Below are 72,089 nucleotides of genomic sequence, written 5' to 3'. Positions count from 1 at the left end.
CTCGGAGATGAGCTGTGAGTGCAGGGGGAGTATCTCACCCGGAGATCAGCAGTGAGCGCAGGGGGAGGAAGTATCTCACTCGGAGATGAGCTGTGAGTGCAGGGGGAGGCTGTTTCTTACCCGGAGATCAGCAGTGAGCGCAGGGGGAGGGGGTATCACACCCGGAGATGATCTGTGAGTGCAGGGGGAGGGGGTATCTCACCCGGAGATCAGCAGTGAGCGCAGGGAGAGGGGGTATCTCACCCGGAGATGAGCTGTGAGTGCAGGGAGAAGGGGTATCTCACCCGGAGATGATCTGTGAGTGCAGGGGGAGGGGGTATCTCACCCGGAGATCAGCAGTGAGCACAGGGAAAGGGTTTATCTCACTCGGAGATGAGCTGTGAGGGCAGGGGAGTATCTCACTCGGAGATGAGCTGTGAGGGCAGGGGAGTATCTCACTGGGAGATGAGCTGTGAGGGCTAGGGAGTATCTCACTCGGAGAAGAGCTGTGAGGGCAGGGGAGTATCTCACTCGGAGATGAGCTGTGAGGGCAGGGGAGTATCTCACTCGGAGATGAGCTGTGAGGGCAGGGGAGTATCTCACTCGGAGATGAGCTGTGAGGGCAGGGAAGTATCTCGGAGATGAGCTGTGAGGGCAGGGGAGTATCTCACTCGGAGATGAGCTGTGAGGGCAGGGGAGTATCTCACTCGGAGAAGAGCTGTGAGGTCAGGGAAGTATCTCACTCGGAGATGAGCTGTGAGGGCAGGGGAGTATCTCACTCGGAGATGAGCTGTGAGGGCAGGGGAGTATCTCACTCGGAGATGAGCTGTGAGGGCAGGGAAGTATCTCGGAGATGAGCTGTGAGGGCTGGGGAGTATCTCACTCGGAGGTGAGCTGTGAGGGCAGGGGAGTATCTCACTCGGAGATGAGCTGTGAGGGCAGGGGAGTACCTCACTCGGAGATGAGCTGTGAGGGCAGGGGAATATCTCACTCGGAGATGAGCTGTGAGGGCAGGGGAGTATCTCACTCGGAGATGAGCTGTGAGGGCAGGGGAGTATCTCACTCGGAGATGAGCTGTGAGGGCAGGGGAGTATCTCACCTAGAGATCAGCAGTGAGCGCAGGGGGAGGGGGTATCTCACTAGGAGATGAGCTGTGAGTGCAGAGGGAGGCTGTGTCTCACCCGGAGATCAGCAGTGAGCTCAGGGGGAGGGGGTATCTCACCTGGAGATGAGCTGAGAGGGCAGGGGGAGGGGGTATCTCACCTGGAGATTAGCTGTGAGTGCAGGAGGAGAGGGTATCTCACCGGAATATGAGCTGTTAGCACAGGGGGAGGGGGTGTCTCACACGGAGATCAGCTGTGAGCCCAGGGGGAAGGTGTCTCACCCGGGGATCAGCTGTGAGTGCAGGAGGAGGGGGTATCTCACCTGGAGATGAGCTGAGAGGGCAGGGGGAGGGGGTATCTCACCTGGAGATGAGCTGTGAGGGCAGGGGAGTATCTCACTCGGAGATGAGCTGTGAGGGCAGGGGAGTATCTCACTCGGAGATGAGCTGTGAGGGCAGGGGAGTATCTCACTCAGAGATGAGCTGTGAGGGCAGGGGAGTATCTCACTCGGAGAAGAGCTGTGAGGTCAGGGAAGTATCTCACTCGAAGATGAGCTGTGAGGGCAGGGGAGTATCTCACTCGGAGATGAGCTGTGAGGGCAGGGGAGTATCTCACTCGGAGAAGAGCTGTGAGGGCAGGGAAGTATCTCACTCGGAGATGAGCTGTGAGGGCAGGGGAGTATCTCACTCGCAGATGAGCTGTGAGGGCAGGGGAGTATCTCACTTGGAGATGAGCTGTGAGGGCAGGGAAGTATCTCGGAGATGAGCTGTGAGGGCTGGGGAGTATCTCACTCGGAGATAAGCTGTGAGGGCAGGGGAGTATCTCACTCGGAGATGAGCTGTGAGGGCAGGGGAGTACCTCACTCGGAGATGAGCTGTGAGGGCAGGGGAATATCTCACTCGGAGATGAGCTGTGAGGGCAGGGGAGTATCTCACTCGGAGATGAGCTGTGAGGGCAGGGGAGTATCTCACTCGGAGATGAGCTGTGAGGGCAGGGGAGTATCTCACCTAGAGATCAGAAGTGAGCGCAGGGGGAGGGGGTATCTCACTAGGAGATGAGCTGTGAGTGCAGAGGGAGGCTGTGTCTCACCCGGAGATCAGCAGTGAGCTCAGGGGGAGGGGGTATCTCACCTGGAGATGAGCTGAGAGGGCAGGGGGAGGGGGTATCTCACCTGGAGATCAGCTGTGAGTGCATGAGGAGGGGGTATCTCATCCGAATATGAGCTGTTAGCACAGGGGGGGGGGGTGTCTCAACCGGAGATCAGCTGTGAGCCCAGGAGGAAGGTGTCTCACCCGGGGATCAGCTGTGAGTGCAGGAGGAGGGGGTATCTCACCTGGAGATGAGCTGAGAGGGCAGGGGGAGGGGGTATCTCACCTGGAGATGAGCTGAGAGGGCAGGGGGAGGGGGTAACTCACCCGGAGATGAGCTGTGAGCGCATTGGGAGGGGGGGTCTCACCCTGAGATCAACTGTGAGCGCATTGGGAAGGGGTATCTCACCCGGAGATTAGCTATGAGCTCAGGGGGAGGGGGTATCTCACCCGGAGATCAACTGAGAGCTATGAGCAGAGGAGGAGGGGGTTTTCTGACCCAGAGGTGAGCTGTGAGCGCATTGGGAGGGGGTATCTCACCCGGAGATCAGCTGTGAGCTATGAGCACAGGGGGAGGGGGTGAATCACACACAGGCTGTGCTTACAGCAGGGAGAGTTGTGACAGAGAATACATTTTGCATGCTGCGAGTAGGGAGCTCTTACGCCAGGAACTGCGCAAACTCGACCAGCTGATCACCCACTACCAGACGTAATGGAATAATGCAAGGGGGCGCCAGAGAACAGCATTTGAAAAATAAAAGCTTGGTATCTTTTGAATGAAGCATAATTTTGAATCACTATAAATTACAAAACGATTTATTTCCACCTTTTCTGGTTGGTCAATTGTATTCTTTATGGTGGCACAACCGCTTTAAGTTTAAAATTTCACATTTTTCAAAATTTTTAGAAAATCTGGGATATTTTCATGAATAACAACAAAACGTATTAATTTAAAATTTTCCAGCTGCAACAGGTACAATTTGTTCCAAAAAGAAGATCAGAATATCAGAATGACTAGCAGAAGCATTTCAAAGTTATTACCAAATAAAGTGACGTTTCAGATATGAAAAATGGGGCTGTCAGAAAGGTTAATACTGATTACCACGAGATAGGGCTAAGAAACATGAAATGGTAATGTGCAGTACATACCTATGCTCAAAAGTGCAGGCATATCATGCCAGTAATAAAAGGAAATACTGATTAGTCAGGGTGATAAAACAATGTATGTAACATGTAGGTGTGTGGTATGTATGAATATCTTTTTTTTTTTCAGTGCCCTGGATAAAGTGACTATAAGAAGTAGGATTTTAGTTAATACCTCACTGAACACAAGAACAGTTTCCAAAATACTAACAAGACGGAGTTTCACAGAACATTTTTTTCACCCATAGCATGAAAGTAATGTTAATATCATAACTTTCATTACAAAATCTTCAGTTTTACCCAAATTCAGTGATGCACCCTACACCAAAACTACTACATGTAGTATTTTGTATGACCTCTATGATTGTTAAGGACAGCACCAAGTCTTCTACACATGGACCGAATAAGTTGGTGACATAAAGTAACATCTATCTCTTTCTATTCCTCCAGAACGACCATTTTAGAACCTGAATGTAGAGCCATTCTAACTTGTCTCTTCAGAATTCCTCGGTATGTCCTGCACTTCTGTGATGCGTGTTGGAGTACTTGTAAGATGTGTGCAGCTTATTCTTGTGATCTTTCTGATATGTGCATATCTACTTGTGTAATTTGTGCACTGTGCTTGTGTGACATCTCTCAAGTCTACGCTGTGCTTGTGTGACATCTCTCAAGTCTGCGCTGTGCTTGTGTGACATCTCTCAAGTCTGTGCTGTGCTTGTGTGACATCTCTCAAGTCTACGCTGTGCTTGTGTGACATCTCTCAAGTCTGCGCTGTGCTTGTGTGACATCTCTCAAGTCTGCGCTGTGCTTGTGTGACATCTCTCAAGTCTGCGCTGTGCTTGTGTGACATCTCTCAAGTCTGCGCTGTGCTTGTGTGACATCTCTCAAGTCTAAGCTGTGCTTGTGCGACATCTCTCAAGTCTAAGCTGTGCTTGTGAGACATCTCTCAAGTCTGTGCTGTGCTTGTGTGACATCTCTCAAGTCTAAGCTGTGCTTGTGTGACATCTCTCAAGTCTACGCTGTGCTTGTGTGACATCTCTCAAGTCTGCGCTGTGCTTGTGTGACATCTCTCAAGTCTGTGCTGTGCTTGTGTGACATCTCTCAAGTCTAAGCTGTGCTTGTGTGACATCTCTCAAGTCTGCGCTGTGCTTGTGTGACATCTCTCAAGTCTGTGCTGTGCTGTGCTTGTGTGACATCTCTCAAGTCTAAGCTGTGCTTGTGTGACATCTCTCAAGTCTGCGCTGTGCTTGTGTGACATCTCTCAAGTCTGCGCTGTGCTTGTGTGACATCTCTCAAGTCTGTGCTGTGCTTGTGTGACATCTCTCAAGTCTGCGCTGTGCTTGTGTGACATCTCTCAAGTCTGCGCTGTGCTTGTGTGACATCTCTCAAGTCTGCGCTGTGCTTGTGTGACATCTCTCAAGTCTGTGCTGTGCTGTGCTTGTGTGACATCTCTCAAGTCTAAGCTGTGCTTGTGTGACATCTCTCAAGTCTGCGCTGTGCTTGTGTGACATCTCTCAAGTCTGCGCTGTGCTTGTGTGACATCTCTCAAGTCTGTGCTGTGCTTGTGTGACATCTCTCAAGTCTGCGCTGTGCTTGTGTGACATCTCTCAAGTCTGCGCTGTGCTTGTGTGACATCTCTCAAGTCTGCGCTGTGCTTGTGTGACATCTCTCAAGTCTGCGCTGTGCTTGTGTGATGTGTCTGGTGTGTGATGCACTCATGTTACTTGTATGACAAGTGATTTTTTGATGTGTGCCTAACATGTTTTTATTGCATCAAATAATGTTACTTAAAGTGAATTTCTGTTTTAATTCTTTTACTGTCCTTAGGCTTGCCCTAGAGAAAAACAATAAAATCAGGGATACTCTCAGGGTCAGCAATTCCTCTTCCGCTACTGCCCTGGTCTTTGTTTTCAGGCTGCAGCCGTGATGTCCTGACTAAAACACGTGACTGCTGGAGCTTAAAGGGGTTTTCCCAGAAACAAAAGTTCATTTTAAAAATGGTCTGTGTCTGACCGTGTATGGAAAATACCACAGCTCCTGAGCGGAGGAGGAAGCCAAAGACAATACAGACATTACATCAGGGGATCACAAAGGATTCATTTTGAGAGGTAAAATATTGTTTAAACACAGGCAGTGAAATATTTTACCTCACAAAATGAATCAATCCTATGAGATCCCGTGCTGGAATGTCTGCATTGTCTTTTGCAGCCTTCCCTGCCCAGGAGCTGTGGTATGATCAGACCATGTTCCGCACACGGTCAGACACAGCCAATTTATAAAATTAACTTTTGTTTGTAGGAAAACCCTTTTAATGACTGAGCTCAGCAGTAATGCCAAGGTAGATGGAACAAGCTGCTGACCCTATGATTGGCTACAGTGGTCACATGAGATATTACCACTGCAGCCTGTAAACACGGACAGGCCAGGAGCATAAAGACATCAATAGACTAGGTGAAAATGAGTAACTCTGATTTTATTATTTTTAGACTAGGTGAAAATGAGTAACTCTGATTTTATTATTTTTAGACTAGGTGAAAATGAGTAACTCTGATTTTATTATTTTTAGACTAGGTGAGAATGAGTAACTCTGATTTTATTATTTTTAGACTAGGTGAAAATGAGTAACTCTGATTTTATTATTTTTAGACCAGGTGAAAATGAGTAACTCTGATTTTATTATTTTTAGACTAGGTGAAAATGAGTAACTCTGATTTTATTATTTTTAGACTAGGTGAAAATGAGTAACTCTGATTTTATTATTGTTAGACTAGGTGAAAATGAGTAACTCTGATTTTATTATTTTTAGACTAGGTGAAAATGAGTAACTCTGATTTTATTATTTTTAGACTAGGTGAAAATGAGTAACTCTGATTTTATTATTTTTAGACTAGGTGAAAATGAGTAACTCTGATTTTATTATTTTTAGACTAGGTGAAAATGAGTAACTCTGATTTTATTATTTTTAGACTAGGTGAAAATGAGTAACTCTGATTTTATTATTTTTAGACTAGGTGAAAATGAGTAACTCTGATTTTATTATTTTTAGACTAGGTGAAAATGAGTAACTCTGATTTTATTATTTTTAGACTAGGTGAAAATGAGTAACTCTGATTTTATTATTTTTAGACTAGGTGAAAATGAGTAACTCTGATTTTATTATTTTTAGACTAGGTGAAAATGAGTAACTCTGATTTTATTATTTTTAGACTAGGTGAGAATGAGTAACTCTGATTTTATTATTTTTAGACTAGGTGAAAATGAGTAACTCTGATTTTATTATTTTTAGACTAGGTGAAAATGAGTAACTCTGATTTTATTATTTTTAGACTAGGTGAAAATGAGTAACTCTGATTTTATTATTTTTTTTCCCTAGCGCAAGCCGATGAGCACAAAAATAATTAAAATGAAAGTCCCCTTTAAGAAGGGGGGATCATACACAATTCTTGCACAGGGACCCTTTGGTCTCAGTGCCCGCCCCTGCTTGAGACGTTATAATAATTCATAAATCATGTGGTTTTGATTGGCTGCTCCTAGTAAGAACACAATAAAATAAGCTCTAGTGGGCTGTGTGCCCACTATGCGTTTTTTAAGCGTTTCCGCAGCGGCAATAACGCTTAAAAAACGCTTGGTAGGAGGTCTGCAATGTTCCCCAATGATAATCCACATGTGCTGTGCACATGCTGCGGAAATATCCGCTGCGGATTATTATTACAGAAAAAAGCGCAGCACTACCAACTATTTTGCGTAAGCGCAGCGTTTTTGCCGCCATTGACTTGCATTGATTCGCATAATATCTGCATGACTACATGTACACATGCGGAAATTAAGCAATTCAATGTGCGGATGGAGAAGAGGAGACTCTCATCCAGACCCGGGTACCATAGTACCTGTAAAAAAAAATTAAAATTAAAAAAAACATTATACTCACCTTCTGATGGCCTGCGGTCTTCTCTCCGGTGTGTCTTGGCTCCCCGGTGGCTCGTCAACGTCAGCGGTCATGTGACCTGTCACCTGACTAAATTACATCATGGAAGGTCCTTTTACACCACCACGGGCCACCAGGGAGACCGGAGAAGGAGACCGTGGGCCATCGGAAGGTGAGTATAATGTTTTTTTTAATAGTTTTTACCATTTTTATTCTTTTTTTTTAACTAACTTGGTCACACGGTTGCATGGATTTATATAGTGTGACCAAGTTGTCAAGCACTTTTCCAAGTCAAAATCTTTTAGAAAACGCTTGACAACCCGCATGGGAAATCGCATGTGCTAAATGCGTGACAAACGCTTGTCCCAGGCTGAAAATACGCATGTAAAATCCGCATGAGCTTTTTCTGCCAAGGAGATGCAGAAACGCTCAGGAAAAATCCGGAGCGTTTCTGCATTGTGGGCACATTGCCTAATAGTGGCTGTGGATCAACATACTTAATTCTCATCAATACTAAGCAGTATAAATTAATATAACTTTGCTTAATATTTCCACTAATATTCTTAATTTCAGTGTGTTGGTTTAGCCCTGCACTACAGTCACAGTATTTCATGTGAGCCCTTGAGAAAACTAATTGCCGACCCCCGATCCATGCTCTGTTAACCCCTTTACACCCCTTTACAGAATCTCTCACTGTTTCCGGCAATGTGATTGCCGGAAACAGAGGAGCACCGATCCTAGGCTGCAGATCAAAGAGCACCGATCCTAGGCTATTGCTAGTACACCCCAGCCCTGGCCCCAGACTGCTATGATCGGTGCGATCGCCGATCACATCGATCGCAGCGCGATAACAGGGCGGTCATGGGGCGGTGACCGGCTTGTGACCTGCCTGTCACTGCCCCATGACCCCCTGTAATGTAATCAAAGTCCCCAGACTGCTGTGACTGGAGCGATCGATGATGACATCGATCGCTCCAATCAGAGTTCCTGAATACAGGCTGTCATAGGGAGGTGTCACCTCTCTGTGACCCCCTGTGGTGCGTTCTCTGCTACAGCCATGTCTGATTGGTGCAATCAATGTCACCAATCAGATGGCTGGGGCACAGCATGCACCACAGGGGGTCACAGAGAGGTGACACCTCCCTGTGACCGCCCGGTCACCTGTATTCAGGAACTCTGATTGGAGCAATCATTGATGACATTGATTGCTCCAATCAGATTACCTGACTACCTCCACCTGTCACCACCCCATCATCACCCTGTGACCACCCTGCAGACCCTCACACTTGGTGAGGATTTCTACAAAGCGGTCACATCTGATGTGTGTGTGCTGGGCCTTGTAGTGCCACAGAATATTCTGTGACACCACAAGACCATCTTCTCACCTGTTTCAGTCGCTGCTGCTGCTGCTCCTGGATCTTCTGCTCCAGCGTCCTGGGTATCCTGCTCCAGAGCCTGCTGCTGATCCTGCTGCTGATCCTGCAGAGAAGACTTTGGTAAGTCTGTTCTCCACTCATCCACCCCAATCCCCCCTCCCCCCTCTTTTTACCCCCCCTTACCACCATTTTTTTTTCTGCGTCCTGCAGCGGTCTCCAGCTCCGGTCCGAGTATCCAGCTCCGCTCCCGGTCACCAGCGCCGGGCTCCGGCGCCGGGCTCCCGGTCACCAGCGCCGGGCTCTCGTTCCGGGCTCCCGGTCACCAGCACCGGTCTCCTGCTCCGGGCTCCGTCTCCTGTTCCGGTCCTGCTGCTGATCCTGTTGACCCCTTGGTAAGTCCATCTCTGATCTCCCCTCATCCACCCCAATCCCCCTCTCCCCACTCCCCCCTCTTTTTACCCCCCTTCCCACCTCAATCTCCCTCACTTCAGTGTCCCTGTTAATTCTCTCGTTTCTGGTCTCCAGCTCCAGTACCGGACTCCTGCTCTGGGCTCCCGGTCTCCTGCTCCGCGCTCCCGGTCTCCAGCGTCGTGCTCCCAGTCTCCTGCTCCGGGCTCCCGGTCTCCTGCTCCGGGTCTTCTGTTCCAGTCCTGCTGACCCTTTGGTAAGTCCATCTCTGATCTCCCCTCGTCCACCCCAATCCCCCTCTTCCCACTCCCCCATCTCTGAAGTTTTGGGGCCTGGTCCTTCTTATGGGGATCCTGAACAAGCCCGAGCTTCGGCAATACTGGAGTGTTGACGTTTTGTAAAACACTCCAGTGTTCCGAATGGCCATGATCTGGAGACGCTTTCAGGCCATCCACATGTTCTTGCATTACCAAGATAATGCAAGGTGTCCTGCACGCGATGACCCGAACTTTGATCGTCTTTTCAAAGTTCGGCCGGTCATCGAACACTTCAACAACAAGTTTGCTGAAGTGGACGTGCCCCAAAGGGACATCTGCGTGGATGAGTCCTTAATCTCTTTTAAAAGGCGGCTTGGATTCCGGCAGTACCTGCCCAGTAAGAGGTCCAGGTCCGGGATCAAGCTGTATAAACTTTTTCAGAGTACCTCAGGGTACACTCACAAGTTTAGAGTTTATGAAGGGAAGGACTCCCGGATTGAACCCCCTGAATGCCTCCCGTTCTGGGAGTGAGTGGGAAAATTGTGTGGGACTTGGTGCACCCACTGCTGGATAAAGGTTATCACCTCTTTGTGGATAACTTATATACAAGTATCCCGCTCTTCAAGTCCCTCTCTGCGTGACGTACTGCAGCCTGCGGTACTGTCCGCAAAAATTAGAAAGGCCTCCCAAAGACACTAATTGGGCAGCTGCTCAGAAGGGGTGAGTGTTACAACTCTCCTGTTAGGTTTTTTTTAGTTTGCTGGTCACATGACCATTTTTGCCTATTTAATCCGGCTCCGCCCTCCTGGCTTTGCTGGACTTCATTTGTATTTACTACTGTTGAGCTAGCTTGTTGCTCTGTTGCCGTTCTCTGTTAGTTTTGCTAGGTCTTTTGACCCCTTTGCTTTTTGTTGTGTGTTTGTCTTTGACTGCTACTATTTCTGCTAATGGGTGTCCAACTTTTCCCAGTCCCTAGATCTTGTAGGGATCCCTCCCTCACATCTATAGGTCTGCATTCAGACTAGCCTAGGACTTTAGCGGGTCTGATCGTTACATCGTAGGGATCTAGTTTAGTTCTATTGTAGGGACAAATCTCCTCTCTTTCCTTAGTCTCTGTAGCAGATCATAACAGTAAGTCCAGCCATAAAAAAAAAAAAAAAATTTTCTCTAAGGAAAGACCTCCAGTTTTCCATCATGGTCTCGGTGCAAGATTTGGCTCAACGCTTGCAGGGACTCTCTCTGGAGGTGACCAAGCTCCAACAACACGTGAGTAGCTGTTCTGGAGCGCATTTTGTGGAACCAAAGGTACGTCTGCCTGATCTATTTTTTGGCGAACAACAAGATTTTTTTTCTTTTAAAAATGCTTGTCTATTATATTTTCGTTTGAGACCCGGATCCTCTGGTGATGAATCACAGCGCATAGGGATCATAATGTCACTTTTGCGCAAAGATCCTCAGGGATGGGCCTTCTCTCTCCAACCTAGTGATCCGTGCTTTAGATCAGTGGATAGTTTTTTTTCTGCTTTGGGTTTGTTGTACGATGATCCTGATCGTGTCTCATCTGCTGAGTCTGAATTAAGACGTTTGAGGCAGGGATCAGGTAATGTGGAAAAATATTGTTCTCACTTCCGTCGGTGGTCTGCCCAGGTGGGGTGGAACGATTCAGCTTTGAAAAGCTTGTTTCTGGCAGGCCTAGGTGAAAGGGTTAAGGATTTACTGATTGCTTATCCCACACCTGGAAACTTGCAGGAGGCAATGCAATTAGCTATACGGGTTGACAGGAGACTGCGTGAAAGGGTTAATGAGAGCAAATCCTCTGCTATGTCAGCTTCGAATCCTGAGAGGTTCTGTGCTGACAATGGAGAGCCGATGGAAATTGGGGCGATGACACCCCGCTCTCAGGAAAAAGACCGCCGACTTTCTGAAGGCTTGTGTTTCTATTGCGGAAATTCTGGTCATCTTATTAAGAGCTGTGTGCTTCGTAAGAAGAAAGAAAAAAAATGGTCAGTCATGCTCGTATTGCCTGTTTAAATTCTAAGGGGGTATTCCTATCTGCCACTACTGCTGCTCAGGATGAATTAATTGAATTTCGGGTATTTGTGGATTGTGGATCTACTCTGAATGTGATTGATGGGGGGATTCTTGAAAAAACTTAGATTAGAACCTAAAACTTTGTCATCCCCTATTGCTGTGGTTTCTGTCGATGGCTCTCCTTTGAAGAGTGTTACTCACAAGGTCTGTGAATTTCCCCTCACTATTAATGGTATTCATCAAGAGAATTTGGATTTGGTGGTATTGGATAATTTGCCTTCTCCAGTAATATTGGGGTTACCCTGGTTAAAATTGCACAATCCTGTACTGGATTGGTCTACCAATGAAATTAAGTCCTGCTGTGGATAGAGGGGAATTGCCTGTACCTATTCAGGATTTTTGGAGAGTTTTTTCTAAGGAGGAGTCGCAGGTTTTGCCTCCCCATAGAGACTATGATTGTACTATTGAATTTGTCCCTGGAGCGACTCTTCCTAAGAGTCGTTTATTTAATCTTACTATTCCTGAGAGAAAGGCTTTGGAGGAATACATACAGACAAGCTTGGCCGCTGGTCACATTAGGCCTTCCAAGTCTCCTGTGGCTGTTGGTTTTTTTTTTGTGAAAAAAAAAGATGGCGGTTTACGTCCTTGTCTGGACTTTCGTGAGATTAATAAAATTACTGTACGCAATCCTTACCCACTGCCATTGATTCCCGATTTATTTAACCAGTTAGTGGGGGCCAAGTGGTTCTCTAAAATTGATCTCCGGGGGGCATACAATTTGTTGCGCATGAAGGAGGGTGATGAATGGAAGACTGCTTTTAACACTCCTGTGGGTCATTTTGAGAATCTGGTTATGCCTTTTGGTCTCACCAATGCTCCAGCATTTTTTCAGAATCTTATTAATGACATCCTTAGACCTTTAATCGGCAAAGATGTGGTTGTGTATTTGGATGACATTTTGATTTATTCGTCGGATCTGGAGTCTCATTGGCGGAGCGTACGTGAGGTATTACAGTTATTAATGGACAATTCGTTTTTTGCTAAGCTGGAGAAATGTGTGTTCGCTGTACAGAGAATTAGTTTTTTGGGCTACATTGTCTCCAGTGAAGGTTTTGAGATGGACCCGGTTAAAGTTCAGGCTGTACAGGAATGGCCTAGGCCTATTGGTTTGAAATCGATACAGAGGTTTTTGGGTTTCGCCAATTATTACAGAAAATTCATAAAAAATTTTTCTATTATTGTCAAACCGCTGACCGATCTCACCAGGAAAGGTGCTAATGCGGTTCAGTGGACTTCTGAGGCCATTGAAGCTTTTGTGTTTTTAAAGGAGAGGTTCACCTCTGCTCCCATCCTTATGCAGCCTGATGTGACTAAGCCGTTTTTGGTTGAGGTTGATGCTTCTTCGGTGGGGGTTGGTGCGGTGTTGTCTCAGGAAAACAAGGATGGAGTACATCCCTGTGCCTTTTTTTCAAAAAAATTTTCCGAGACTGAACTTAATTACGATATTGGTAATCGGGAATTGCTGGCGATTAAACTCGCATTTGAACACTGGCGTCACCTCTTGGAAGGTGCTGAATTTCCCGTTCAGGTTTTCACTGATCATAAAAATCTGATCTATCTTGATGCTGCCAAGCGCTTGAATGCCCGTCAGGCTAGGTGGGCACTTTTTTTCTCGCGGTTTAATTTTTCCGTTACTTACATCCCGGGTACCAAGAATGTTAAAGCGGATGCTTTGTCTCGCAGCTTTTCTCCCATGGTCGGTGTTGAGGAGGAGGAGACCATTTTACAAGAAGGTGTTGTGATTGCTGCTTTGGACTCCGTTTTGGAGGATGAGATTCTTAAAGCACAGGAGAATGCCCCATCTAACACTCCCCATGGGAGGTGGTTTGTGCCTAGGACCTTTAGGAGAGATTTGTTTGTTGAGTGTCATGAGTCTCGGTTGGCAGGTCATCCAGGAATTTCTGAGACCAAGAGACTTGTGGGTCGCAGTTTTTGGTGGCCTGGATGGCAGAAGGAAGTCATTAAGTGGGTGCGCCAATGTGCTGTGTGTGCAAGATCCAAGTCTTCGCATGCTCCTGCTGCGGGGTTGCTTTGCCCTCTGGAGGTTCCTAGTGCACCTTGGACACATCTGGCTATGGACTTTATTACTGACCTTCCTCCCTCTGAAGGTTTCACGGTCATCTGGGTGGTCGTGGACCGTTTTAGCAAGATGTGTCACTTGGTTCCCTTCATCAAACTGCCTTGCGCTAAGACACTCGCTAAGGCCTTTGTCAAGGAGATTGTCAGACTACATGGTGTTCCTACTGACATTGTATCTGATAGGGGACCTCAGTTCGTGGCTCGTTTTTGGCGTGCCTTTTGTGACAGGTTGGGAGTTCATTTGTCGTTTTCATCCGGATATCATCCTGAGTCTAATGGTCAGACAGAAAGGAAGAACCAGGATGTTGAGCAGTTCTTGCGTTGTTTTGTGGCAGACAATCAAGAGGGGTGGTCTGAGTTTCTGCCACTTGCTGAATTTGCTCTTAACAACCATACATCCTCTTCTGCTGGGTGTTCGCCTTTTTTTTGTTGTTCTGGGAGACATCCGTCTTTTGGGTCATTTTCCAAATTGGTTTCGGCTGTGCCTGAGGAGGAGAGTTTTTCTGGTGATTTGGAGAGAGTTTGGACGGATGTGCGTGGTAATCTTCAGGAGGCTAACAAAAAATTTAAGAGGTACTTTGATAGGAAACGGCAAGAGGTTTTGTTTGCTGTTGGTGACATGGTTTGGTTGTCCTCTAAGAATCTGCGATTGAGGATTCCTTCTAAAAAATTGGGTCCCAAGTTCGTAGGGCCCTTTAAGGTACTTCAGATAGTTAACCAATCTGCTGTTAGGCTGGAGGTTCCTACGTCCTGGAGGATTAATCCGGTGTTTCATGTTTCTCTGTTGAAAAAAGCTGATGTGTCGGATGGTGACGCCTCTGCCACTGTTCCTCCGGTGGTGGAGGACAGGGAATATGAAATTTCCCGCATCCTAAATTCTAGACGGTATAGAGGGAGTTTGCAGTATCTCGTCGCTTGGAAGGGTGTCGGACCTGAGGATAACTCATGGGTGAGGGCGGATGATGTTTCTGCCCCCAGACTTGTCCGAGCGTTTCACAGGAGGTTTCCTGGTAAGCCTGGGCCTAGGGTATCTGGAGGATCCTCTTAGAAGAGGGGGTACTGTTACAACTCTCCTGTTAGTTTTTTTTTAGTTTGCTGGTCACATGACCATTTTTGCCTATTTAATCCGGCTCCGCCCTCCTGGCTTTGCTGGACTTCATTTGTATTTACTACTGCTGAGCTAGCTTGTTGCTCTGTTGCCGTTCTCTGTTAGTTTAGGTCTTTTGACCCCTTTGCTTTTTGTTGTGTGTTTGTCTTTCACTGCTACTATTTCTGCTAGGGGGTGTCCAACTTTTCCCAGTCCCTAGATCTTGTAGGGATCCCTCCCTCACATCTATAGGTCTGCGTTCAGACTAGCCTAGGACTTTAGCGGGTCTGATCGCAGGATCAGGTTCCCCGTTACATCGTAGGGATCTAGTTTAGTTCTATTGTAGGGACAGATCTCCTCTCTTTCCTTAGTCTCTGTAGCAGATCATAACAGTGAGAGCATAGCCCAATGTAGCGACAACCTGCTGATGGTCAAGTACAAGGACAAGAGGCATGTCCTTTTGTTGACCACCATACATGGTGATGGCAGCACCCTCAGCTCTGTAAGAGGTTCCACTACACAGGTCGCCAAACCAGACTGTGTAGTGGGGTACAACAAGTACATGGGGGGAGTTGATCTCTCAGATCAAGTCCTCCAGCCCTACAGTGCTTTCAGAAAGGCCAAGGTATGGTATAAGAAGCTGGCCGTGCACATTGTACAGATGGCAATGCACAACGCTTTCCTTCTGTCACAACTTGCAAGCCAGACTTCTACGTCGTACCTTCACTTCCAGGAGACTGTTATCAAGGCCCTGATATTTGGCAGCGGTGACGGAGCAGGCCCTAGTAGTTCCGGAATTGAAGGACTGAGAATTGTACCAGGCCAGCATTTCCCAGGGCAGATCCCTCACAGCGGAAAAAAAGGAAAGTCACAAAAGAGGTGCCGAGTGTGTTATAAAAGTGGAATACGCAAGGACACCATTTATCAATGTGACAACTGCCCTGACAAACCTGGCCTGTGTATGAAAGACTGCTTCAAAAGGTACCATACTTCGATGGACTATTAAATTAATTTCTGACGTATGAGAACCTGACAAACACTACACAACTGACGTAGTGTTCGTCAGGTTGTCATACGTCAGTTGTGTAGTGTTTGTCAGGTTGTCCTACACAACTGATGTATAACACTACTGTTAGGTGTCGGTCTGGTGCTGGATTCGAAATGGGTCCAGGACCTTCTATGGTCTCAGAATCGCCGTCAGCCCCAACGACTAGCTGGTCCGCGAGCACTGTTTATCTCCCAGGTAGTTGTGCCTAGCAATGTTAAGCCTGGGTTGCAGAAGGAGACAAGGCTTGTGGAATCTAAGTCCAGGATTTGCCGAACTGAGCATGTCCGTGACCTGGCGGATCATGATTGGTGGGTTGGCACTCACCTGACCCGGTGACCAGCCACCACCTGATTGGTCATTTGTCAAAGTGCGTGCTTAGTAATTGTCAAGGATTTATCATGAAGAGATTAACATTGCTGGACAACACTAGTCCAGCAACGCCCCCTGCTGTGATAAGCAGCACACCGTCTATGGACTTTGAACATGGAGAGCCTGGTGTGGGTGGGGACAGCTTTCTCAGCTCTGCTTCATTCTAAATCTAAAAGCTCTGATTGGGTCAGAACTGCTGCACCCAGTAATCTAAGTGATACATTGTTGGATTCAGCTTCTATTTGTCTACATTACGCTCCTCTCAGATGAGTAGTAAAACCTGCCGACAAATTCCCTTTTAGATTTTAATGCCGGTGTCAAGCTATTATTTATATGTACATTTTATAAAACCTATAAAAAGTTTGGAATCAATAAAATATAAAGTCATAGATTTCATTATACCTTCTGAATGCTCGTAGAGTTGTTCGCTAGGCCCACTTGCACTGCAGATTTAAGAAAAAAAAAGACATTACTACATGCATGTAAGAATTATTAACTACAATAAAAAATGGTTCTTTCCTTAAAGGGAACCTGTCACCTGAAAAAAACACAATCAGACTGCAGATATGGGGATAATCTCCAGATTAACCCTGCTCTGAACTTTATTTCTCCCGGCATCCATTGGATTTCAGTCTCGGGAGTGGCGTAGATGCGGGTTCAGTCACCGCTCTGCGTATAGTGAGAAGTGGCTGCAAACACTCCCCCTGCACTGACTTACAGCAGCTCAGCAGTAGGGCCGGCTGTCAATCACTGGCGGGGACGAGGTTACAGCCACCGCTCTCTATACAGAGAACGGTGACTGAACCCGCGCCGGCGCCGCCCGTGACAGAAGCCAGAATGCTAAAAGGAGGAATAAAGATCATTTCCTCATGACAGTAGGGGTCTAAGTGCTGGGCAGGTTGAGAACGCTATTAATCTGCAGATTAACCCCATATATGCAGAAAAATAGCTTCTTTCATGTCACAGGTTCCCTTTAAGGAAAGAAAAAGTAATATTACATCAGTTGAGACCCTAGAAAGACCTAGGTGCATTCTGACCATAGGAAGAATCACCAAATACCAAGGTTCAGGAAGAACCAAATAGAGGACAATATACAGTAGGTACAGAAAGTATTCAGACCCCTTTAAATTTTTCACTCTTTGTTTCATTGCAGCCATTTGGTAAATTCTAAAAAGTTCCTTTTTTTCTCATTAAAGTGCACTCTGCATTCCATCTTGACTGAAAAAAAACAGAAATGTAGAAATTTTTGCAAATTTATTAAACAAGAAAAACTGAAATATCACATGGTCATAAATATTCAGCCCCTTTGCTCGGTATTGAGTAGAAGCACCCTTTTGAGCTAGTACAGCCATGAGTCTTCTTGGGAATGATGCAACAAGTTTTTCACACCTGGATTTGGGGATCCTCTGCCATTCTTCCTTTCTCCAGTTCTGTCAGGTTGGATGGTGAACGTTAGTAGACAGCCATTTTCAGGTCTCTCCAGAGATGCTCAATTGGGTTTAGGCCAGAGCTCTGGCTGGACCAGTCAAGAATGGTCACAGAGTTGTTCTGAAGCCATGCCTTTGTCATTATAGCTGTGTGCTTAGGGTCATTGTCTTGTTCGAAGGTGAACCTTCGGCCAAGTCTGAGGTCCAAAGCACTCTGGTAGAGGTTTTCATCCAGGATATCTCTGTACTTGGCCACATTCATGTTTCCTTCAATTGCAACCAGTCGTCATGTCCCTGCAGCTGAAAAAGACCCCCATAGCATGATGCTGCCACCACCATGTTTCACTGTTGGGATTGTATTGGGCAGGTGATGAGCAGTGCCTGGTTTTCTCCACACATACCGCTTAGAATTATCACCAAAAAGTTCTATCTTCGTCTCATCGGTCCAGAGAATCTTATTTCTCATAGTCTGGAGTCCTTCATGTGTTTTTCAGCAAACTCTATGCAGGCTTTCATATTTCTTGCACTGAGGAGAGGCTTCCATCGGGCCATTCTGCCAAAAAGGCCCAACTGGTGGAGGGCTACAGTGATAGTTGACTTTGTGGAACTTTCTCCCATCTCCCTACTGCATCTCTGGAGCTCAGCCACAGTGATTTTGGGGTTCTTCTTTACCTCTCTCACCAAGGCTCTTCTCCCATGATTGCTCTGTTTGGCTGGACGGCCAGGTCTAGGAAGACTTCTGATGGTTCCAAACTTCTTCCATTTAAAGATTATGGAGGCCACTTTGCTTTTAGGAACCTTGGGTAATGCAGAAATTCATTTGCAACCTTAGCCAGATCTGTGTCTTGCCACAATTCTGTCTCTGAGCTCCTTGGGCAGTTCCTTTGAGCTCATGATTCTCATTTGGTCTGACATGCACTGTGAGCTGTGAGGTCTTATACAGACAGGTGTGTGCCTTTTCAAATCAAGTCCTATCAGTTTAATTAAACACAGCTGGACTCCAATGAAGAAGTAGAACCATCTCAAGGAGGATCACAAGGAAATGGACAGCATGTGACTTAAATATGAGTGTCTGAGCAAAGGGTCTGAATACTTATGACCATATGATATTTCAGTTTTTATTTTTTAATAAATTTGCAAAAATGTCTATGTAGCGCCCCGAGGGTTCGGCCGCTACAGGGGTATTGCACCTCAGACCAGAGGTGTGATATTCCACTCCCAGGTAAGGATGGAGTATGGACCAGGGCTCAGTTAGCTGCATACAGCACACACACACCATTTCCGAGGGACAGCTCAACGGTGCTCCCACTAGACAGAAGTGCAGGCACGCCCGACTATGTCCCTGCCTGGAGTGGGGAGGGGGGTGGAACACCCAGTGCTGTAGGGGCAGATAGGGGTTGGTTCCTGAGCGTAGGAAGGAGCTCAATGGTTGCTGGTCACCTGGGCTCATGGTCAGAGGGAGGTATAAAAGGTGGGCACCATCTTAGATCTAGGTTCGTTCAGCCAGAGGAGAAGACCGGGAGTGGAGGCTCTGTAGGAGCTCCACTCTGGAGCGGGCCTAGAGAGAGGCCGAGGGAGAGAGAGAGAGGAGGTGAAAGGGAGCTGTGATTAAGTCTCATCCCAGCTCCACGAGAAAGGAACAGAAAGGAACAGAGAAAGAGAAGAAGAGAGAGAGAAACAGAAGGGCTCAGGAACAAGAAGGTGGAAGGGACCCTAATAACCCACGAGAATCCAGGGTGAAGGGTCAGGCAGATTAAGGGTACCGGATCCCAAGTTGGTGGAGGAGAAACTACCCTCAGCCAAAGACCGGTCGTCGTGATCATTTATTGGTGCGACACCTCATCAAACCTGCTAGGAAGGCACCATATAGGACAGCGGAGGACGGGGCCCACGTTTAACCGCACAGATCCGCGGCAGCTGGACAAAAGCGAGTCACTGGTGAGGCAGGCCAGAGAAAGGATTAAAGGGGGTCCTGTGCCATGCTCCTGAACTGCCTGGGAGTTGACCGAGCCCCTCACCTGGTGGACGCAGCACGGCTCGGGCGGTCACTGCCGACGGAAGTGACCCGGAACAAACGAACTGTGAGTAAAGACCCTGGACTGTAACTTGTTGTTCGTGTGCTCCTTCGCTCCTCCGGCACTACCGGTACTGGGACTCTAACCACCATCACCCCCTCCATCCACTACACTGCCCTGGGGCCGCACTCTTCCCGTGGGGAGTCACACCATCCCAGCTGCACACATCATCAGCCCCAGCGGTCTGCCTTGCAGCGGCGGTACCTAATGACCGCAAATCCACGGGTGGCGTAGTCGGACATCATCTGAAGCACGTAGCAGACTACCATTGGTCTGACCACCCTGAGCCGCGGGACCGGGCCGCCACTACTACCCCCATCGTCTCCCTATCGCCCGGATCCGCGTGCCCCACGGCTCAGGGGGCGAGTCATCTATATTTCTGTTTTTTTTCAATCAAGATGGGGTGCAGAGTGTACTTTAATGAGAAAAAAAATGAACATTTTAGAATTTACCAAATGGCTACAATGAAAAAAAGTGACAAATTTAAAGGGGTCTGAATACTTTACATACCCACGGTATTTGTTTGCACTTAGCAGTGAGAGATGTCACCAGTAGCAGAAGAGGAAGGATTGTGAAATCTGGAGACAGATCCACTTTAACCATTCACATACACATACATGAAACCAAGTAAATTTAAAGGGGTTGTCTGGTCAAAAGTGATAAGTCTGCAGTCACTCTATGTGACTTCAGACTTATGAATCCCAACCCCCAGCACAGGCACTGTGCGATGCGGGGATTTGCCAGTATGAGACCTGGTAATGGAGGGTATGCATGTGTTATACATACCCTTGGCCAGTGGACAGGCCTCACTCTCCATACACTTGTATTGAGCGAGGCTGCGTCTTCTAGTCGAAGCTCCTACTGGCAATCCACGGCACTAGACAGGGCCTGGCCTCGCTCCATACAAGTGAACGAAGCGAGGCGGCGCTGACTGGCCAGGGGTATGTATAACACATACATAGCCTCCGGTCCCGGGTCTCATATCGGCAAATCCCCATAGCGCAAAGTGCCTGTGCTAGGGGGATTCATGAGTCTGCAGTCACACAGTGTGACTGCAGACTTATCCATTTTGACCGGACAACCCCTGCAACATTTAGAACTTCAGGATATATGAGAAAAGAGGACAGCTTCTTGAGTAATAAATTACAAAGAGAAGAAAAAGTAACAGCACTGAAGGGGTTCACTATAAAGGGATGCTCATGTACAGTACCAATAAAAGGTTTGAACACAACAGTTGATGAAATAGTTTACCTTCATTTTATTGGAATGGGCTCATAGGTCGATTCACGGGTCACTCCCGGACATGTCTCATGAGTAGTGTTGAGCATTCCGATACTGAAAAATCGGGTATCGACCGATATTCGCGGTATCGGAGTTCCGATACTGAGTTCCGATACTTTAGGAATATCGAATACCGGAATTGGAAGTTCCCATAATGCCTGCGCTCTGCAGTGTGTCTGAAGGATGACAAGCTGGATGGCAGCGCTCAGCTTACTGTACTTGTCATTTAGTGTAAAGGATTTATTAAAAAAAATAATAGTGTTTTCATGCACCGTCTCTTAAAAAAAGCCGGCCGGCAATTCAGCAGCGGTACCCGACAATTTAGAATAGAAAGAATAGAGCATCACACATAGATTAGATACATAGAAACATGTCAGTCACATATATAAGAAGTACAGTGACAGTGTTGCTTACTGTACTTGTCATTTAGTGTAAAGGATTTATTTAAAAAAATAATAGTGTTTTCATGCACCGTCTCTTTAAAAAAGCCGGCCGGCAATTCAGCATCTGTACCCGACAATTTAAAATAGAAAGAATAGAGCATCACACATAGATTAGATACATAGAAACATGTCAGTCACATATATAAGAAGTACAGTGACAGTGTTGCTTACTGTACTTGTCATTTAGTGTAAAGGATTTATTTAAAAAAAATAATAGTGTTTTCATGCACCGTCTCTTTAAAAAAGCCGGCCGGCAATTCAGCAGCGGTACCCGACAATTTACAACAGAAAAAATAGAGCATCACACATAGATTAGAGAGATAGAAACATGTCAGTCACATATATAAGAAGTACAGCGACAGTGTTGCTTACTGTACTTGTCATTTAGTGTTAAAATAAAGGATTTATTTAAAAAAAAATTGGCGTGGGGTTCCCCGTAATTTTAGGCTCTAGCGGAGGTTAAGCAGACAGCTGGGGCAGATGTTTGAAGCCTGGGAAGGGGGTAATACCCACGGAGCTTCCCAGGCTACTAATATCAGCCCCCAGCTGAATACCTAGCCTTTACTAGCTATTAAAATGGGGGACCCCCCAAAAAAATGACGTGGGGTCCCCCCTATTTTAATAGCTAGCAAAGGCTAGGCAGACAGCTGGGGGCTGATATTAATAGCTCAGGAAGGGTGCCATGAATATTGGCCCCCTCCCAGGCTAGAAACACCAGCCGTCAGCCGCCTCAGAAATGGCGCATCCATAGGATGCGCCAATTCTGGCACTTAGCCTCGCTCTTCCCACTGCCCTGTAGCGGTGGCAGTGGGGTAATAGGGCTGGGGTTGATGTCAGCTTATAATGCCAGCTGACATCAAGCCCAGGTTAGTAATGGAGCATAGTCAAAGTAAAAAAAAAACCACAAACACCCAGAATAAAGTCCTTTAATTGAAATAAAGACGCAATTCTTTATTGTTCTAAATTAAACCATACTTACCATCACGCCCATTCCGGCTGAAGCCAACGATCTCCTGCAATAAAAGTAAAATAATAAAGCACATCATCCTTACCTTTCCATGGTTCCCACGACAGCTTCAGCTCTGCTACATTCACATGACAGGCTGGATCGCTGCAGAAAGCTGCCATCCAGCTTGCCATGCAGCAGACACTGAGAAGCACAGGCATGCTTGCGCTCCTCAGTGTCTGGCTGTGACGGCATCCAGATGAGCCGAGTTCATGTCCAATGAACTCAGCTCATCTCATGCACGTCACCGACAGCGTGGGAGAATTCTCCTGCTGAAGCGCTGAGTGCAGGAGAATTTTCCCACGCTATCAGTGACGTGCATGAGGTGAGCTGAGTTCATTGGACATGAGCTCACCTCATGCACGTCACTGACAGCGTGGGAAAATTCTCCTGCACTCAGCGCTCCAGAGTGAGAATTTTCCCACGCTGTCAGTGACGTGCATGTCCAATGAACTCAGCTCAACTCATGCAGCGTGGGAGAATTCTGACGCTGAAGCGCTGAGTGCAGGAGAATTTTCCCACGCTGTCAGTGACGTGCATGAGGTGAGATGAGTTCATTGGACATGACCTCGGCTCATCTTTATGCCGTCACAGCCAGACACTGACGAGCGCAAGCATGCCTGAGCTTCTCAGTGTCTGCGTCATGGCAAGCTGGATGGCAGCTTTCGGCTGCGATCCAGCCTGTCATGTGAATGTAGCAGAGCTGAAGCTGTCCTGGGAACCATGGAAAGGTAACGGTGATGTTGCTTTATTATTTTACTTTTATTGCAGGAGATCGTTGGCTTCAGCTGGAATGGGCGTGATGGTAAGTATGGTTTAATTTAGAACAATAAAGAATTGTGTGTTTATTTCAATTAAAGGACTTTATTCTGGGTGTTGTGTTTTTTGAAATACTTTACTAGAAATTCATGGCGGTCATGTCTAATATTGGCATGACCCCATGAATTTCAGGCTTAGGGCCAGCTGATAATACAAAGCTGGCCCTAACCCCTTTATTACCCAGTGAGCCACCGCACCAGGGCCCTGGATGAGTTGGGTACAGCGCCAGAAGATGACGCTTCTATGAACGCGCCATTTTCCGGGGGTGGCTGCGGACTGCAATTTGCAGCGGGGGGGGGGGGGGCAGAAAGCTTGGGCCTCCCTGCACTGCAGATTCCAGCCCCCGGCTGCCTAGTTGTACCTGGCTGGACACAAAAATAGTGCGAAGCACCACATATTTTTTTTTTAATTATTTCATGAAATTCATGAAACAATTAAGAAAAAAAGGGCTTAACTATATTGTTGTGTCCGGCCAGGTACAAATAGGCAGCTGGTGGTTGGGGGCTGCCCGTTCCTGCCTGCTGTACCTGGCTGGACACAAATATAGTGCGAAGCCCCATGTCAATTTTGAAAAAATTATTTCAGGAAATTCATGAAATAATTTTAAAAAAAAAATATGTGGGGCTTCGCCCTATTTTTGTGTCCAGCCAGGTACAACTAGGCAGCTGGGGGCTGGTATCCGCAGCGCTGGGAGGCCCAATCTTTCTGCCCCCTCCCCCCCCACTGCAAATTGCAGTTCACAGTCACCTCGGAAAATGGCGCGTTCATAGAAGCGCCATCTTCTGGCGCTGTACTCAACTCATCCAGGGCCCTGGTGCGGTGGCTCACTGGGTAAAGGAGTTAGGGCCAGTTTGGCATTATCAGTTGGCCCTAAGCCCGAAATTCATGGGGTCACGCCACTATTAGACATGACCGCCATGAATTTCTAGTAAAGTATTTAAAAAAAACACAACACCCAGAAAAAAGTCCTTTAATTGAAATAAACACACAATTCTTTATTGTTCTACATTAAGCCATACATACCATCACGCCCATTCCAGCTGAAGCCAATGATCTCCTGCAATAAAAGAAAAATAATAAAGCAACATCATCCTTACCTTTCCATGGTTCCCACGACAGCTTCAGCTCTGCTACATCGAGATGACAGGCTGGACCGCAGCAGAAAGCTGCCATCAAGCCTGTCATCCCGCAGACACAGAGAAGAGCAGGCATGCTTGCGCTCTGCAGTGTCTGGCTGTGACGGCATCCAGATGAGCCGAGGTCATGTCCAATGAACTCAGCTCACCTCATGCACGTCACTGACAGCGTGGGAAAATTCTGCTGCGCTATGCGCTTCAGCGTGAGAATTCTCTCACGCTCACCGCATGCGCAGGAGAATTCTCCCACGCTGTCAGTAACGTGCATGAGGTGAGCTGAGTTCATTGTCGGCTCATCTGGATGCCGTCACAGCCAGAAACTGAGGAGCGCAAGCATACTTGCGCTTCTCAGTGTCTGCGGTATGTCAGGCTGGATGGCAGCTTTCTGCTGCGGTCCAGCCCGTCATCTCGATGTAGCAGAGCTGGAGCTGTCCTGGGAACCATGGAAAAGTAAGGATGATGTTGCTTTATTATTTTTCTTTTATTGCAGGAGATCGTTGGCTTCAGCTGGAATGGGCGTGATGGTAAGTATGGTTTAATTTAGAACAATAAAGAATTGTGTGTTTATTTCAATTAAAGGACTTTATTCTGGGTGTTTGTGTTTTTTTGTAACTTTGACTATGGGGTTAGCAATGGGGGTGTCTTATAGACGCCTCTCCATTACTAACCTGGGCTTGATGTCAGCTGGCATTATAAGCTGACATCAACCCCAGCCCTATTACCCCACTGCCACCGCTACAGGGCAGTGGGAAGAGCGAGGCTAAGTGCCAGAATTGGCGCATCCTATGGATGCGCCATTTCTGGGGGCGGCTGACGGCTGGTGTTTCTAGCCTGGGAGGGGGCCAATATTCATGGCACCCTTCCTGGGCTATTAATATCAGCCCCCAGCTGTCTGCCTAGCCTTTGCTAGTTATTAAAATAGGGGGGACCCCACGTCATTTTTTGGGGGGGGGTCCCCCATTTTAATAGCTAGTAAAGGCTAGGTATTCAGCTGGGGTCTGATATTAGTAGCCTGGGAAGCTCCATGGGTATTACCCCCTTCCCAGACTTCAAACATCTGCCCCAGCCGTCTGCTTAACCTCCGCTAGAGCCTAAAATTACGGGGAACCCCAAGCCAATTTTTTTTTTAATAAATCCTTTATTTTAACACTAAATGACAAGTACAGTAACCAACACTGTCTCTGTACTTAGAAACATGTCAGTCACATACATAATATCTATCTAATCTATGTGTAATGCTCTATCTTTCTGTTCTAAATTGTCGGGTACCGCTGCTGAATTGCCGGCCGGCTTTTTTAAAGAGACAGTGCATGAAAACACTATTATTTTTTTAAATAAATCCTTTACACTAAATGACAAGTACAGTAAGCAACACTGTCACTGTACTTCTTACATATGTGACTGACATGTTTCTATCTATCTAATCTATGTGTGAAGCTCTATTCTTTCTGTTCTAAATTGTCGGGTACCGGTGTATGCCGCTGCTGAATTGCCGGCTTTTCATGTTTCACTGTGAGCACTGTTCCCATCGATTTGGGCAACCACCTCCCCCAATACATTCTACATTATTGTTAGTTGTTTTCCTTCATGTAGAATTAACCTACAAGGAAAGAAAGGGTTTATTTTCATTCCGATATTTGTGTCCCATTGACTTGCATTGGTTTCCGGATTCGGAATCGGCGATATCCGATACTTTTTGAGTATCGGCCCGATCCAATCCGATCCGATATTTCCTGATATCGGAAGGTATCACTCAACACTACTCATGAGCGATGACATTACTAAGTTACTGACGTTATCGGTTGTGAGTCATAACCGGGAGTGACCTATGAAGCATGGTTCTCAAAACGACGCTCCATAGCTTGCTGTACAGAATCGTTAGATGTCGTGGGAACCCCAATGGGTTACGTCGCAGGTGCAGAGATTGTAATTTAAAAATAAATTGGCGAATGAGCGAGAGTTTCTTCCTTTTATTTATTTAACTTTCCTTTTATGTCTTTCAGGTTCCCATTTTTGGACTTCTTCTGATTGGCTGGATTACGTTGGATCTTCATGGTTTTTTTTTGCTTTTTAATAAATAGGTGAACGAGGTGTGGGGGAGTGTTCTTTAAAATAAACTATGTTTTCCTGTGTGTGTGTGTGTGTGTGCTTTTGTTTTTTTTTTATTACTGGGTTAGTAATGGGGATGTCTGATAGACACCACTCCATTACTAACCCTTGGTTTTGATGCCAGCTGACATTACAAGGCTTAAAATGACGAATCCCGTCACTCACGTGGTTGATGAAAAGTTCTTTTTAATGGAGGTCCACATACAAAACATTTCAGCCCATCCCAGACTTTTGTCAATCATTACATTACAAAGCTGACATCAACCTGATAAAACTACTACCCCAATTACCACTGCACCATCGCAATCAGGAAAAGCCAGCAAAGAGCCTGAGTTGGCGCATCTCATTGATGCGCCAATTCTGGGGTAACTGCAGGCTTTTATTTTTAGGCTGGGAAAGGGCCAATATCTATGGACTTTCCTATCTTGTTAATACAAGAGCACACCTCTGTTCTTTACAAAAGCTGGTTATAAAAAGTAGGGGGGAACCCACATCATTTTTTTTATATGCATGTGTTTTTGGGTGCATTTGCGCTGTGAAAACACACGTTACAAAGTGTATTCTTTTTTTACTGCAGTGCTGTGGGAAAGTTCTCACCGCACATGCGTTAATGTCAGTGAGGTGAACAGAGTTCATTGGATAAGGACTCCGATGACCTTTCTGCCAGCACACTGAGGTGCGCAAGCTTGCACAGCTAATTGTCTCTGCAGGATGGCAGACTGTATAGTCGTATCTTGCGACAATACAGCCTGCCATCTTGATGTAGCAGACCTAGACCTGTCGCGCAACAAATGGATGATTTTATTCACGTCAGGGACAGGTGAGGATGATGATGCTTTATTATTTTATTTCAATTGACATCGGCTTCAATGGAATGGGTGTTATGTTATTAGTTAAATTTAGATTTATTAAAGGAGTCTGTGTGTTTCTTTCAAATAAATTAACTGATTCTGGGTATTTAAAAATTGAACGGCACTCGCAAGGTCCGAGAGCCGTGTGATTTTTTTTTCTCGCACCCATTGACTTGCGATTTTTTTTCTAAGTCCGATTTCAGCTGTGAAAAAAATTACAGATGAGCGGTAACTCATAGATTAATATTGGTCAAAGTAGAATCCAATTTTTTATCGGATTGCACTCGTTCGTTTTCCTTGAAAATGAATGTGAGATAAAACATTTCCCTGCCTGTTTTTAAAAAATGTTTTACCTCAAAGAAAGAATTTTTTGTGATCCAGTCCTGTAATGTCTGTAGACTCTTTTGCGTCTCCCCCTTCCCAGGAGCTGTGGAATTATCTGTCCATGTCCCTGTACCGTCAGACAAAGCCATTACACAGTACACAGCAGGGGCCCATTTATAAGATTATCTCAGCACAGGAACATTTTATTTAAACACATCCAATTGTGGAATTTATTATTATCAAGATCTATTGATTAAAATGAACTTTGCGGGTAAACCCTTGCAAGTTGTTCTCCTGTTTGAATCTCCTCTGAAGAGTGGCATCATGGGCTCCTCAAAACAACTGTCAAATGATCTGAAAACAAAGATTATTCAACATAGTTGTTCAGGGGAAGGATACAAAAAGCTGTCTCAGAGATTTAACCTGTCAGTTTCCACTGTGAGGAACATAGTAAGGAAATGGAAGAACACAGGGACAGTTCTTGCTAAGGCCAGAAGTGGCAGGCCAAGAAAAACATCAGAAAGGCAGAGAAGTAGAATGGTGAGATCAGTCAAGGACAATCCTCAGACCACCTCCAGAGAGCTGCAGCATCAACTTGCTGCAGATGGTGTCACTGTGCATCGGTCAACTATACAACGCACTTTGCACAAGGAGAAGCTGTATGGGAGAGTGATGCGAAAGAAGCCGTTTCTGCAAGCACGCCACAAACAGAGTCGGCTGAGGTATGCAAAAGCACATTTGGAGAAGCCAATTTCTTTTTGGAAGAAGGTCCTGTGGACTGATGAAACCAAGATTGAGTTGTTTGGTCATACAAAAAGGCGTTATGCATGGCGGCAAAAAAACACAGCATTCCAAGAAAAACACTTGCTACCCACAGTAAAATTTGGTGGAGGTTCCATCATGCTTTGGGGCTGTGTGGCCAATGCCGGCACCGGGAATCTTGTTAAAGTTGAGGGGCGCATGGATTCCACTCAGTATCAGCAGATTCTTGACAATAATGTTCAAGAATCAGTGATTAAGTTGAAGTTAAGCAGGGGATGGATCTTTCAGCAAGACAATGATCCAAAACACCGCTCCAAATCTACTCAGGCATTCATGCAGAGGAGCGATTACAATGTTATGGAATGGCCATCCCAGTCCCCAGACCTGAATATCATTGAACATCTGTGGGATCATTTGAAGAGGGCTGTCCATGCTCGGCGACCATCAAACTTAACTGAACTGGAATTGTTTTGTAAAGAGGAATGGTCAAACATACCTTCATCCAGGATCTAGGAACTCATTAAAAGCTACAGGAAGCGACTAGAGGCTGTTATTTTTGCAAAAGGAGGATCTACTAAATATTAATGTCACTTTTCTGGTGAGGTGCCCATACTTATGCACCTGTCAAATTTTGTTTGAATGCAGATTGCACATTTTCTGTTAGTACAATAAACCTCATTTCAAGGCAGAAACATTACTGTGTCCAACAGTTATTACATATATCAAACTGAAATAGCTGTTGCAAAAACACCAATTTTTATAAAACATTAAGCTTAAGATTAATAGGGGTGCCCAAACTTTTTCATATAACTGTATATTGCTGCATTCTGAATCGCCCGATCTATCAAGATATAAAAAGAATTAATCCAAATGGTAAACGGTGTAACGAGAAAAAAAATCAAAACACCAGAATTAAGTTTTTTTGGTCGCTGCAACATCGCAATAAAACGCAATCACAAGCGATTAAAACATATATATATATATATCTACCTAAAAATATTATCAATAAAACCTTCAGCTCAGCGTGCGAAAAATAAGCCCTCACCCAGCCCCAGATCCTGAAAAAGGGAGACGCTACGGGTCTCGGAATATGGCGCCATTATAATTTTTTTTACAAACTTTAGAATTTATTTCACCACTTTAAAAAAAATAACCTATTCATGTTTGGTATCTGCAAACACATAATGACCTGGAGAATCATAATTGCAGGTCAGTTTTAGCATTTAGTGAACATGGTAAAAAAAAAAAACAACCAAGAGACAAGTGTAGAATTATACTTTTTTTGCAATTTTGACGCACTTTTGAATTTTTTCCTTTTTCTCCAGTACACGACATTGTAAAACCAATGATGTCGTTCAAAATTACAATTCGTCCCAGAAAAAATAAACCATCACAGGGACATATTAAAAAATAAAAAAGTTATGCCTCTGGGAAAAAGGGGAGCGAAAAATGGAAAATCCCAAGGTCGTGAAAGGGTTAAAGGACAGAAATCCTCAACTATATTGATTGAACAGTACCACCACATACCACCATAGCATTACTGAATCTCTCTATACCATGTGTGGTTAATACCGTAACTAATACTGCCATATAGTTACTAAATTATACTTTTATAACATGATTTTAGAACCACCATACTGTAACTGAAAAACAGCATCATATTGTGACTTTATCACTTGGGGTCTGAGCTGTTTTGATGCCCAGCGATCAAAAAGTTATTTAATTCTAAATGCCCTCAGACTCATGAGATAGAAGTTGGCTAAACCCGGTGATTTTGGCTTGAATCGGTTAGCTTCCTAACGTCTGTGGGGACAGGCCTGATTCTAGCTTTTTTTTTTGGTGCCCAAGGCGAAAATTCAAGTGGCACCCCTCCCAGCAGTTCATGGTATACCTGCAGTGAATAAACACAATCCCATCATTGTTTTTTAGGTTTTGCTTTTAAGATATTCTTTATGTGGTAAAAGTGACGTGTGAACATGATTCTCCAGGTCTTTGTGATTACAGTAATCCCTAACTTTCAGAGATTCTTATTTTTGTAAAAAAAAAACAACATTTAGCTTGTGATGCTTTTTTAAGGACCTGTTAGAACAATAAAAATATATCTATGAAGCTATGTGAGGGCTGTTTTTTGCATAGTAAGTTGAAATATTTTTTGCTATCAATTCAGGGTGCATACATTTGGATGGCTTTTTGCTGTAAGAGGTGTGGTGACAAAAAAAAGTAGTTCTTCTATTTTTTTTTCTCTTTACTGCATATGTTAGTTCTTTTTATATTTTGATAGATCAGACTTTTAAGGATGTGGACATACCAAATTTTCTTTAATTGTTTAATTTGTGTTTAATGAGGGAAGACCGCACCAGATCCATGATCATTAAATGAATACATCACCAGAACATTCCATCAGTACATGAATGGCACCAGCATCCTCATCAGTACTTAGATACAGCACCAAAACAACCATTAATACACTAATTCATTATTAGAACCATAATCGGTAATTGAATATAGCACTGGGACCATCATTATTAATTGAATACATCGCCAGAACCACCAACTGCACATGAATACAGTGAAGAGCAAAAGAGTATCAATCTTTTGAACTTTTGACTTTCAGGCTCCATATCTCACCATCCACTACTTATTTTATTGTGAGACTACCCTCATTTTATAGACAATCATCTTGTCTATCTCATATATAAACTTGAGTTGCAACTATTTGGCATATGATTAATTATGCAGATTCTTGTCATGTCACTGCACTGTTACTATTTTGCTCCTAAAAATCTAAATACAATTTTTTATTATTTTATTAGTATTTTGTAAATCCACCTTTGGCTTTCAACACTGCCTGAATCCTTCTGGGCATGCTCTCGATCAGATTCAAACATGTCTTGACCGACATCTAATTCCGGGTCTCTTTTACATGTTCCCAGTTGGTGCATGCTCTTCGACTCGCTTGGATATGTATATAGTTTTTTATTCCATTCTACCCACAAGTGTTAAATTGGATTAAGGTCTGAGGTCTGTGGGGGCCAATCCAGCACTTCGACTTCATTGTCATTGAACCATTTATTTGCCAATCTCAACGTATGCTTTGGGTCGTTGTCCGGCTGGAACACTATGTTGTCCTTTTCATACCGATGGTACTCGAGTGTACAAAGTAATTTGTCTTGTAGGATACTCACATATAGCTCAGCATTGAGACCACCATCGATTCTGGTAAAGTATCCAACGCCTTTAGCTGTGAAACAACCCCATATCATCAGGCTTCCTTCACCGAACTTGACAGTTCCTTCAATTTCTCCATCCTTTAGCCCTATTTTCCTTTGTTTCTTCCAGACCCATTTTCACCCATCATAGCCTAGTCTATTGACTTTTGTCCCATAGCTCCAAACCACCCGTTTCCTATCTTCTACAGTTCACTTTTCATACCTTTTTGCAAACTTGTGTCGACGCTTCTTATGATGATATTGAAGTCGATGCTTCTTCATCTTTTTTTGAGCTACCATTCAAGACTTGTGTAACATGCTTTACACGGTGCTTCCATAGACATCTGTGATCTCACTATTACGAAACTTACAAGTCACTCCAGCCCGTGATATTGGAAGCAGACTTTGCATCCGTAAGTATGGCAAAAGAGGTGACGGGGAATGCATGATTGGAGCAGTAGGCTGGTACTCAAAAGGAGTTGGATATGATAGAGACCTTGAAATGGTCTGGGAAGAAGCGCTCCCTGAAGGACGATACATTGCATACCGCATAGACTGCTCTTATCTAGGAGCGTCATCTGAGGTATCAGTGAGGAAGTGGTGGGTGCTGCCTTTCATGGTAATTGTAGGGTCTTGTGATGGTGTAGGTGTCTATCTGCCCTTTTTGACACCCACCTGGTTAGGTAAAATGCAATATCCAAGTAGTTGTTGGTGAATTAAGACCCATGAGAACAATGAACATTTCTTCACTCCACATTTGCAAGTACAACTCCCTCTACCTTGATGGTTTTATCATTTAAAATAGTATTTTTCTTTTCACTTTGACTCTTAACACAGACCTTGATTTGTATGTTTCTACAGAAAGAAATTCACAAGAAATGAGGAAACCCCTCCGTCGTCTTTTGTGGCTTTTGAAAGTGACGTTTTATGAGTAATTTTGACAACATATAATAAGTTCAAGTTAAACTTCACTTAAAAGCTATGTTCACACATGTTGTGTTTTTTTAGCATTTTTTGCTGCAGATTTTTATGCAAATTTTCAGTTGTGTTTTGCAGTACCAGCAAAGTCTATGAGAAACCAGAATTCTCTGTTCACACATCATGCTTTTTTGTTGTTGTGTATTTTGTGCCTTGGTTGGGTTTTTGGAAAATAGAGCATGTCACTTCTTTCAGCATTTTTGTCAGTGTTTTTTCACCCATGGGAAATAATGGGTGGTTGTAAAGGGAAGTGTCCCAGGTTGTACATGTATATACATGCTAGCCATGCTTGCAGATAAGTATACATGTATATATTGGCCCCACATCTCCCCATGTGTTTCAGTCTGTTTGCTGCTGGAGGAGGTTTCAATAGAATGTCCAGCCATGTGCTAAATCAGGTTTTGCGAGTATGGTTGGACATGAACAAAGATCTTAGCCAGTGGGCGGGGAATAATACATCATTTCCTGTGACATGAAGCTGGACACTGGCTGGACTTAAAAACCCAGAATGCACATGTGCTAAGGCCCCTTAGACTCTTGAAGATGGACATAACAACACATGGCTGAGTATCTCTCTTCCCCTGTAACTTCTTTACTTACTAGCCTTACATACCCTGTACTAACCCTCCTAGATATTGATAGATATATATAGGCAAAGTTAGTATAGTTGGGTGGGCCGATATTGCATGAGTAATTAGCAAACGTGGGTGGAAAATATATTAGGTAATTGGGAATTGTGAATCCGTTTTGTGTACTGTGTTAGTGTGATACCTAGTAGTATATTAACTGTAGACTTTTGTGTAATAAATACCTTTTATTAGCACACGGTTTTGTCTCAGTTGGTATATAGTATAAGGCACAGATAACGTTAGTGGAAATTAATTATTAATAGTCAAGTTTGATGTTAATAGTTAATATCGGACCTCAGTAGAGGTGTAGGAGAGTGCCCCCATTAATTACTGATATTTTGGAGGAAAATCACATCCTTATACAGTGGTGAAAAAAACGCTGAAAAAATGCACCAAAATTTGCAGCAGCGTTTTTGATGGTGAAATAGAATGGGGTTCTTTTTTAACAGAACTTTATGTACATGCATAAATAGAGACAGGACAGTGAAAAAAATCGCTGAAAAAACTCACAAAAAATGCATCAAAAAACGCAGCAAAACGTTTTTGACGCAGCTAATTTCCTGCCAGAGATTGTGTTTTGATGCAGTTTTCTGAAGCTGAAAAACACAACATGTGTGAACACAGCCAAAGTAAAACTTAAAGTGGCCACTTTAAGTAGCTTTTCTCATGATTGCATACACCTGGCAATGAAGTTCAAAGCTCAATGAGGTTACAAAAACAAAAAGAGTGCTTTAGTAAGTCAGTAAAAAATAGGTAGGAGTATTTAAAACAAGAAAATGATAAGGGTGCCCATACTTATGCACCTGTCAAATTTTGTTTGAATGCAGATTGCACATTTTCTGTTAGTACAATAAACCTCATTTCAAGGCAGAAACATTACTGTGTCCAACAGTTATTACATATATCAAACTGAAATAGCTGTTGCAAAAACACCAATTTTTATAAAATACTAAGCTTAAGATTAATAGGGGTGCCCAAACTTTTTCATATAACTGTATGTATATTTTAGTTTTATTATTCATTTATTTTGAATGGGGCAAAAGGGGGGTGATTTGAACGTTTATATTTTTAAAAAAAAAAAAACATTTTTTTTTTACTTTTTTCTGGCCTTAATAGTTTCCTTAGAAGACTTGAAGGTGCTTTCATCCGATCACTTGTGCTACACATGGTTAAAATGATCATCTGCTATGAGCGATGGCCAACGGGTAACGCTCATGGCAAATCGGCACATGATCCTGCTAAAAAACAGATTGCAGTAAAAAAGAAAACTATTTAAGACATTCCCGTCCTTATTTGAATGAACTATTTTTGCATTGTATCTTTTCATTTTTTATCACCCCTAACAAATCCAAAAACAGGTATAACTACCAGACATGTGAACATAGCCTTACAATACAATGTAACGAATGATAGTCGTATTTAGTGCTTACGTTGGCTGCACCTCCTCATCCTCACTGTCTTCAATTATTGGGCGCTTTAAGCCTCTTATTCTGGACTTCCTTCCTAAAATATATAACAAAACTGATTATGATTCTCATTCACCTCCAGATTTACACATCATCAGAGAAGCAGTCTCCACCTCTCACCATGGAAGAAGCAGAACCTATTACACACTGTAGGGATAAAATTATTGGGACACATACACATTACTCCTGGAGGAAATTTTATGACATTCCTTTTTAAATCCAGGGTCATTAACATGGAGTTGATCTCCCTTTGCAGCTAATAAAGCTTCCACTCTAAAAAAAAAAATTGGGGGATATTTCTGTGCAATTTGTTGTCCATTCTTCCAGAAGAGCAGTTATCAGGTCAGACACTGATGTTGGACAAGGGGACCTGGCTTGTAATCTCTGGTTAATCCAAAAGGTATCTATCTGATGGAGTTGAGGTTAGGTCTCTTGAAGGGTCAGTCATGTTCTTCCACACCAAACTCACCCAGCCATGTCTTATTTGAACTTTCATGAACTGACTTGTGACAACATATGACAGCAAGATGCTGAATTCAGGGAGCTCTTTAGAACGAGCCATTTTATCACAACTGTTCGCACAGGCAGACTACATGCTTAGATGCTGGATTTTATACCCATGGCAATGGAACCAAAAGAGAAAACCTTAATTCAATGATTAAGAGGTGACTTTTCATACTTGTTCACACAGTGTGTAAAGCTTCCTTCACATGTACATGTTTTCAGCACGTGTGGCATTCGCTTTCACATGCATTGAAGACACGTATGCACACATACCTATCATAATCTATGGTGATCTTTGCATGAGACCCGTCCGCATGGATTACAAGGGCCAATACACATTTCGGGCTCCGTGTGAAACATCCTTGTGACAACCGTGTGCTGTACATGTTTAACACTGCAAAGTATAGGAGAAGCTTTGGAATTGATATTTAAGTCATGGTGGAAAAAAAATGAATTGCACACGGATGGAACACTGATGGCACACGGATGACACACTGATCCAAAATACTTATGACACCGGTACCATTTTTCCAGTACCGGTATTATATGGACATGTGAAGGGTGGTTTAGTCAAAGGAATCTGTTAAACATGTCGTCGGTCGGGTAACAAACCCTGAGCTGGAGGTTTTCAGGAGGCAGACACAGAGCTTTTCCCCAGGATATTGTAACTTAGTTTTTCCTCTCCTTGTAACAAGAACCATAACCTTTCTAATATTTCGACATAGCCGCAAGAGGGCTTGTTTTTTGCAGAACACAACTTATTCTATGAAATAAGTGGAAACGGTGAGGAGAAAAACTGTAATTCCACATTTTCTTTTTCAAGGTTTTGTACTAGCGCCGCTTACTTTGTGGTAATCAGGTGGTGATCTGTTACCTTTGCTCTATGGGTCAGTATGGTTACAGGATCCCAAATCTATATATTTCTATTCATGATTTACTAATTAAAAATAAAATAAAAACATTTACAAAAACAATTTGGCTTTTGTCACCATATTCTGAGAGCCATATATATATTTTTTTTAAAGTGGTCATCCGGCAGTCAAGGTAACCCTTCGTCAATGTGCATTCATACTGCACGGTGGCCCCATGTTCATTAGAACTGATGGCCATTATGTTAAAGTCTGTTACATGTCACCATCACACTTGACAGCGGTATTAACCCCATAACGCCCAATGACGAACACTGCACGGCATGAGCAGGTGTAAGTTAATGCTCCTTGCCGTGCAGTGTCCGTTATGGCTTTAACCCCTTAAGCCCCGCGGGTGGTTTGCACGTTAATGACCGGGCCAATTTTTATAATTCTGACCACTGTCACTTTATGAGGTAATTACTCTGGAACGCTTCAACTGATCCCCCTGATTCTGAGATTGTTTTTTCGTGACATATTGTACTTCATGATTGTGGAAAAATTTCTTCAATATCACTTGCGTTTATTTGTGAAAGAAACGGAAATTTGGTGAAAATTTTGAAAATTTTGCAATTTTCAAAATTTGAATTTTTAAGCCCTGAAATCAGAGCGATATGTCACACAAAAGAGTTAATAAATAACATTTCCCACATGTCTACTTTACATCAGCACAATCTTGGAACCAAAATTTTTTTTGTTAGGGAGCTATAAGGGTTAAAAGTTGAACAGCGATTTCTCATTTTTCCAACAAAATTTACAAAACCATTTTTTTAGGGACCACATCACATTTGAAGTCACTTGGAGAGGTCTTTATGACAGAAAATACCCAAAAGTGACACCATTCTAAAAACTGCACCCCTCAAGGTGCTCAAAACCACATTCAAGAACTTTATTAACCCTTCAGGTGCTTCACAGGAATTTTTTGAATGTGGAAGAAAAAAATGAACATTTAACTTTTTTCACAAAAATGTTACTTTAGACCCAATTTTTTTATTTTCACAGGGGTAACAAAAAAAATTGACCCCAAAATTTGTTGTGCAATTTCCCCTGGGCACGCAGATACCCAATATTTGGGGAAGAAACACTGTTTGGGCCCACGGCAGGGCTCGGAAGGGAAGGAGCGCAAGGGAAGGAGCGCCATTTCACTTTTTGATTGTAAAATTTGCTTGAATAATTAGCGGACACCATGTTGTGTTTGGAGAGCCCCTGTGTGCCCAAACTTTGGAGCTCCCCCACAAGTGACCCAATTTTGGAAACTAGACCCCCCAAGGCACCTTTATAGATGCATAGTGAGCACTTGGAACCCCCAGGTGCTTCACAAATTGATTCGTAAAAATGAAAAAGTGAAAAAAAAAACACTTTTTCATTTTTACGAATCAATTTATGAAGCACTTAGGGGTTCCAAGTGCTCACTATGCATCTAGATAGGTGCCTTGGGGGGTATAGTTTCCAAAATGGGGTCACTTGTGGGGGAGCTCCAATGTTTGGGCACACAGGGACTCTCTAAATGCAACATGGTATCCGCTAACAAATTGAATGGAAAATCGGCTCAAATTGTTAGCGGACACCACATTGCGTTTGGAGAGCCCCTCTGTGCCCAAACTTTGGAGCTCCCCCACAAGTGACCCCATTTTGGAAACTAGACCCCCCAAGGCACCTTTCTAGATGCATAGTGAGCACTTGGAACCCCCAGGTGCTTCACAAATTGATTCGTAAAAATGAAAAAGTGAAAAAAAAAACACTTTTTCATTTTTATGAATCAATTTGTGAAGCACCTGGGGTTCCAAGTGCTCACTATGCATCTAGATAGGTGCCTTGGGGGGTCTAGTTTCCAAAATGGGGTCACTTGTGGGGGAGCTCCAATGTTTGGGCACACAGGGACTCTCCAAATGCAACATGATATCCGCTAACAATTTGAGCCGACAATTTGTTAGCGGAAATCATGTTGCATTTGGAGAGTCCCTGTGTGCCCAAACATTGGAGCTCCCCCACAAGTGACCCCATTTTGGAAACTAGACCACCCAAAGCACCTATCTAGATTGATAGTGAGCACTTGGAACCCCAGGTGCTTTCCAAATTGATTCATAAAAATGAAAAAGTGTTTTTTTTTCACTTTTTCATTTTTACGAATCAATTTGTGAAGCACCTGGGGGTTCCAAGTGCTCACTATGCATATAGAAAGGTGTCTTCGGGGGTCTAGTTTCCAAAATGGGGTCACTTGTGGGGGAGCTCCAAAGTTTGGGCACAGAGGGGCTCTCCAAACGCAACGTGGTGTCCGCTAACAATTTGAGCCGATTTTCCAATTCAATTTGTTAGCGGATATCATGTTGCATTTGGAGAGCCCCTGTGTGCCTAAACATTAGAGCTCCCCCACAAGTGACCCCATTTTGGAAACTAGACCCCCCAAGGCACCTATCTAGATGCATAGTGAGCACTTGGAACCCCAAGTGCTTCACAAATTGATTCATAAAAATTAAAAAATTTTTTTTTTTTCACTTTTTCATTTTTACGAATCAATTTGTGAAGCACCTGGGGGTTCCAAGTGCTCACTATGCATCTAGATAGGTGCCTTGGGGGGTCTAGTTTCCAAAATGGGGTCACTTGTGGGGGAGCTCCAATGTTTGGGCACACAGGGGCTCTCCAAACGCAACATGGCGTCCGCTAACAATTTGAGCGGATTTTCCATTCAATTTGTTAGCGGACACCATGTCGCGTTTAGAGAGCCCGTGATGTGCCTAAACAGTGGAGCTCCCCGACAAGTGTCCCCATTTTGGAAACTATACCCCTCAAGGATTTTATTAAGGTGTATAGTGAACATTTTGAACCCAGAGGTACGGCACAGAATTTGTTTACATTAGGTCATCATATTGAATAAGTTGTCATTATTCTTGAGCGCAAGTGCTCGCTACTTGAGTTTGCATCGGGTACTCAGGTATGCACCATGTAAAGCGTGTGCTCGAGTGACATGCTCGAGTCCCTGCTCCGCATGTTTCACGGTTATTAGACACCGAAAAAAAAAACATGCGGGGATCGCTCGTGCATGGCAGGCAATCCCTGTAAACTTTTTTGGCCGCGAAGCATATGGGGCAGAGACTCGAGCATGTCACTCAAATACCCACGATACTCAATACATACCAGAGCACCCGATGCAAACTCAAGTAGCGAGCACTTGCTCTCAACACTAGTCGCCATATCGTCATCTTTTTTTCTTACTTTTGAAAAAAATCCCAACCCCAGCCCTAACCCTAGCACAACCCTAACCATAGCGCAACCCTAGCCCTAGCACAACCCTAGCCCCAGCACAACCCTAGACCCAGCACAACCCTAGCCCCAGCACAACCCTAGCCCCAGCACAACCCTAGCCCCAAACCCAGCCCTAACCCTAGCCCAATCCTAACCCAAGAGTTTATTTTTGACGCTGTTCCTTGTGCGGTATAAGTGATTAGACGACTTTATTCTTCGGGTCGGTGTGATTACAGCAATGCCAGAATCATATGGGGTTTTTATGACTGACAGCTGTCACACACTAAAAGACGCATTTTTTGTAAAATCTAGTTTTTGCATCGCCATATTTTGAGAGCTATAATTTTTCCAGATTTTGGCAGACAGTCATGTGACGGCTCGTTTTTTGCGGGATGACTTGACGTTGTTATTGGTGCCATTTTCAGGCACGTGACATTTTTTGATCGCTTTCTATTCCGATTTTTGGGAGGCAGAATAAACAAAAACCAACAATTCAGGAATTGTTTTTTTTTTTTTTTTTTTTTATTCTGTTCCGCGTGTGGTAAAATTGATGAGGTAGCTTTATTCTTCGGGTCAGTACGTTTACAGCGGTACCACATTTGTATAATTTTTCTATGTTTTGGCGCTTATACACAATAAAAGCTATTTTATAGAAAAAAATATTTTTTAGCATCGCTTTATTCTGAGAGCTATAACTTTTTTATTTTTCGGCTGATGGACGCGGCGATACCAAATATGTGTACTTTTATTGTTTTTTTGTGTTTTTTTATAATAATATTTATTGATGGGTACATTATATTTTTATTTTTGGTGGATTATTTTTTTTATTTTTTTGCAAATTTTTTTTTTTTTTTTTTTTTCCACTTTCACACAGTTTATACACTTTATTACTTTGTCCCACTCTGGGACTTTCACTTTTTTTTCTCTGATCGCCTGCATGGCACAGGAATGCAGCACCATCCCTATGCCATGCAAGCTGTCAGAAATGCACAGTGTGAAGATTGCTTGGAGATGCACTGCGCATGTCCAAGCAATCTTCCTGCTGTCTGGTGACCCGGATGTTGTCATGACGACATCGGGTCGTCATGGCAACACCCGGGAAGCCTTTGCAGACTGCGCTGGAAGCCGGAAGAGGAGGTGAGTATCGGCAATCACCTCCGCTTGCCCCCGCAATGCCGCGATCGACTTCGATCGCAGCATCGCGGGGGTTAATGTGCTGGGAGCGATGCAGGACCGCTCCCTGCACATAGTACCGGGTGTCAGCTGTGACAATCAGCTGACACCCAGCGGCGATCGCGCCCGCACAGCCTGTGTGCGCGCGCGATCGCCATGACGTCCTTATACGGGTCTGGCTCTTAAGTCCCAGGGCACAGACGCGTATTAGTACGGCAAATGTTGTTAAGGGGTTAAACTGTCACAGTGTGTAAACACGCAGTGACAGATAAGTGCGGACAGCTATCTGTGACAGCTGAGCAGCACAAGATGGGGTGCAGGGAGCCATATGGTCGGTCCGCACACCTAGATCGCTGCGATCAGTCAGTCAATCTGACTGACCGATCTCAGCATGATCGTGCAGGAGATGCTGAAATATCAGCGTCTCCAGCCCGATCAGTGCCGGAGTTCAGCGCCGCCAGTGGCTGATCTCCGGCACTAAACAGCTAGTAGGAGTGTCAACACCACCCCTGGCTGTTAACCCCCTGACAGATAGGTGGCCCTGCGATGTCGTGGGGCCCAATCATTGCCATGGTGACCAGGGGTCGTCATGACGACCCCCTGGTCACCAAGCTACGGAAAGCTGCTAAAACCATGCTCACAGCATGGGCTCAGGAGCTTTCACTAAAGGTATAATGAATGCACTGCAATCTAGTACATTGCAATACATTATACCTGTGATCAAAGAGAAACAAGTGAAAGTCCCATAAAGGGACTAAGTAAAAAGTAAAAAATAAATGGCAAAAAACTTATACAAATACATAAAAACAAATATTAAATAATAATAATTAAAAAAAACATATTCACTAATAAATACACATTTTTATGTAAAAAAATAACAATAAAATAAAAAAAGTACACATATTTGGTATTGCCGATTCTGGAACGACCCGACCTATAAAAGTGTCACACTAGTTAACCCCTTCAGTGAACGCCACACAAAAAAACCTTAAAAAAACGAGGCTAACGATGCTTTATCATCATACCACTGGGAAAAAAAAGGGGAATGAAACACGATAAAAAAAACAAATATAAATAAAATTAGTACCGCTGAAAACGTCATCTTGTCCCACAAGAAACAAGCCGCCATACAGCCCCATCAGTGGAAAAATAAAAAAATTATAGCTCTCAGAATAAAGCGATGCAAAAAATATATATATATTTTGTATAAAAACGATATTAACCACTTCGCACCAGAGCCTGTTTTTGCCTTCGTGACCAGGCCAATTTTTACAATTCTGATCACTGTCACTTTATGAGGTAATTACTCTGAAACGCTTCAACGGATCCCCCTGATTCTGAGACTGTTTTTTCGTGACATATTGTACTTCATGATAGTGGTAAAATTTCTTCAATATCACTTGCGTTTATTTGTGAAAAAATCGGAAATTTGGCAAAAATTTAGAAAATTTTGCAATTTTCAAACTTTGAATTTTCATGCCCTTAAATCAGAGAGATATGTCACACAAAATAGTTAATAAATAACATTTCCCACATGTCTACTTTACATCAGCACAATTTTGGAACCAACATTTTTTTTTGTTAGGGAGCTATAAGGGTTAAAAGTTGACCAGCGATTTCTCATTTTTCCAACAAAATTTACAAAAACATTTTTTTAGGGACTACATCATATTTGAAGTCACTTTGAGGGGCCTTCATGACAGAAAATACCCAAAAGTGACACCATTCTAAAAACTGCACCCCTCAAGGTGCTCAAAACCACATTCAAGAACATTATTAAACCTTCAGGTGCTTCACAGGAATTTTTGGAATGTGGAAGAAAAAAATTAACATTTAAGTTTTTTCACAAAAATGTTACTTCAGACCCAATTTTTTATATTTTCACAGGGGTAACAGAAAAAAATGGACCCCAAAATTTTTTGTGCAATTTCTCTTGAGCGCGCTCATACCCCATATGTGAGGGAAAACCACTGTTTGGTTCGGAAGGGACGGGTTTGGAAGGGAAGGAGCGCCATTAGACGTTTTGAATGTAAAATTTGTCTGAATAATTAGCAGACGCCATGTTGCGTTTGGAGAGCCCCTGATGTTCCTAAACAGTGGAAACCCCTGTATTGAGCTGTAAAAATAAAATTTTCACATTTTTCCCACAAAAAAGTTTTTCATCCCTTAATTTTGCATTATCATGAGGGTAATAGGATAAATTGCACCATGAAATTTGTTGTGCAATTTCTCCTGAACACGCCAATACCCCATATGTGGGGGAAAACCACTGCTTTGGTGCACGGCAGGGTTTGAAAGGGAAGGAGCGCCATTTGACTTTTTGAATGTAAATTTTTTGGAATAATTAGCAGATGTCATATCGCATTTGGGGAGCCCCTAATGTGCCTAAACAGTGGAAACCCCCCACAAGTGCCACCATTTTGGAAACTAGACCCCTTAGGGAACTTATCTAGATGTGTGGTGAGCACCTTGCACCCCCAGCTGCTTCACAGAAGTTTATAATATTGAGCCATAAAAATAAAATTTTCATATTTTTCCCACAAAAAATGTTTTTCATTCCCTAATTTTGCATTATCATAAGGGTAACAGGATAAATTGCACCATGAAATTTGTTGTGCAATTTCTCCTGAGTACGCCGATACCCCATATGTGGGGGAAAACCACTGCTTTGGTGTACGGCAGGGTTCGGAAGAGAAAGGAGCGCTATGTTGGCTGGGATAGGTTGCAGACACCATGTCACATTTGAAGAGTCGCTGACATGCCGAAACAGCAGAAACCCCCACAAGTGACCCCATTTTGTAAACTACACCTCAAGGAATTCATCTAGGGAAGTAGTGAGTATTTTTTAATTCTTAAATTTATACCATTGGGCAGTGAAAAAAGCATAATTATATTTTTACCACAAAAAAATGTTTTACCCTCAGATTTTACATTTTCACACAGGGCAATGGGTAAAATTGGTGCCGAAATGTGTCACACAATTTCTTCTAAAAGTGTCAATACCCCATATGTGGCTGTATTGTACCGCTCAGCGATACGCCGAGATCTGGGGGGGACGGAGTGCTATTTGACAATTGGAGAACAAATTATTGTAGAATAGGTATTTGGATTTGGGAGCACAAAAATTTCTAAATTTCTTTTGGGGGGCAAGGGCCATTTCGCTTTTCCAGAGCCTTTCTGCTACCAGTAACTTGCAATATTTTTAACAGATGACGGACCTGAGTGGGGACTAGCTTTTTTTGAGGACTGAGTTGAAGCTTTTATTGGGAACATTTTACGTAACATTTATCCGGCGCTCTAGGCTGAGCACTTACATCGGGGTTTCCATCTATATTTCCAAGTGATGTAATTCAGATGAAACCCCTACGGGATCCATTCACTGGAATGAGGCAGCAGAGTTACTCTGGACTCCGTCTGGTCTCTGTTTAGCGGTGTCCTTTTTTTCAGAAGTGCACAAAACTGTGGCCAACCGCACTTTTACTAACGCCTAAAACAAATGACACCGTGGGATCACAGGCCAGACGGCATCCACAGTGGCATATATTTGCCTCATTACAGGGAATCTTCCGTCATGGGTTCCGTCTGAATAACGTATTTCAGAGATTTACACGGAAACTCTGGTGTAAGTGCTCAGCGCAGAACGCAAGATAAATGTGAGCAGAGCCTTACTGCGATCTTTGGGAGACATAATAAACAAATCAGTAGCAGGTGAAGAATTGGTTTTATTTATTTTTTACGCCGTTCCTCGTGTGATATAACTGATTAGATTACTTTATTCTTCTGGTCGGTGCGATTACAGAGATACCAGATTTATATCGGGTTTTTATGACTGACAGCTGTCACACACTAAGAGACGCCTTTTTTGCAAAATCTAGTTTTTGCATCGCCATATTTTGAGACCTATAATTTTTCCATATTTCGGCCGACAGAGTCATGTGACGGCTTGTTTTTTGCGGGACGAGTTGACATTTTTATTGGTACCATTTTTGGGTACGTGACATTTTTTGATCGCTTTCTATTCCGTTTTTTGGGAGGTAAAATTAACAAAAACCAACACTTCAGGAATTGTTTTTTGAGGTGTTTTTTTTTATGCCGTTCTGCGTGTGGTAAAAGTGATAAGGCAGAATTATTCTTCGGGTCAGTACGTTTACAGCGATACTACACTTACTGTATATTTTTTTTTATGTTTTGGCGCTTTTACACAATAACCCAATTTTATAGAAAAAATATTTTTTTTGCATTGCTTTATTCTGAGAGGTATAACTTTTTTATTTTTCGGCTGATAGAGCTGTATGGTGGCTTTTTTTTTCCGGAACAAGATGACGTTTTCAGCGGTACCATTTTTATTTCCATTTTGCTTTCTGATCGCATTTTTTTCCACTTTTTGTTTGGCGATATGATGAAAAAGCATATTTTTTTGCTCCGTTTTTTATTTATTTTTATTACGGTGTGCACAGAAGGAGTTAATTAGTGTGACAGTTTTATAGATTGGGTAGTTTCGGACGCGGCGATACCAAATATGTGTACTTTTTTTGGTTTTGCATAAATATATGGATTTATTGGTTTAATATTTTATTTATTTATTTTTATTTATTTTGTGATTTTTTTTTAACAGTTTAAAAACATTTTTTTTACTTTTTTTTTTACATTTTTACTTAGTCCCTGTATGGGACATTAATTTTTATTTTTCTGCTCACTGATCTCATGTAATGTAATAGACATGTATTATATTACATGAGATCTTTTCTGACTGTTTCATAGTCAGTGTGTCCTGCCAGGCTTCAGCTGCAGGTTGACCCTGGCAGGACACCATATATGGCAGATCTGGAGGCGGTCATGTGACCTCCAGCTGCCATAGCAACGCCAGGTCCTGGAAGGTATCAGGGGTCGTCGGAGAGGTAAGTAAGACGACCACCTCTCCTCTGTCTATCTTCTATATGCCGCGATCACTATAGATCGCGGCATATAGAACATAGCAAAGGGTTAACATCATTGGGACCTGATCCAATCAGGTCCCAATGATGTCCCCTGTCAGAGCTAACGCTCTGCACCAGAATCGCAGCGCTTGCAGGACCCTGGGGGTCCTGAGCGCTGCGGGACCGCCCACCGTTTTTAAACGTCGGCGCTGCACAGAGCCCAGCAAGCGCCGACGTTTATCTACAGTGGGCGGTCGGGAAACGGTTAATGTGGTACCGCTGTAAACGTACAGACCTGAAGAATAACTCTGCCTTATCAATTTTACCACATGCATAAAAAAAAAACACAATTCCTGAATTGCCAGTTTTTGGTCATTTTCCTTCCCCAAAAAATAGAATAGAAAGCGATCAAAATATGTCATGTGACCAAAAATGGTACCAATAAAAACGTCAAATCGTTTCGCAAAAAACAAGCCCTTACATGACAGTCCCAGAGGAAGATTCCCTAAAACAAGGCAGATGGCAACACTGGACGCCGTCTGGCCTGTGATTCAGCGTTGTCCGTCTTTTTAGGTGTGCATAAATGCGCGATCGGCCGCAGTTTTGGGCACCTCTGAAAAGTAGGACAAAGCTGAACAGAAGTCAGATGGAGCCCAGAAGAGTAACTCTGCTGCCTCATTATAATGAATGGATCCCCTGGGGGGTGTCACCTGAATCACGTCACCCAGAGATTTAGATGGAAACCCCAAAATAAGTGCTCAGCATAGAGCACCGGATAAATATGATCCAAAATGTTATGTAAAATGTTCCCAATAAAAGCTTCAAATCTATCCACAAAAAAAACAGAACACTCCGATCCATCATCTGTCAATGTAAATATAGGGGGCTTCCACGTTACTGGTAGCACAAGGGCACTGGAAAAGTGAAATGGCTCCTCGCCCCCAAAAGAAATAAAGCAAATTCTGCGCTCCGAAGTTTTAATGCTACCCCCCTCCCCCACCCCACCCCCGCCCTCCAGAGCTCCAGTGTGTGCCTACATCAGATTTACCATCCACATGTTTGGCAGGGGTATAACTTACAAAATGGGGTCACTTGAGGGGGTATTCTGCTCTTTTTTAGCATTTAGGTTCTGTGCATATGGAGTCCGTAAACTATTCTAGGAAAACCTGCACTCCAGCAGTGAAATAGCGCTCCGTCCTTCCCGAGTGTCGCCGTGTGGCTAAGCAGTACTGTACAGTCACATATGAGGTATTGCTACATTCAGCAGAAATTGTGGGACACATTTTAGGGGCCAGTTTTATCCATTAACCCCATTGAAAAATGTAAAATCTGGGGCTAAAACAAAATTTTTGAGATAAAAACGTAATTATTTTTTCTTCACTGCCCAATGGTATAAAATTCCGTGACACACTCATGATGTCAATATGATCATTTCACCCCTAGATGAGTTCATTGAGAGGTGTAGTTTGTAAAATGGGGTCCTCAGGCTGCTATGGCACCTCAGGGGATCTCCCAGTGGATGATGGCACCCTCAAACAATAACAGTAAAATGTGCATAATATAGCGCTCCTTCCCTTCTGACCTTTGCACTATGCCTCAAAAGTAGTTACCAATTACATGTAGGGTATGTTCTGGCATACTCAGAACAAATTGCACAACAAAATGAGAGGTCTTGTGCAAATAAAAAATTTGGAGCTAAAAGAAAATTTTTGTGGAAAAAATAGATTTTTTATTTTCATGGCTCTACGTTATAAACTTTTGTGAAGCACCTGGGGGTTCAAAGTGCTCACCACACATCTAGATAAGTGATGTCACTTGTGGGGAGTTTGCACTGTTTAAGCACATTACAGGGTCTCCAAATGATACATGGCGTCAGCTAATTATTCCAGCAAATTTTGAATTCAAAAAGTCCAACTGCGCTCCTTCCCTTCCGAGGCCTGCCGTGTGCCCAAACAGTGGTTTTCCCCCACATATGGGGTATCGGCATGATCAGGAGAAATTGCACAGTACATTTTGGGGTCCATTTTTATCTGTTACCCTTGTGAAAATAAAAAAATTGGGTCTAAATTAAATTGTGAAAAAAAAGTTAAATGTTAATTTTTTTTCTTCTTCATTGCTTCAGTTCCTGTGAATCACCTGAAGGGTTAATAAACTTCTTGAATGTGGTTTTGAGCCCCTTGAGGGGTGCAGATTTTAGAATGGTGTCACTTTGGGGTATTTTCTGTCATAAAGGCCCCTCAAAGTCACTTCAAATGTGATGTGGTCCCTAAAAAAATGGTTTTGTAAATTTTGTTGGGAAAATGAGAAATTGCTGGTCAACTTTTAACCCTTATAACTTCCTAACAAAGAAAAATTTTGTTTCCAAAATTGTTCTGATGTAAAGTAGACATGTAAGAAATGTTATTTATTAACTATATTGTGTGACATATCTCTCTGATTTAACGGCATAACAATTCCAAGTTTGAAAATTGCAACATTTTCAAAATTTTCACCAAATTTCCATTTTTTTCACAAATAAACGCAAATGATATCGAAGAAATTTTACCACAATCATAAAGTACAATATGTAACGAAATATTAATCTCAGAAACAGTGGGATCCGTTGAAGAGTTCTAGAGTTACCTCATAAAGTGACAGTGGTCAGATTTAAAAAATAAGGCCTGGTCATGAACCTACAAAGTGACTCTGACCTCAAGAGATTAAAGAAGTAAAACTGATGTGAACAGAGATAACTTGTAAGGCTAGGTACACAGTGTTTGTGCCCACTGGCTGATGCATGCCCTCAAGAGATATATGTCTGACATTGGCCACAGTCAGGATGGGTGTCAAGGCATCTGTCCGCTATAGGGGCGCACTATAAGGAAAACCTATACTGTACAGTATACGTTTCTTTGCTGTGGCTTTTGTGTAGGAAGGCACAGCCCACTGAAATTTCTTTTTCCATTTTTTTTGCTAAGTTTTTAATTTAGTTTTTTTATGGTGTTCACTGAAGGCATTAACTTCAATTTTACAAATCAGGTTATTTCGGATGAGATGATAACAAATGCGTTTACTTCTTTTATTCTTGTTTTTACATAAATTTACGCATGTATTGTTTTTTTTTATTCTTTTGATCTTTGTAATTTTTTTTTAAATATTTTTACAATTTTGGACCCCTCCCCTCCTTTTTTACCTAGTCCTTCTATGGGACTTTAAAGGGGTTGTCCACTACTGTTGAAAATAGGCCAATGTATTTTTATGATGAAAATAAGTTTCTTTGTAAATACCTTGAGTGATACTGCCTGTGAGCGGCGCTATCGCTGGCCGCTGACAGGCATCACGTGGCCCCCGGCTGCAGCGGGCTCTGACATCCGCTGATGTCACATCTAGTTCCGACTGTAGCCGGGTGTGACTCAGTACTGCGTTGCATGGTGGATGCTCGGCTGTGGGTGGGGTTACCCCGCACGTCACACCCAGCATCCACAGCGCGTTCTCCCTCTCACCATTCATTGGGAAAGCGCGCAGTAGATGCAGGGTGTGACGCGGGGGGTAACCCCGCCCACAATCCAGTAGCCACCGCGGGACCGTGTCACTGATGTCACGCCTCGCTTGACATGACATTAGCGGCGGGGTCACATTATGCCTGGGAGCGGCCAGCAGTGGTTAATAAAATGTTGTACAAATGTTCTCTCAGTCTTGTTTTAAACTTTCTGGTGGTGGAACCAACGTATTTGAGCTTACAAGCAGTGCACTCAATCACATAAACCACATGCTCTAAATTGCAGTTTACAAAACTTTTAATTGAAAATATTTTAGAATTGTTGTTATTAGAAAAAATAATTTTTTTAGAGGCAAATGGACATGTGCTGCATGAAAGCAAGACACATTTGTGAAAACCACTCACTGATAACCATGTGTTTTTATAGAGGGACTGGGATTAAAAAGACTGGGGGACAGTTTATTTCCGATTGTGGGTGCTCTACGAGGCACCACTCTGATACTTTAAAAAAAAAAAAAGTCCATAGTACTGTCCTCTCTCAGGATATCAATATTTCTTTTTACTATGTCCGAAATAGCTGGATAATGGGTATTGTAGGTGAGGACTAATGTTGGAATCTGCGTATTCATTTTTTATATATTTTTATTTCAACCAGAATTATTTTTTTTTGGAGATTAGATCCTCTCTATTTTTATTATCCACAATGCTCTTCGCATGATTAAGGCTATGTGCACACAAAGCGTTTTTGATGCCTTTTCACGTCGGTTTTCCCGCTGGGAAAACGCTTGTTAATAGGTCTGCCAGCTATAGCAATGGTAATCCTGATGTGCTGTGCACATGATGTGGAAATTTCCGCTCAGGATTACAATTGCAGAAAAAAACACAGCATTGAACCGCAGCAAGCCCGCAAGTATAATATCTATACCTGCGGATTTGCTGTTTCAATTAAAGCCAATGGACGCAAATTTGCGCAGGAAACGCGCTGCGGGTGGTACCCAGGTCCGGAGAGGAGGACTACTACTTCTCTTATCCGATCGCCGCTCCCACTAATAACATTGAGAGCGGTACGTCTGGGGAGAGCAGTAGTCGGCTGTGCCCAGCCCACAGTAAAAAAAAAAGACAAAAAAAGTAAAAATAATACAAAAAAAGTATACTCACCTGTCCGTCTCCCCCCGCTCTCCCCCTGGTCCCTGGCGGCGGTCATTTTTCCAAGAAAAACTAAAACACTTGGTTCAGGAGGGAATAGCATTGGGTATTTTAACAAAAAAAGAATCTGAATTCATTATTGTAAATCATCCAACTATACTTATTATTCATGCATTACCCAAAACACACAAAAAAGAAAAACTACCACTGATGCATCCAATTGCTGCAGGCATAGGCTCCTTTAGCGAACGCCTTGGACAGTGGCTGGATTCAGCTCTCCAACTACTTGTCCTACGTATCCCAGGTTCCATTCAAGATTGCTGTGATGTTTTGAGCTGGAGTGGAACTATATACAAGCATCCCGCACCACGTTGCTATTTCTGCAGTTGATCATCACCTGTCCAAATTTAGTTCTTACTCTCCTGATCTACAGTCATTCATTAAATCTGTTCAATAAAATATTTTTTCTCCAAAACAGCGGAGTTTCCATGGGGGCTAAATTCTCCCCATCAGTAGCGAACATCGGAATGGCATGGTGGGAGGAGTGTTTTATTATTATAGCGCCATTAATTCCATGGCGCTTTACATGTGAAAAAGGGGTACACATAGCAAACAACAAGTACAATAGTTCGAACAAATACAAGTCGCCGACTGGTACAGGAGGAGAGAGGACCTTGCCTGCTAGGGCTCACAATCTAGAAGGATGGGGGGTTAGGATACAGTAGGTGAGGGAACAGCTGGTCGTGCAGCGAGGGTTACTGCAGGTTGTAGGCTTGTCGGAAGTGGTGGTCTGCAGGTTCTTTTTGAAGGTTTCCACGTTAGGGCGAGAGTCTGAAATGTTGGGGTAGAGAGTTCCAGAGTAGGGGGGATGCATGGAAGAAACCTTGTATGCGATTGTGGGAAGAGGAGAAAAGAGGGGAGTAGAGAAGGAGATCCTGTGAGGATCGGAGCTTGCAGGTAGGTACCATGAGACTAGATCACAGATGTATGGAGGAGACAGTTTGTGGAAGGCTTTGTATGCCAAGGTTAGGGTTTTCTACTGGAGTCTCTGGGCAATGGGGAGCCAGTGAAGGGATTGACAGAGGGGAGAGGTCGGGGAATAGTGGGGGACAGGTGGATTAGTCGGGCAGCAGAGCTAAAGATAGATTGCAGGGGTGCGAGAGCAGTAGAAGGGAGGCCACAGAGCAGGAGGTTGCACTAGTCGAGGCGAGAGATGATGAGGGCATGCACTAGTGTTTTTGCAGATTCATGGTTGAGGAATGTACGGATCTTGGAAATATTTTTGAGTTGGAGCCAGCATGACGTGGAAAGGGCATGGATATGAGGTTTGAAGGAGAGATCAGTTAAGGATTACCCCGAGGCAGAGAGCTTGCAGGAGTGGGGAGAGTGGACAGCCATTGACTTTTATAGATTGGTTAGGTGGGGGGTTGAGTGAGATGGTGGAAAGATGATGAATTCAGTTTTATACATATTAAGTTTTAGGAATCTAGCAGAGAAGAAAGATGAAATAGCGGACAGACATTGCGGGATTCTGGTTAGTAAGGAGGTGATATCAGGTCCAGAGAGGTAGATCTGTGTGTCATCAGCATAGAGGTGATACTGAAAGTCGTGACACTCTATGAGCGGCCCCAGGCCAAAGGTGTAGATGGAGAAGAGCAAGGGTCCTAGAACTGAGCCTTAGGGGACACCAACAGATAGGGGGCGAGATGAGGAGGTGGTGTGTGAGTGGGAGACGCTGAATGTCCGGTCTGTTAGGTATGAGGAGATCCAAGTCTGTAGTAAGAGGGAATGGTCCAGTGTGTCAAAAGCAGAGGACAGGTCCAGGAGGAGGAGAACAGAGTAGCGTCGCTTGGATTTGGCAGTCAGTACGTCGTTGGTGACTTTAGTCATGGCAGTTTCAGTGGAGCGATGCAATTGAAAGCCAGATTGTAAGCGGTCAAAGAGGGAGTAGGAGGACAGGTGGGAGGAGAGTTCAAAATGGACGTGTTGTTCCAGTAGTTTTGAGGCATAAGGGAGAAGTGAGATGGGGCGATAGCTAGACAGAGTGGATTGGTCAAGGGAGGGCTTTTTGAGGATGTTTGAAGCATGAGGGGAAGACGACAGTTGTTAGTGACAGGTTGAAGAGGTGGGTTAGGGTTGGGATGAAGACTGCGGTGAGGTTTGGGATGAGGTGAGACGGAATTGGGTCAAGTTCACAGGTGGTAAGATGTGACTTGGAGAGTAAAGAGGAAAGTTGATCTTACGTAATGGCAAAGAAGCTTATTTTGGAGGCGGAGAGTCGAGTAGTTATGAGAAGAGGCTATGGGGACTAATGGCCAAAGCTTTGCCTTACGCTGTCAATCTTCTGCTTGAAGAATGATCAAAGTCTTCAGCTAAAATAAGCGAGGAGGAGGAGCTGGAGGATGGAAGAGAGAATTGAAAGTACTGAATAGCTGTTTAGGGTTGTGAGACAGGGAGGATATGAGCAATGAGAAGTAGGCTTGTTTTGCTGCAGTTAGTGTGGACTTGAAAGTAGTGAGGGACTGTTTGAATGTGATGAAGTGCTCGTTGGAGTGGGACCTTTTCCATCTTCGTTCAGCAACTCTGGAAACCCGTCTCAGTTCTTTAGTCAGGCTGGTGTGCCAGGGTAGCCTGTTGATGGTGCAAGCTTTGGTATGTGTGAGGGGGGCGACCAAATTGAGAGCTGCAGCTGTTGTGGTGTTATATAAAGCAGCAGCAGCTGCATCGTGTAAGTAATTTATGTAAGAGGGAGAAGGGATTCAGAGAATGAGTGTTGGTCAAGGAGTTTGAGATTTCTGCGAGCGTGTGCAAGTTTCTGGATGGGGGATTGCAGACCTGGAGAGGAGAGGGGAAAGAATATGAGTAAGTTGTGGTCAGAAAGAGGGAGAGGTGAGTTAGAGAAGTTAGATAGGGAACAGAGGCTGGTGAAGATGAGGTCAAATGTGTGTCCATCTTTGTGAGTGGCTGCGGAACACTATTGAGCGAGGCAGAAAGAGGAAGTGAGGGATAGAAGCTTAGAGTCAGATGATTGGGAAGTGTCAATGGGGATGTTGAAGTTACCCATGATGATAGTGGGGATATCAGCAGAAAGGAAATGGAGTAGCCAGGTGGTGAAGTGGTCTAAGAAGGTGGTAGCTGGCCCTGGGGGGTGGTAAATGACAGCCAGTTGGAGGTTGAAGGGTGAGTAGTTGTGCACACAGTGCACTTCAAAAGAGGGGAGGGTAATGCAGGATGGCAATGGGATATGTGAGAAGGAGCAGTTATCTGACAGAAGAAAGCCAACTCCTCCACCATACTTGCTGCTGGGGCGGGGTGTGTGGGAGAGGTGGAAACCGCCATAAGAAAGTGCAAATGAAGAGGTTGTGTCAGAAGGGGGTGAGCCAGATTTCAGTGATGCCGAGGAAGGAAAGTTTGTTAGTAATGAAAAGATCATGGATGTAGGAAAGTTTGTTGCAGACAGAGTGTGCGTTCCATAGAGCTTCTGTTAGTGGGGCTGGGCGGATGGGTATAAGGTTAGAAAGGTTGCGGAAATGTGTGATCGATCAAGGATGAGAGGTAGATGTGACTGTGGGGATGTGGTGGGTGGGGGGGGCAGGATTTGGGGAGATATCACCAGCAGTGAGGAGGAGTAGAGCAAGTGTTAGTAGGTGAGAGCAGGAGAGAGCATAAGGTGGTTGTCTGGGCTTAGAGACACAGGATTGTATGTTGAGGATCAGTTCTGAGGAGGAGGTGAGATGGATGGGGAGAATGGAGAGACAGATGACCAATTCCTTACTAGGAGTAGGGATTATAGGGGTTAGTAGAAAGTGAAGGACTACAGAGGAGAGAGTGACAACAAACAGGAACATTGTTTACTGTGACTAAGGATCCAGTTACCTTCAGTTACCTTCAGGTTTTATAAATAGTGTCCACAATCCTTTTTGTTCTTCTATTATCATCTATACCAGATTTATTGATGATTAATCATCTGGGGTGGTGAAACTAATGATATTACAGAGTTTTAACTTATTTAAACAACAATGAGTTTAATTTGTGGTTCACCCATACAATAGACATACCATAGACAGAACTAAAATAACATTCCTGGATTTGCAATTAATAGGAGAACACAAGGCTCCCATCCACACAAAAACCTTCAGAAAACCATCTGCAGGAAATACTATTGTTACGGGTCCGGGTGGAGGAACCTCTGTGCCGAGGTGCAAAGAGGGACCCAGAGGGGTGTGACTAAGTATCAACCCGAACCGACCCTGGTCGGACGGCGACTAACGACTCCGTGACCAGGGAGGATCCGGGCAGAGGGACCAGGTGTTACTCTGGGGACGACCTTGTAAGACAGCAGGTGGCTCCCACGGGACAGATGGCTGGGACTGACCAGTAAGATGGATGGACACGGCAAGCAGGCAGAAGTCTCTGGTAGCTGACAGGTGATCACGGTTCGTGACAGCAGAGCAAGTAGTAGTCTCTAGGTTTACCAGGCAGGTGGTCACAGCAAGTGACGGCAGAGTCTCCAGGCAGGCTGGCAGGAAACAGGCGGGTGCCCCCAGGTGAGCGGGCAGACAGACAAAGCAGGTAACAGGCAGGTAACAGGTGGGCGCTCCCAGGTGAGCGGGCTGACGGACACAGCAGGTAACAGACGGATGCTCCCAGGTGAGCGGACTGACAGACAGGGCAGGTAACAGGCGGATGCTCCCAGGTGAGCGGGCTGACCGACAGGGCAGGTAACAGGCAGGTAACAGGTGAGCGCTCCAGGTGAGCAGGCTGGCAGGCTTGGCAGGTAAAGGGCAGATAACAGGCTGGCAGGCAGGGCGAGGAGTCAGGCTAGCAACGGGACCTGAGGGCTAAAGCAGAGATCAGAAACTGTGCAACAACTTTGCTTGGGCAACTCCATTTTGGAGGAGGTGCCTTATATATGGGAGGTCCTCCGGCAATTGGCCGGGGACTCCTTAGGATGGCGCGCGCAGTCCCTTTAAGAGAGGGGGAGCGCTCGCGCCCTAATCACAGTGCCATGGAAGGAGCGCGCGCCGGCAGCAGCGGGGAGAGAAGCGCTGGAGGACGCCGAGCCAGGAGCGGGAAGGTGTGAGTGACGGAGTCTCTGCCTAGCAAGGGGCAGAGACGCCGATGCTACAGTACCCCCCCTTTAGGCCCCCTCTTTTTTTGGCCTGAAAGAAATTTTTCAAGGAGAAGCGGGGCGTTCATGTTCTCCCTGGGTTCCCAAGTTCTCTCCTCAGGACCAAACCCCTTCCAATCTACCAGAAAAAGGTCTTTCCTCTTACCCTCTTGGTGGCCAGAATACTCTCTACCTCAAAGACGTCCTCAGCGGAAACCAGAGCAGGGGGAGTACCTGGATTGTTGGAAAAAGAGTTAAAGACAATGGGTTTGAGGAGAGATACGTGGAAGGAGTTGGGAATCCGTAAGGTGGCCGGGAGTTTTAATTTGTAGGCCACTGGATTAATTTGCTTGAGGATTTCGAAAGGGCCGATGAAGCGAGGACCTAACTTGTAGGAGGGTATCTTGAGCCGCACATGTTTGGAGGAGAGCCAAACCTTCTCTCCCAGACGGAATTGAGGCGGATCCAGACGTCTCTTATCAGCATATCTCTTCATCCGCCCAGAGGACTGAAAAAGTGCAGACCTAGTACTCTCCCAAATGGTGGAAAACTCGCTGACAAGAGACTTTGCGGCAGGGTTGTCCACAGAGGCGGAGACGGGAAACGGAATACGGGGAAGTTGGCCATAGACTATAAAGAACAGGGATTTGGAAGAGGATTCACTCTCGTGATTATTATAAGAGAATTCGGCCCAAGGAAGGAGGTCCACCCAATCAGAATGGTGGACATTAACAAAGTGCCGGAGGTAGCTGGTAAGGATCTGATTGATCCGCTCCACTTGACCATTGGACTGAGGATGGTAAGCGGAGGAGAAATCCAAGGTGACAACCAGGAGTTTACATGTCGCTCTCCAGAAGCGTGAGGTGAACTGAACCCCTCGATCCGACACGATGTGGAGACCATGGAGACGGAAGATATGGCGGATAAAGTCTTTAGCCAGCTCAGGTGCAGACGGGAGACCAGGCAGGGGAATGAAGTGGGCCATTTTTGAGAAGCGGTCCGCGACCACCCAAATGACAGTACACCCGGCAGAAACAGGGAGGTCGGTAATGAAGTCCATAGCGATGTGTTGCCACGGGGCAACAGGTACGGGAAGCGGCAGGAGATGACCGGCTGGTAAGTGTCTGGGAACTTTGTTGCGGGCACAAGATGAACAGGCTGAGACGAAGTCTACCACATCCTTACGCAGGGTAGGCCACCAGTAATGCCGGGAAATGAGCAGGAAGGTCTTCTTTTGGCCAGCATGGCCAGCTAGTTTAGAAGAATGACCCCAGCGAAGAACCTTCTCACGGTCTGGTACCGCTACGAACGTCTTACCGGGTGGAAGACGAGACAAATCCAAGGGGGCCACATTCATCACCTTGGAGGGGTCGATGATGTGCATAGGCTCCTCCTCTTGATCGGAGGACAGGAAGGATCGGGACAAGCCATCAGTTTTGACATTCTTGTCCGCCGGGCGGAAATGAAGGATGAAGTCGAAGCGGGCGAAGAACAAAGACCACTAGGCCTGACGCGGATTAAGTCTCTGGGCATTTTGGAGATATGCCAGATTTTTGTGATCTGTGTAGATGATCACCGGGTATAGAGCCCCTTCAAGCAGATAGCGCCACTCCTCCAGCGCCAATTTGACGGCTAGCAATTCTCGGTCTCCTATGGAGTAGTTGCGCTCAGATGAGGAGAAGATTTTGGAGAAGAAGCTGCAGGTTACCATTCTCCCGGAAGAAGATTTTTGTGTGAGCACCGCCCCGGCTCCGGAGGAGGAAGCATCAACCTCCAGGTAGAATTGTTTATTACAATCCGGACGGTGCAGTACAGGGGCAGTGGAGAAGGCTTGCTTTAAGGAAAGGAAGGCCTCCTCAGCTTCGGGTGACCATTGCTTGGGATTTGCTCCCTTACGGGTGAGCGCAGATATGGGAGCCGTCCGAGACGAGAAGTGTGGAATGAAGAGACGATAGTAATTGGCGAAGCCCAGGAATCGCCTTCAACCCCTCAGGACGGGGCCACTTTAGGACAGCAGAGAGTTTCTCGGGATCCATTCGCAAGCCTGTCTGGGAGATAACATAGCCTAGGAATGGAAGAGAGGTCTGTTCTAAGAGGCACTTCTCGTATTTAGCATAGAGGTGGTTCTGCCTGAGCCTAAGCAGGACCTGACGAACATCTCTCCGGTGTGAGGGAAGATCCGGAGAGAGAAGACCAAGATGTCGTCCAGGTATACCACCACGCAGGAGTAAAGAAGATCACGGAAGATGTCGTTGACCAGTTCTTGGAAGATGACGGGAGCATTGCAGAGACCTAAGGGCATCACACGGTATTCATAGTGACCGTCCCGAGTATTGAATGCCGTCTTCCACTCGTCTCCTTGCCAGATACGGACCAGGTTATATGCTCCACGTAGATCCAGCTTGGAAAAGATCCTGGCGCCTTTAAGGCGATCAAACAACTCGGAGATGAGTGGCAGGGGGTATTTATTCTTTTCCGTGATCTGATTGGGTCCTCTATAGTTAATACAGGGGCGTAGCGAGCCATCCTTTTTTTTGACAAAGAAGAATCTGGCGCCGGCCGAGGAGGTAGACTTCCGGATGAATCCCCTAGACAGATTCTCTTCAATGTACTCAGACATGGCCGGGGTTTCGGCCGCGGACAACGGGTAAATACGGCCAAGGGGTGGAGTGGCGCCAGGTACCAGGTCGAGTGGGGAATCATATGGCCTATGAGGTGGCAAAGTTTCTGCTTCTTTTTTACCGAAGACGTCAGCATAGGACCAATAAGGAGCCGGAAGACCGGGTAAATTAGCTGGGGTAGGTGGTGGACGAATCAGATGAACCGGAACCAGGAAGGTCTTGTGGCAGTCCGGCCCCCACCGGAGTACTTCATCGGATTGCCAGTTCAACACGGGTTCATGTGTCTGGAGCCAAGGTAGGCCTAGCAATAGGGAGTGAGAGAGTCCAGGTAGCACATGGAAGGAAATTTTCTCAGAGAGCAGCATTCCCACCTGCAGGGTTATGGGTTCCGTGACGAGCAGGATGGTCACCGGAAGGAGTCTTCCATCCACGGAGGCGACTGACAATGGTTCAGCCAGAGACTTGGTGGGGATATGATATTTCTCAACCAGGGACTGGGAAATGAGGTTTCCAGCAGCTCCAGAATCCAGATGAGCGAGTTCAAAGTGACGGCTCTCTCCCCAGGAGATAGAGACAGACATAGTCAGGGATGGAGAGGGTTTACTTTTGTATAGGGCGACCTCTCCGAGCGGTCCTAGACACTGGAGTTTCCCGGCCTCTCTGGGCAGGAACGGATCAGGTGCTCCTTACTGCCGCAATAGAAACAGCTCCCCTCGGCTCGGCGTGACTCCTGGCGAGATTTGACCATCTTGGTCTGGTCGATCTGCATGGGCTCAGGTGAGTGCGCCCGAGGAGTAACAGATGAGGAGACAGGTCTCTGGAAAGTAGGAGCAAGGCGGGGAAACCTTCTCTCACAGGTGGTCTCTTTGGTGTGCTCTTGAAACCGGATGTCCGGGTAGCCAGCGACACCAGGTCATCCATCGTAGTAGGAATGTCCCGACCGGCGAGCTCGTCTTTAATCCGGCCAGAAAGGCCTTCCCAGAAGATGGACACTAGGGCCTCGTTATCCCAGGCAAGCTCAGAAGCGAGGGTGTGGAACCGTATGGCATATTGGCCCACGGTGAGACTCCCTTGGCGGAGACGTAGCAGAGAGGAGGCTGATGAGGTCTTACGTCCTGGTTCATCGAAGACTTTCCGGAATGCCATGAGGAAAGACGACAGGTCGGACACCAGGGGGTCTCCTCTCTCCCACAGGGGATTTAGCCATTTAGACATCACGTGACCCCCGGCTGCAGCCTGCTCTGACATCCGCTGATGTCACATCAAAAAAAAAAAAAACTAAGCAAAAAACAATGCTTTATCATCATACCGCCAAACAAAAAAATGGAATAACACGCGATCAAAAAGACGAATGTAAATAAAAATGGTACCGCTGAAAACGTCATCTTGTCCCACAAAAAACAAGCCGCCATTCAGCTCCATCTCAGAATAAAGCGATACAAAAAAATTATTTTTTCTAGAAAAGTTTTTATTGTGTAAAAGCGCCAAAATATAAAAAACAACATAAATACGGTACCGCTGTAAAGGTACTGACCTGAAGAATAAAGTTGTCTTATCAAATTTACCAAACGTGGAACGGCAAAAAAAAAAATTCCTGAATTGCTGGTTTTTGTTTATTCTGCCTCCCAAAAATCGGAATAGAAAGCGATAAAAAAAAGTCACATGCCCGAAAATGGTAGCAATAAAAACTTCAACTTGTCCTGCAAAAAACAAGCCATCACATGACTCTGTTGGCCAAAATATGGAAAAATTATAGCTCTCAAAATATGGAGATGCAAAAACTAGTCTTTGCAAAAAAGCATCTTTTAGTGTGTGACAGCTATCAATCATAAAAACCCAATATGAATCTTGAACTGCTGTAATCGAACCGACCCGAAGAATAAAGTTGTCTAATCACTTATACCACATGAGGAATGGTGTAAAAAAATAAACTCTAGGGTTAGGGTTGTGCTAGGGTTAGGGTTGGGCTAGGGTTAGGTTTGTGGTTAGGGTTGGGGTAGGGTTAGGGTTGGGGCTAGGGTTAGGGTTAGGGTTGGGCTAGGGTTAGGGTTGGGCTAGGGTTAGGGTTGGGGTTAGGGTTGGGGTTAGATTTGGGATTTTATCAAAAGTAAAGAAAAAAAAAATGATGACAATATGGCGACCTGTGTTGAGCGCAAGTGCTCGCTACTTGAGTTTGCATCGGGTGCTCGGGTATGCACTGAGTATCGCAGGTGTTCGAGTGACATGCTCGAGTCTCTGCACCATATGCTTCGCAGCCAAAAAAAACATTGCTGGGATCGCCTGCCATGCAGGAGCGATCCCCGCATGTTTTTTTTTGGGTGTCTAACAACCGTAAAACATGCAGGGCAGGGACTCAAGCATGTTACTCGAGCACCCGTGATATATGGTGCATACCCGAGTACACAATGCAAACTCAAGTAGCGAGCACTTGCGCTCAAGACTAATGACAATTTATTCAACATGATGACCTAATGTTATCAAATTCTGTCATACCTCTGGGTTCAAAATATACACTATACCCCTTGATAAAATCCTTGAGGGGTCTAGTTTCCAAAATGGAGTCAATTGTGGGGGGTTTCCACTATTTAGGCACATCAGGGGCTCCCGAAATGCGACATGGCATCCGCTCTTGATTCCAGACAATTTTGCGTTCAAAAAGTCACACAGTGCTCCTTCCCTTCTGAACCCTGACATGCGCCCAAACAGTGTATTTTGCCCACATATGGGGTATTGGCGTACTCAGGAGAAATTTCAAAACAGTTTTTAGGTTCCAATTTCTCCTCTTACCCTTGTGAAAGTAAAAAATTTGGGGCTAAAAGATCATTTTTGTGGAAAAAGTTAGATTTTTTTATTTTCACGGCTTCATGTTTTAAACTTCTGTGAAGCACCTGGGGTTAAAGGTTCTCACCACACATCAAGATAAGTTCCCTCAGGGGTCTAGTTTCCAAAATGGTGTCACTTGTGGGGGTTTTACACTGTTTAGACACATCAGGGGCTCTCCAAATGCAACATGGCGTCCGCTAATTATTCAAGCAAATTTTACATTCAAAAAGTCAAATGGCGCTCCTTCCCTTCCGAACCCTGCTGTACGCCAAAGCAGTGGTTTGCCCCACAAATGGGGTATTGACTTACTCAGGAGAGATTGCACAACAAGTTGCATGGTGCAATTTCTCCTGCTACCCTTATGAAAATGCAAAACTGGGGGCTGAAAAATATTTTTGTGGGAAAAATGTGAAAATTTTATTTTCACGGCTACATGTTATAAGCTTCTGTGGGGGGTTCAAGGTGCTCACCACACATCTAGATAAGTTCCCTGAGGGGTCTAGTTTCAAAAATGGTATCACTTATGGGGGGTTTCCACTGGTTAGGAACATCAGAGGCTCTCTAAACGCAACATGGCATCCGCTAATTATTCAAGCAAATTTTACATTCAAAAAGTCAAATGGCGCCTTTTCCCTTCTGAGCCCTGCTGTGCGCCCAAACAGTGTTTTTTAATCACGTATGAGGTATCTGCGTGCTCAGGGGTAATTGCACAACAAATTTTGGGGTCCATTTTTTCCTGTTACCCCTGCAAAAATAAAAAAAAATGGGGTCTAAAGTAAAATTTTTGTGAAAAAAGTTAAATGTTCACTTTTTTCGTTCCCATTCCAAAAATTCCTGTGAAGCATCTGAAGGGTTAACAAATTTCTTGATTGTGGTTTTCAGCACCTTGAGGGGTGCAGTTTTTAGAATGGTGTCAATTTGGGGTATTTTCTGTAATAAAGGCTCCTCAAAGTCACTTCAAATGTGATGTGGTCCCTAAAAAAATGGTTTTGTAAATTTTGTTTGAAAAATGCGAAATCGCTGTTCAACTTTTAACCCTTATAGCGCACTAATGAAAAAAATGTTGGATTCCAAAATTGTGCTGATGTAAAGTAGGCATGTGGGAAATGTTATTTATTAACTATTTTGTGTAACATATCTCTCTGATTTAACGAAATAAAAATTTAAATTTTGAAAATTGTGAAATTTTCAACATTTTCACCAAATTTCCAATTTTTTCACGAATAAATGCAAGTGATATCGAATAAATTTTACCACTGTCATGAAGTACAATATGTCACGAAAAAACAATCTCTGAATCAGGGGGATCCGTTGAAGCGTTTCAGAGTAATTACCTCATAAAGTGACAGTGGTCAGAATTGTAAAAATTGGTTGGTCATTAACGTGCAAACCACCCTGGGGGGGGGGGGGAGTAGGGCTATGTGCCCACGATGCAGAAATGCTCCGAATTTTTCCTGAGCGTTTCTGCATCTCCCTGGCAGAAAAAAACGCATGCAGATTGTACATGCGTTTTTCTTGCCAGGTACATGCGGATGTGAAGCGTTCTTCACATGCATTTCTGCATGCAGGTTGACAAGCGCTTTCCAAGCGATTTTAGCATCACTTGGAAAGTGCTTGTCAACTTTATATAGTGTGACCGAAAGAATGTTTAAAAATAAATCTATACTTACCTTCCGATGGCCCCCGCAGTCTTGCTTCACTCCGTCCTCTCATGCCAGCAGATCGCGGTACACTGAAGGACCTGCCGACGTCAGCGTCACGTGACCAGTCACATGACTATGACATCAGCGCAGGTCCTCCAGTCCATCGCGATCTGCCGGCATGAGAGGACGAGCGCACCGGGGGCCACCAGAAGGTAAGTATCATATTTATTTTTTATTTTATTGTTTTTTTTACAGTTTTCTATGGTACCCAGGTCCAGAGGAGAGTCTCCTCTCCTCCACACCCGGGTACCATCCGCATATATTCCGCATGTGCTTATCTATTGAAGCGTAATCCATTCGTTCTAATGCAAATCCATGGCGGCGAAAACGCAGCACTTCCGTAAAATAATTGGTAGTGCTGCGTTTTTTTCTGCAATGATAATCCGCAGCGGCAATTTCCGCAGCATGTGCACAGCACATGCGGATTATCATTGGGGAACATGGCAGGCCTTCTACCATGCGTTTTTTAAGTGTTTCTGCAGCGTTTTTGCCGCTGCGGAAATGCTTAAAAAACGCATCGTGGGCACACAACCTAAAGCGGTTAAGCTAAAATGTTACTTCAGACTCAAATTTTAGCCTGCACAATGTATTATGCAATTTCTCCTGAACGCAGGATCACCCCATATAAAGCAGACACTTATATTTTATAGCTATATACATCTCATTAAGGGTATACAATTAAGTTTAAAAATTGCAAATTTTTTCTAAATTTTCAGAAAATTTGGAATACTTTCATAAATAACGACTAAACAACTGATCCAGTACGAACAGGTGCAATGTTTTACAAAAACAAAATTACAATCTCAGAATCACTGGCAGAAGAAGAAGCATTTAAGGGTATGTGCACACGATGCAGAAATGCTCAGGATTTTTTCCTGAGCGTTTCTGCATCTCTCTGGCAGGAAAAAACGCATGCGGATTGTACATGCGGTTTCCTGCCAGGGACATGCGGAAATGAAGCGTTCTTCACATGCATTTCCGCATGCGGGTTGACAAGCGCTTCCCAAGAGATTTTAGCATCACTTGGAAAGTGCTTGTCAACTTCACACTATATAAATCCATGCAACCGGCATGGATTTATATAGTGTGTGAATGTCAAAAAATAAAAAATAAATCTATACTTTACCCTCTGATGGCCCCCGGTGTCCTGCTTCGCTCGGTCCCGGCTGCCGGCAGTGAAGACTTTAGGACCTTCCGACGTCAGCGTCACGTGACCCGTCACATGACTCTGACGTCAGCGAAGGTCCTTCATTCAACCGCGAAGTGCCCGGGAAGCCGGCAGGACGCAGCGCGGGCCGTCAGAAGGTGAGAATATATATATTTTTTATTTTATTCTTTTTTTTTTAATGGTACCTGGGTCTGGATGAGAGTCCTCTCATCCACACCCGGGTACCATCCGCACATTAGACCGCATTAAAAGCGCATCAACATATACAGTGATGCGGATTCCATGCGGTCTAATGCACGTCAATGGCGGCAAAAGAGCAGCGTTTCCGTAAAATTAATTGACATGCTGCGGATTTTTGACCGCAGCGTTTACGCTGCGGAAAAATCCGCATCATGGGCACAGCACATGCGGATTTCCATTGGGGAACATTGCTGCCCTTCTACCATGCGTTTTTAATGCGTTTCCGCGGCGTTTACGCAACTGCAAAAACGCCGCGGAAACGCATGAAAAACGCATCGTGTGAACTTAGCCTTAAAGTTATTACCACATAAAATGACATGTCATGCTTAAAAATGTGGCTGTCAGGTTAATGCTGATTACAAGACAGGGTTAAGAAACATGGAATGATAATGTGCAGTACATACCAATTGGTGAAGGGTCCTCTTCCTCTTCCTCTGTAAAGTAATGAAACACTTATTAGTTATTAGTCAGGGTGATAAAATATATATATATATATATATATATATATATATATATATATATATATATATATATATATATACACAGGTGCATCTCACTAAATTAGAATATCATCAAAAAGTTAACAGGTGCATCTCACTAAATTAGAATATCATCAAAAAGTTAATTTATTTCAGTTTTCCAATACAAAAAGTGAAACTCATATATTATATAGAGTCATTACAAACAGAGTGATCTATTTCAAGTGTTTATTTCTGTTAATGTTGATTATGCATTACAGCCAAGGAAAATACAAAAGTCATTATCTCAGTAAATTAAAATAATTAACAAAAAACACCAGCAAAGGCTTCCTAAGCGTTTAAAAAGGTCCCTTAGTCTGTTTCAGTAGGCTCCACAATCATGGGGAAGACTGCTGACTTGACAGATGTCCAGAAGGCAGTCATTAACACAATTCACAAGGTCCCAGAGTTTCAATTTTCATTTGGAAATCAAGGTCCCAGAGTCTGAAGGAAGAGTGGAGAGGCCACAATCCAATGCTGTTTGAGGTCTAGTGTGAAGTTTCCACAATCAGTGATGGTTTGGGGAGCCATGTCATTTGCTGGCGTAAGTCCACTGTATTTTATCAAGACCAAAGTCAGCACAGCCATCTACCAGGTAATTTTAGAGCACTTCATGCTTCCCTCTGCCGACAAGCTTTTTGGAGATGGAAATTTCATTCTCCAGCAGGACTTGGCACCTGTCCACACTGCCAAAAGTACCAATACCTGGTTTAAAAACAACAGTATCACTGTGCTTGATTGGCCAGCAAACTCACCTGACCTTAACCCCATAGAGAATCTATGAGATATTGTCAGGAGGAAGATGAGAGACTCCAGACCCAGCAATACAGACGAGCTAAAGGCTGCTATTAAAGCAATCTGGGCTTCCATAACACCTCAGCAGTGCCACAGGCTGATTGCCTCCATGCCACATTGCCGCACTGAGCAGTAATTGATGCAAAAAGAGCCCCGACCAAGTATTGAGTGCATTTACTGAACATACATTTCAGTAGGCCAACAATTTGGATTTTACAAACATTTTTCAAGCTGTTGTTATAAAGTATTCTAATTTACTGAGATAATGACTTTTGTGTTTTCATTGGCTGTAAGCCATAATCAACAACATTAACAGAAATAAACACTTGAAATAGATCACGCTGTTTGTAATGACTCTATATAATATGAGTTTCACTTTTTGTATTGAAAAACTGAAATAAATTAACTTTTTGATGATATTCTAATTTAGTGAGATGCACCTGTATATGTATATGTATATGATATATACATACTGTATATACATATATATTCCATGCTCACCATAAATGAGTAGACACCATTTGAAAAGTCATTGGACACAACAATTTCAAACATTTTGACAAGACTAAGTTTCACAGAACATTTTTGTAACCCAAAACAAGCAAGTAAGATTAATATTATAAAAAATCTTCAGTTGCACTCAAATTAGTTGATGCAAACATGAATACACCCCACATAAAAAAACACTACATCTAGTATTTTGCCTGACTTTCATGGTTTCTAAAGACAGAAAGTCATCTAGGAGTGGAATAAACAACTTGGCGACATAAACCGACCTTTATAGAGCCTGGATGCTGGATGCAGCGTGATGCTCAACTTATCTCTTCAGAATTCCCCATAGGTGTTTCATTTGGGTTTAGATTAGAAGACATACTTGCACACAAGGGGAGAAAAAGAGGAATGAGGGCGGCCATGCATACCAGGATGAGGGATGAAGGGATGAAGGGTGTCATGCATACCAGGATGAAGGGTGCCATGCATACCAAGATTAGGGAGAGCATACATACCGGGATGAGGGGGGCCATGCATACCAGGATGAGGGGGGCCATGCATACCAGGATGAGGGGGGTCATGCATACCAGGATGAGGGATGAGGGGTGACATGCATACCAGGATGAGGGATGAAGGGTGCCATACATACCAGGATGAGGGATGAAGGGTGCCATACATAACAGGATGAGGGATGAAGGATGACATACAAACCAGGAAGAGGGATGAGGGGGGCCATGCATACCAGGATGAGGGATGAAGGGTGCCATGCATACCAAGAAAGGGGATGAGGGGTGCCATGCATACCAGGAAGAGGGATGAGGGGGGCCATCCCTTTTCAATTCAGTTCACGCTGAACTTTCCTCTCACCTCTCATCTCTCTCTTCGACAACTGACAATCTGGCTTCCGCCCCCACCATTCCACCAAATCTGCACTTACCAAAATTATTAACCAAAATTACTAATGACTTACTTACAGCCAAAGCAAATAGACAATTCCCTGTACTCCTTCTTCTTGACCTGTCCTCTGCCTTCGACACAGTTGATCACTGCCTCCTACTACAGATCCTCTCTTTCTTTGGGTCAAAGACCTTGCCCTATCTTGGATATCCTCATACCTTTCTAACCGCACTTAGCGTCACCCTCTCCCACACTACCTCCTCATTCCGCCCCCTCTCAGTTTTAGTCCCTCGAGGCTCTGTCCTAGGACCCCTACTCTTTTCAATCTATACCCTTAGGCTGGGACAGCTCATAAAATCCCATGGCTTCCAGTACCATCTGTACGCTGATGACACCCATATCTACATCTCTGGCCCAGATGTCACCTCTCTGCGGTCCTTAATCCCAGAATGTCTATCAGTCACATCCTCCTTGTCCACGATGTCAATTTCCCAAGCTCAATGTGGACAAAGGTGAATTCATCATCTTTCCCTCATCACACATATCTTCCCCACCTGATCTATCTATCACAATAAATGACATCACACTTTCCCCTGTACCGGCAATCTGCTGCTTCGGAGTAACCCTTGACTCTGCCCTGTCCTTCAAGCCCCACATCCAAGCTCTCGCCACCTTCTGTCGCCTACAGCTCAAAAATATTTCCAGAATCCGTCCTTTCATCAACCCTCAATCTACTAAACTGCTTGTGTATGCCCTCATCATCTCCTGCCTCAACTACTGCAACACTCTCCTCTGTGGCCTACCTGCTAAGACTCTCGCACTCCTCCAGTCCATCCTTAACTCTGCTGCGCGACTAGTTCACCTCTCGCCTCACTACTCCTCTGCTTACCCACCTTTGCAAATACCTTCACTGGCTCCCATTTGCCCTGCATATCCAGTTCAAAGTACTAACACTGACCTACAAAGCCATCCATATCCTTTCTCCTTCGTACATCTCTGAACTAATCTTCTAATATATTGCCTTACGTAATCTCCGGTCCTCCCAAGACCTCTTTCTATTCTCCACACTTCTTCGTTCCTCACGCAACCGCCTCCAAGATTTCTCCCGAATATCTCCCATGCTATGGAATTCTGTGCCTCAACACATCAGATTAGCCTCCACATTTGGATCCTTGAGACTGAACCTGAAAACCTACCTCTTCAAACAAGCTTACAGTCCGCCATGACCTTGCTTGCTGCCACCTCAACACTGGAGCTACCGCAACCCCCCAAAACTACTGTCGCCTTCCCCATTCCTGTAGAATGTAAGCCCGCAAGGGCAGGGTCCTCTTCCCTCTGTACCAGTATATCATTGTTTGTTACTGTAAGTGATGTTTGTATTTGGTATGTAACCCCTTCTTATGTACAGTACCATGGAATCAATGGTGCTATATAAATAAATAATAATTGGCCACAGTCAGGATGGGTGTCAAGGCATCTGTCCGCTATAGGGGCGCACTGTAAGGAAAACCTATACTGTATAGTATACGTTTCATTGCTGTGGCCTTCTGTGTAAAAGGGAACAGCTCACTGAATTTTACTTTTCCATATTTTTGCAAAGTTTTTAATTTATTTTTTTATGTTGTTCACTGAAGGCATTAACTTCAATTTTATAAATCAGTTTATTTCGAATGAAACGATAACAAATATGTGTACTTCTTTTATTTTTGTTTATATATAAATATACCTATTTATTTGTATTTTTTTTTATTTTTATCATTCTAATTTTTTTTTAATATTTTAACAATTTACTTTTTTTTCCACTTTTTTACTTAGTCCTTCTATGGGACTTTAACTTTTATTACTCTGATTACTGGTACAATGCATTTCAATGCACCAACACTGCAATGCATTATACCTGTCAGTATTAAGCTATGTTCACACATTGCGTTTTTGATTAGTGTTTTTTATGGAAATTAACCTTCACCCACTGGCCATTTTCTGCTTTTGCACTTCCGTTATTTTGTTCCCCTTCTTCCAGAGCCATAATTTTTTTTATTTTTCTGTCAATATGGATGTGTAAGGGCTTGTTTTTTGCCGGGCGAGTTGTACTTTTGAACAACACCATTGATTTTACCATATACAGTGTTGGGCAACCCCGAACAGTAAAGTTCGGTGTCCGTACCAAACATCTACTGTTCGGTCCCGGACTCCGAACACAGACTTCCTATGGAAGTCTGTGTTACTGTTCGGGTTCAGGCATGACAGCGCAGGAAACACAGGCTCTAATAGGCGGTAATTGCATACCTGTAATAAAAATAAAATAATAAACCAACCTCATCCTTACCTTGCTGACGCAGTCCAAATAACAAAGGTCCCACAAAGATTGCATGAACACAGCATCCACATAGTATGTGACTGCCCTGATCATTTGCCGGCAATACACTGACTCAGTGTATTCCCGGCAAATGAGGTCAGTGCACGCGCAATGAGTATTCTCCCACGCTTGCAATGAGGTGAACTCAGTTCAATTAATTGTATGCGTGTGAAAATACTCACTGTGCATGCGGTGACCTGTTTTGCAGGGAATACACTGAGTGATTGTATTGCCGACAAATGATAAGGGCAGTCACATACTATGTGGCTGCTCTGTTTATACAATCTTTGTGGGACCTTCGTTATTTGGACTGGGTTGGCAAGGTAAAGATGAGGTTGGTTTATTATTTTATTTTTATTAAAGGGGACCGTCCAACATACTTTAAATGGGACAGTTTCCATCCAAAACACATAAAAAAATTATAAATCTAATGTCTACAGCCAAGCCATCAGATGCAATCGGGTATGTTCCAACCCTATGGATAGAGACAAACACCTTGGTGGCCTCAAAGACTTTTTTGAATCAGGGCTACCATCCAAAAAAATTGAGAACCAGATTACAAGAGCCACCAGAATATCAAGGAATCACCTCCTACATTACAAAACTAAACAAAAAAGCAACCAGGTTCCTCTAGTAGTCACCTACAATCCCAATCTGGAGGCACTAAGGAGATATGCATGGAAACTACAACCCTTATTACAAAAAGATGCCCGATTACAATCCATATTTCCAGACCCCCCACTTTTGTGTTTCAGGCAGCCCCCAAATCAAAGAAGCATCATTGTCAGAAGCTCCCTGTATCTCCACCAGCTACAGGTACCTTTCCCTGCAACCATAAAAAATGTAAAATCTGTCCGTTTATAATGACCATAGACAAGATAAAATCCCCAATTCACATCAGAACTGCAATATCCCAGGTACTTTCAGCTGTATCACATCTAATGTAGTGTACTTAATTATATGTACCAACTGGGGTCTGTATGTAGGCGAGACAGGGCAAAAACTTAGCACAAGGATAAATCATCGCCACACAATAAAAGAAAAAAGAATAGATCTGCCTGTGTCCAAGCATTTTTGTCTCCCTGATCACAGCATCAAGGACATGAAATTACTGGTATTAAAAGGTAATTTCAAATCTCAGAGAGACAGAAGAGTCTGGGAATATAAACTAATGGTGACCTTTGACACCTTCAGAGCAGGAATGAATGTATGGATTTATGTCATTCTACATCAACTAAGGAATGTGCCCATTAGACTTGTGGGGTCATCACAACACTAGACCCAGTCACAGGACAATAAAACCTTCACACTCCTCATCTATGAACTGCTAAAATATTTACACGCAGAACTGTTAGTAATAGCTCTGCTTTTCATCACCTTTCTCATCTACTGCATTATTTCTGTGTCCTATTGTGTATAAATATTTGACTTCATATTTTGGGGTATACTAGCCTGATGAAGAGAACTGAGTAGTCTCAAAAGCTTGCAACTTGTTACCATCTTTTCAGTTAGCCAATAACCCCTTTACCCCCGAGGGTGGTTTGCACGTTAATGACCAGGCCAATTTTTACAAATCTGACCACTGTCACTTTATGAGGCAATACCTCTGGAACCCTTTAATGGATCCTGCTGATTCTGAGATTGTTTTTTCGTGACATACTGTACTTCATGATAGTGGTAAAATTTCTTTTATATCACTTGCATTTATTGGTGAAAAAATCAGAAATTTGCCGAAAATTTTGAAAATTTCACAATTTTCAAAATTTGAATTTTTATGGCTTTAAATCAGAGAAATATATCACACAAAATAGTTGATAAATAACATTTCCCACATGTCTACTTTACATCAGCAGTTAGGGAGTTATAAGTATTAAAAGTTGACCAGCGATTTCTCATTCTTACAACAAAATTTGCAAAACCATTTTTTTAGGGACCACATCACATTTGAAGTGACTTTGAGGGGCCTTTATGACAGAAAATACCCAAAAGTGACACCATTCTAAAAACTGCACCTCTGAAGGTGCTCAAAACCACATTTAAGTAGTTTATTAACTCTTCAGGTGCTTCACAGGAATTTTTGGAATGTGGAAGAAAAAAATGAAGATTTAACTTTTTTCACAAAAATGTTACTTTAGACCCAAATGTTTTTATTTTTGCAGGGGTAACAGAAAAAATGGACCCCAAAATTTTATGTCAAAATTCCCCTGAGCACGCAGATACCCGTTACGTGGGGAAAAAACACTGTTTGGGCGCACAGCAGGGCTCAGAAGGGAAGGAGCCATTTGACTTTTTGAATGTAAAATTTGCTTGAATAATTAGCGGACGCCATGATGCGTTTAGAGAGCCCCTGATGTGCCTAAACAGTGAAAAACCCCAATAAGTGATACCATTTTGGAAACTAGACCCATGAGGAAACTTATCTAGATGTGTGGTGAGCACCTTGAACCCCCAGGTGCTTCACAGAAGCTTATAACATGGAGCCGTGAAAATAAAATGTCCACATTTTTCCCACAAAAATGTTTTTCAGCCCCCAGTTTTGCATTTTCATAAGGGTAACAGGAGAAATTGCACCATGCAACTTGTTGTGCAATCTCTCCTGAGTAAGCCGATACCCCATATGTGAGGGAAAACCACTGCTTTGGCGTACAGCAGGGTTCGGAAGGGAAGGAGCGCCATTTGACTTTTTGAAAGTAAAATTTGCTGAATAATTAGCGGACGTCATGTTGCGTTTGGAGAGCCCCTGATGTGCCTAAACAGTGGAAACACCACATAAGTGACACCATTTTGGAAACTAGACCCCTCAGTGAATTTATCTAGATGTGTGGTGAGCACATTGAACCCCCAGGTGCTTCACAGAAGTTTATAACATGGAGCCGTGAAAATAAAATTTTCACATTTTTCCCACAAAAATGTTTTTTAGCTCCCAGTTTCGCATTTTCATAAGGGTAACAGGAGAAATGTCACCATTCAATTTGTTGTGCAATCTCTCTTGAGTAAGTCAATACCCCATAAGTGGGGGAAAACCACTGCTTTGGCGTACGGCAGGGTTCGGAAGGAAAAGAGCGCCATTTAACTTTTTGAATGTAAAATTTGCTTGAATAATTAGCGGATGTGCCCCTGATGTGCCTAAACAGTGGATAACCCCCCCAAGTCATACGATTTTGGAAACTAGACCCCTCAGGGAACTTATCTAGATGTGTGGCGAGCACCCTTAACCACCAGGTGCTTCACAGAAGTTTATCACATGGAGCCGTGAAAATAAAAAAATCTAACTTTTTCCACAAAAATGATCTTTTAGCCCCAAATTTTTTATTTTCACAAGGGTAAGAGGAGAAAATAGGACCTAAAAACTGTTGTGCAATTTCTCCTGAGTACGCCAATACTCCATATGTGGGGAAAATACACTGTTTGGGCGCACATCAGGGTTCAAAAGGGAAAGGAGCACTGTGTGACTTTTTGAATGCAAAATTGGCTGGAATCAAGAGCGGACGCCATGTTGCATTTCAGGAGTCTCTGATGTGCCTAAATAG

Source organism: Phyllobates terribilis, unplaced genomic scaffold (assembly GCF_046119375.1).
Source record: "Phyllobates terribilis strain yellow unplaced genomic scaffold, ASM4611937v1 Scaffold_23__1_contigs__length_19252631, whole genome shotgun sequence".
In the NCBI taxonomy this organism is placed as follows: domain Eukaryota; kingdom Metazoa; phylum Chordata; class Amphibia; order Anura; family Dendrobatidae; genus Phyllobates; species Phyllobates terribilis.
Note: the sequence above shows the minus strand (reverse complement) of the source record.